Raw genomic sequence first — 72,089 nt, 5'->3', positions numbered from 1 at the left:
CCAACATTGTACAAAGGTAGGACTATATCAAAAATATCATGTGAGCATAAATTTTGCTATTTTTTACATAAAAGCATGGGATGACTTGAGTTCTCAACAAAGACAATGTCTATACTCACCAAAATTTGCTTTGAGTCTAGATACCCTTTGCTTTTTTAACTATATCCCACAAAATACATTTTACCACCTTATCATCTAGCTTGTTATGTTGTTTCTTAGGTTTAATAGCATAAGAAAGACAATCAAAAACATGCAATAGAGCTAGATAGGTATTCCTTCCATTCCAAGATTCAAAGGGGTAGTTGTAAGGCCTTAGTGGGGCATCTGTTTAGCACATAAAAGGCATACATAACTACCTTCAACTAAAATACATGAGGTAAATCCTAGCGTTTAACCATGCAACATGCCATCTCCATGAGAGATCTATTTTTTCTCTTAGCCACACCATTTTGTTGAAGCTGTGAAAGGCACTGTACATTGATGTTTTATGCCTCTTTCAGCCATATATACACAAAACTCCTTTACATATACTCCCCCTAGGATCTGTGCGAAGGGTGCTAACTTTACATTCAGCCACATTTTCAGACATAGAGACATAGTGTCTAAAGTATGTGGAGACCTCTGAATTTTCTTTCAATGGATATACCTAGGTGTGCCTAGAGTAGTTATTATTAAAAGTTACAAAGTAGAGATATCCCCCAATTAATGGTGTCCTCATAGGACCACATACATCACTATGTATAAGCTATCAAAACAGCCATTTACTGATCCATCTTTTGAGAATGATGCCCATTTCATCTTGCCCAAAATACATCCCTCACATACATGTTTGACAGGGGACTCAAGATTTAGCAACTCTCGCACAATGTCTTTTCTTTTAAGGTACAATAAATTGCCAAATTTTAAGGTACCACATACATCACTATGTATAAGCTATAATTTCAAAACGGCCCTTAACATATCCATCTTTTGAGAATGATGCCCATTTCATCTTGCCTCACATATATGTTTGATAGGAGACTCAAGATTTACATCCCACATACATGTTTGATAGGGAAATCAAGATTTAGCAACTCTGGCACAATGTCTTTTCTTTTAAGGTACAAAAAATTGCCAAATTTTAAATGAACAAAGTGGGCATACATAGTTTTGCATCACTCATAGCACATGTGGTAGTAAATGAACAAGCATTAGGAGCCAACCTTTTATACATGTCCACCTAAAAATCTTATGGATTAGAGTACCAGATACCGTAATATTTGCATCACTCTAATCTATACATATGCCATCAACAAATTTGGCTACTAGGCTTGTCCTAACAATGGTAAAGACTGACATCAAGTTCATTTTAATGTCTGGCACAAACAATACTTTAAATTTGAGGGAGTGATTGTCCCACCATTTGCAACATCAAGAATAACCTTACCAACTCCTTTCACTAGATATGAGAATGTTTTTGCACATGTGATTATGCCTCCTTGAGAAGAGCAGACTCAAGAGAGGAAAACAAATCATGCTGATGAGAAGTAATGTGCTTACTAGCACCACTATCAAAATATCATACATGTTGATCTATCCAATGCAACTTGTCTCACAAAATACAACTCTTAACATCTTAAGTGTACAAAATGGGCAATTGTCCACGGTGCCCTTGAATGTGCTTACACGTTTACAAGCCAAGGCACGATAAATAGTCAAGAAGAATGTAAAAGAAAACTGTTTCATTTGATGAGGCACAAAGTTCAGAAAATTGGATGGCTGCTATGCAAGCAGAATACGATGCTATTATGAAGAATGGTACATGGTCTTTATGTGACTTGCCCCCTGGCAAGAAGGCCATTGGCACTAAGTGGGTATACAAATTGAAGCGTAAGCCTGATGGCACAGTGGATCGCCATAAGGCTAGGCTTGTTGCAAAAGATTATGCTCAAGAGAAGGGCATTGATTTTGATGAGACTTTTGCTCCCACATGTCGTATGACCACTGTTCGTAGCATCTGTGCATTAGCAGCTCATAATGGTTGGAATGTACATCAGCTGGACATAAAGACTGCGTTCTTAAATGGAGATTTGCATGAGGAGGTGTATGTATCGCAGCCTCGTGGTTTTGTTCAAAGAGGGCAGGAAAACAAAGTGTGCAGGTTAAAAAAGGCTTTATATGGTTTAAAGCAAGCTCCACGAGCTTGGTATGAAAAAATACATGCATATTTGACTGCACATGGGTTTCAGAATAGTCCAACAGAAAGCACTTTGTATGTTAAACGTGTGGATGGTGTACATCTAATCATTGCTCTCTATGTCGATGACATGCTGCTCACAGGACCAAATGAGAGTCATATTGCTGATTTTAAGGCTGATTTGAATGCCTCTTTTGAGATGTCAGATTTGGGGCATTTGCATCATTATTTGGGGATACAATTTAAGCAGTGTGATGGAGGTATTGCTTTGTGTCAGACAAAGTATATTGAAACATTGTTGCGGAGATTTGGCCTTGAAGACTGCAAGCCTATTGCTACTCCAATGGAGACAGGTTTGAAGTTGAGTCTTCATGATGCTGGAGATCACTTTGATGTCACACTCTATCAGACAGCTGTTGGTTGCCTCATTTATGTATGCATTACGAGGCCAGACATTCAGTTTGCAGTCTCACAGGTGAGCAGATTTATGCATAGCCCAGGCATTAAGCATTGGCAGGCAGTGAAGCGTATCTTTCGCTATTTGAGTGGTACTCGGCATCTTGGGTTGTTTTATCCCAAGGGGGGATCATTGCCGCCAGATTTACATGTTTTTTCAGATTCTGACTGGGCTAGTTGTTATGACACACGCGTGTCCACGAGTGGTTTTTGCTTCATGCTTGGAAGCTCATGCATATCATGGTTGAGCAAGAAGCAGCCTACTGTGGCCACTTCTAGTTGTGAAGCTGAGTACAGGGCAGCTTTCACAGCTACGGTTGAGTGTGTGTGGCTCAGACGCCTTATGGCTGATTTGGGTGTTGGGCAGCCATCTGCCACCACCATCTTCACTGACAGTCAGAGCGCATTGGCAGTTGCGCGGAACCCAGTGTTCCATGCTCGTACGAAGCACATTGAGGTGCACTACCATTATGTCAGGGAGAGACTCTCTGCAGGAGAGATCAGTTTGGCTTATGTGCCAACACAGGATAACCTTGCAGACCTTTTCACAAAGGCTCTGCCTCGTGAGAAGTTCGAAGCTTTTCGCAAAGCTTTGGGCTTACTCCCTTTTGTGGATTCGTCCACATAGCTAGACACTTCCCTATACATGAGTGCTAGCTCTTGTTCACCGCATCACTCCAGGGGGGATTTGTTACCATATTATAGTAGTGATGTGTGTGAACACACTTAGGACCGCCGGGGCACTTTTTCCCTCACTAGGAGGTTTTTTCCCCCGTGCATTGTATATACGCCCATTATCTTCTAGGGCTTGTTATCTTTCATTTTTGGCACTCATAATACACTACTGTGTTGTGCTCAAGCTTCCTCATCTTCTTGAAGTTGTGTGTGCATTCCTGCAACCCTAATTCCAACACTCATGCCAAAGGATCAAAGCTGAAAGGGTCAAGATGCCTAGGAAACTTCAACCCTTGGATATTCCCCAAATGAAGTGGGAGTGCATTAGTATGGATTTTATCACGTCTCCCCACTGTACAAGGAGGATATGACTCCATTCTGGTAGTAGTGGACTTACTTACCAAAGTAGCTCACCTTATACCAGCAAAGAAGACCTTCAAAGCTTCTGATGTTGCTCGAATATTCATCAAGGAAGTCCTCAAACTTCATGGTCTCCCAAAAAGGATAGTGAGCGACCGGGATTCTGACTTCACTTCAAAGTTCTGGCAGTCCTTATTTCAAGCCCTGGGAACTCAACTTTGCTTTAGCACAGCTTATCATCCAGACCGATGGTGGCCAGACTGAGAGAGTCAATCAAGTAATTGAAGACATTCTCAGAGCATATTGTGGACGGGAACCAAGAAGGTGGATTCAATACCTTCCTCTGGTAGAATTTGCCTACAATGTATCTTCATCAGAGCATAGGAATGTCACCATTCACAGCACTCTATGGGCAAGAATGCTTGTCTCCTCTAAATTTCTCTGATCCGACCATAAGAGTTGAGGCATCCAGGAAAATGCTCAAAGAGATGGAGGAACAAACCAAAGCAATCCAAAAGGATATTAAAGCTGCCCAAGATCGACAAAAACATTATGCTGACACCAAGAGGTCTGAAAGGATCCTCAAGGAAGGAGACAAAGTTCTTCTACGAGTGCGACCCAAACGAAGTTCTCTATCACTTGGAAAATATAAGAAGCTCAGCCCTAGGTATTGTGGCCCCTATACAGTTATCAAGTGTCTACGTAAAAGTGCCTATAAACTCCAACTCCCAGCCCATATCAAAGTCCACAATGTATTTCATGTAAGTTTGTTAAAACCTTATGTACCCAGTCTCGATCATATTCTTGATGATGAACAAGTTGTAATCCCTACTCAAGGAGTCCTTGAATTACAGCCCAGTAGCATCATAGATTCTAGGGAAAGGCAACTCCGAAATAGAACTCTTGTAGAACATCTAGTACAGTGGAAAGATTACCCTGAAGAGGATGCAACTTGGGAAGATGAAGCTACACTCTTAAAGGATTATCCCGAATTCATGTGACGAGATGAGGACATCTCGATTTCTTTAAGGGGGGGAAGGATGTAACATACCCATCTTCACTAATAAAGAAATGTCCATGTAATAGATAAATTTATGAGTTTTTATGGTATAAAAATCAATGATTTTATTAAACGAGTCATTTTTACTTAGAATCTTCAAATTCTGAGCCCCAATTTGGAATCTGCGTGCGATTTTATCCTAATATAGGGTTTTACAGCATCCAAAACAGACACCAGATCAAGCTTATACGTAAATTTCAGTCATTTTAGTTAAAAAGCGATGACCTTTAAACCTTAATAAATGCACGACTGGGCGTCGGATTGATGAACGGTATGCACCCCAACGACCAGGAGAACCTCCCGGACAAAAAAAAAAATTCGCTCCCCAGGGCGGTCCGGCATGCAAATCGAGGCTGGTGTCCCAAATTTGGGGACCTCGCCCCAAAATTTGGACTGTACACACTTACCAAGGTGCCCGTACGATGGTTGCACAAGAACCAAAGGACGGCCGCCCATTGTGTGGTCCACACGTACCGCTATGTGGACACCCATGCTGCCCCAGACCAGATAAGGTACATGCGTACCGCTATGTGGACATCCATGCTGCCCCAGACCAGATAAGGTACATGCGTACCACTCCTTTCCCTGTTAACTGACACCGTACCTTTCCCATAGAGCCATACATGCCACTGATCTACAGCCTTTGCTGGTACACCGTCCTTTCGTCCTTGCTTTGCGCAGCGCCCGTACCCGTACCCCACAGTTATATAAACCCCCGGACTCCATGGTGGGCAACACACATTTCTGTGTAGCTTATGCTCTGCTGTGCCGCCGTCCATACCGCCATACGTCCCTGTGCAGTGTACTTGTTGTAGTACAGCCACCCCTTGCAGCCACCCCTCTTACACCTCCTCATTTGCCACTTTTCAGATAAGGCAATTTTCCTCTATCCCCCTCTTGCTAGGAGGCAGTGTCCTTAACTCTTCTCCCCCCTCTTGCTAGGAGGTAGTGTCCTTAACTCTTCTCCCCCCCCCCTCTTGCTAGGAGGCAGTGTCAGCTCTTCTCCCCCCCCCATTTGCGTGGATTTTAGTAAGAGGTTTTAGCCTTACGAGAGGGTTCAGGCGCTGTGGTCTTTTGCTCATATAGTGAGTAAACGATCTCAGAATTGAGATCTGACTGGAGCATTTCGACCGTGACAGCAAGCCCTACAAGACAACGCCCAAGATAGCCCCTTCCCGGAAACGTCAGAATATTGCTTCGAGAGGAGCGCGCAACAACGAGATTAGAGAAGATGCTCCCGATGCAGCCCCAACCCTCCCTTTACAAGCTCCTCAAGGAAATGGTGGCCAGGTTAGCTTGGTTATCTTTTAAAGAAGAGTTTTTTTAAAGATATTAGTGTTAATAAATGTGTATCTTTTTCTTTTAAAATAATGACATAAAATTGTATGAAGCTACGAATTGAGTGATGTTGTATTCAATGAATTGTATTGAAATTGTTATCTTTAAAGAGTGCAAGTTTTTCTTGGCTTCGACGCTAACTCCGTTCCGTGCTTGTGTAGCTAGGTGGCGTCGTTAGCAAAGCCCGAGAATGGCCCAAGTATCTCTCATACCATTGGGAGAATAAGGTTCGCTGATTGAAGCGAGAGATTATGATGCTGTCTAGTTCTGAGGGCCCAGGCTAGTGCGGTGAATAAGCCCACCCTAGTGTGCAGACATCCCTCTGAGGGGCGAGAGGATCGAGCGATTGAGCGTGAGAGGGCGACAGGCCGGCTTGAGTCCTCGCCCAATGACCGACGATGAGGTGTATGGTCCCGTAGGGTTTTGCCCAGCATACATGTAAAGGCTGGAAGGCCGAATTCTAGATCATCGGCAGTATAAAGGAAAAGAATAAGAGAGCCGGTTTGGCTTGTATGAAATTGATTCATGTATAAACTTTTTATAAATCTTGTTTTTGGCATTATTGTATTGTGGAAAAAGACTGTTTTAACAAACCTTGTGAAAAGGGCCTTAATTAAGGAACATGTTTATTTATGTCAAACAATGTGGTAGGATTAATTAGAAAACAAATTGACGCGTGAGTAGGGTGGAAAGTGGGAGGATGGAATGCCCCGACGGCACCATCCAACAAATTAAGTGAAAGCCCTACACTAGATAAATAGGTTCTTGGGCAACTCTATTCTAGAAGACTAGGCCAGCGGCTGTGCCTTGCATGGATGAGGAAAAAAGCGTTGCCTCTAGAAATCAAGTCTAGTAGTTGCCCAATTTATGATCAATTACTCTATGGGTGATTTGATTTTTAGAAGATCACGCTCCCCCTGCGGGATAGGACTAGGTCTTACCTATGAATCGTATCCTTGAATCTCTACATGGTCAAGGTGTCAATAAATAGGAAATTTTCTCCAAGTTAAGACTTAGTGGACTATCTTAAGTGTTTTCCCTATTTTAGAAGGGGGGAACCTTACATCATACTCTCAATTTGTAAGGTTAGATATTTTTGAGTCTTATGAAGGTATATTATTCTGTCACTTTAGCACACGTGCAAATTCTATAAGAATTTATTTCCAAGTGGTGACTAACTACGGCACTTGATCTTAGATTTTGAGGCCTAACTGCTATCATTGATGTAGTTATTTTCTCTATTTATAAGCCTGAATATATTCCATTTTTGTGAAGGTATACTTCTTCAAAGATAGTTTATTCAAATCCTAGGCTACTACAAAAAAATGCACATATATGTAGGATCTCAATGGGGAAACTTGGGGTCTCATCATGCAGATTTAATAGGGAAGCTCATGGATTTTGGTTTATTGGAAATACACATGCACCTAGGATCTCAATGGGATAGATTAGGGTCTCCTCATATACAGACTCCATGTTGAGATAAGAAGCGAGAAGCAACACAAAAGAAACACAACCTACAAATATGCTTGGTATGTAGCATGCATGAGATGGAGCCAGAGGATAATGACATCCTACAATGCCTAGCATATGAAATTAAAGAAGGGGTTGGGTTCGGTGACTTATCAAGTATGAGGATCAAGGATGGGTGGCCTTATACTTAAATGAGATATAGAGAAACTCATGAGACATATACTTAAATAAGATATACTTATCAAGTATGAGGATCAAGGATGGGTGGCTCTATACTTAAATAAGATATAGAGAAACTCATGAGACATATAAGAACACGAGTCATTGTTACTTTTCACATCCTTTTCTCATTGCAGAGGTCAATGCAGTGCCAAAGACGAGGACATGAATGTACCTTAAAGTCGCTAATCCAAAGCACGACAATAGCAATCACAGACACAAGACACTGGCATCGCGACATACAGAGACTTTTCATATGTGATGCATTGGCCAAAGACTAGCCGTTAGTTACCCATATGTGACACATTGCATGCAAGAGACTTTTCACAACTGTGCAGGACACTAGCATTGTGACATACATATGACTAGCACCATTTTATTGTGCATATGTGATGCACTGTCGGCGCAGGGGGGCTTTGGACCTTGCAAAGTGATACCCCCTATAAGACAACACAATTAGTGATACCCCTTATAAGACAACACAATCAGTGGAAGACATCCCCAATGGCACACATAATCTTCTTTTCATCTCATTGAGTTTTCAGAGGAGATTACTACTAGATTATGTAACTCTTTCAGATGAATGATAAAAACCCCTTAAGGAAACTCCGATGATTTTAACGTTTTATGGTAGGATTTCACAATACTACCAATTTTTTATTTTATTTTTCTAGAAATGAGACTTCTATTAAGTAATATAAAATCATACAAAGGGAGATCTCAATCAAAAAGGTAGGGAGATCTCAACCAATCGAGGGCACTATGCTGCCATAAAAGCCCTGTAGGAGTAGAGCAGAAGAAAATAGCATGGTTGCACTCTCCCATAACTCTGTTGCATTTTGTTTACACAACTGGTGGTTATGGCTATGAGAGCGTTGCCCTCTCACGCGACTTCAGTGGGATCCGGGGGGAGTGGACATGGCATGATTCCTTTGATAGAGAGGAGGCTCATGGCACCCCTTTCTTTGCTTACATCGCAAGGCCGCAGGATTCAGATGCCTGCAAATCGAGGGCACTCTAGCAGCGTGGGCACTGGGTAGTCTCAAGGCCTCCTTTCTCATTTTGTCTCAAATTTCTAGAAGAGGCTATGGAATAGTTTTTGGCCGCAAAGGATCACCCTCTTTCTGTGTGGTAGTTGGCACATTGGAGCTAGCAATGGGCACTTGGCTGGCCATCATAGGTAGGCCATGATAATGTCATGAATACCATCCCATGAGCATTATGAAACTATGAAAGTGTGCTTCAATGATGGTGTCATGAATACCATCCCCTAAGCTTATGAAACTATGGAAGTGTAAATATCATCCCTTGAATAAGCCTCCTTATAGGCTTTCAAAGGTTGAGCGAGAAGAGGTGGCAAAGCAAGTGGAAGAGATTTTGGAAATGGGATTCGTACAACCAAGCCAATCACCTTTCGCCTCACCCATTTTGTTGGTGAAGAAGAAGGATGGATCTTATAGAATGTGCATCAATTATAGGGATCTCAACAAGATCAATATAAAGAATCGATATCTCATTCCAAGGATGATGATTTACTTGATGAATTGAAAGGAGCAAAATGTTTCTCCAAGATAGATCTCAAGTCCGGGTATCATCAAATAAGGATGAAATATGGTGATGAGTTTAAGACGGCATTCCAGACTGAACGGGATCTATTTCAATTCATGGTTATGCCTTTTGTATTATCAAATGCCCCGGCCACATTTCAGGTTCTCATGAACAAAGTTTTGAAGCCATATCTCTACAAATCAGTTTTGGTCTTCTTTGATGACATACTTGTGTATAGCAAGTCAAGGAAAGAGCACTTGATGTATGTGGAGCAAGTGTTGACGGTATTGAGAGAGCACAAGTTGTCCTCCAAGCAAAGTAACTACACCTTTATGTCACAAGAAGTGGAATACTTGGGTCACATTGTGAGCAATGATGGTATTAAGATGGATCCCGGGAAGATACAATGTGTGAAAGAGTGGCCTACACCCGCTAGCACTACTCAACTAAGGGGATTTTTGGGATTATCATCCTTTTATAGGAGGTTCATATGCCATTATGCTCACATGGCAGCCCCACTTACCAATAGGCTTAAGAAAGAAGCATTTTTTTGGGATGTCGTGGCCGATAAGAGCTTCTAAGAGCTCAAGCAAGCACTAATCTCATCTCCAATATTAGTTTGCCCTGATTTTTCTAAGCCTTTCACTATACAAGCTGCTGCAAGTGGGAGAGGAATTGGTGTTGTGCTATATCAAGAGCATGGGGTGATTGCTTATGAGAGTAGAAAGCTCACCGAGAAGGACATGGAGCTTCATGTTTATGATCAAGAAATGTTGGCCATTTTACATGCTGTAAAAGAAGTGGCATCACTATTTGTATGGTGGGCATTTCAAAGTAAGGACCAATCACCGAGTACTCCAATTTTTCCTCACCCAACAAAACCTTTCTCCAAAGCAAAAGAGATGGCTTGCTACCTTGCAAAATTATGATTTCGAGATCTCTTACACGGCGGGAAAGGACAACGTTGTGGGGCAGATGGACTTTCTAGGATGTGGGCTTGCACTATACATGCCATTTTGGAGGTGCATTATGATTGGATTCATGAGATACAAGAGGTGCATGATGATTGGATTCATGAGATACAAGAGGAGTATTTGGTGGATGACATGGCTGGTCCAATGTTTCAGAAATTACAGCAAGGATTATGTGATGAATATCCACATTTTGAGGTGCACAATGGGTTGCTTTGGTACAAGGGAAAGGTCTATTTGGTCCCTCACTCATCCTTCAAGCTAAAAATCCTATAAGAGATGCACTCTTCACCAATGGAGGCAGGTCATTTGGGAGTGTTCAAGACCTATGATAAGATACGAAAAGGTTTCTTTTGGAAAGGACTTTGGAAGGATGTGCATGACTATGTGCAAAAGTGTTTGCCTTGCCAACAAAACAAGGATCCCAATCAATTGCAGGGAGGATTGTTGCAACCATTGCCTATTCCGGAAGGAAGGTGGACACACATAGCCATGGATTTCATTTTTACCGGGTTGCCCACTACTAAGCAAGGGTGGAATAGCATCTATGTGGTAGTGGATAGATTAACAAAGGCGGCTCATTTCATACCCACAAAGGTGCAATATACAGCTTCTATTGTGGCTCAACAATTTATGGAGCATGTGTTTAGGTTGCATGGAATGCCTAAGCAAGTGGTGAGTGATAGGGATGTCAAGTTCATGAGCCATTTTTGGAAGAGTTTCTTTGATTCCATGGGGACTACACTCACTCCAAGTACGGCCTATCATCCGCAAACAGATGGCCAAACCAAGACGGTGAACAAGTGGCTCGAAGTCTATTTGAGACACTATTGTTATGACACCCAAGCTTCATGGGATAAATGGCTGCACTTAGTTGAATTTTGCCATAACAACATCTATCACATGAGTATTGGCATGTCTCCATTTGAAGCCATATATGGGTATAAGGTGCATGTACCTTCTATTGCATTCAATGAGGAAAATGTGAATCCTCAAGCCAAAGAGGAGATTGAGAAGATGTGTGCAATATTGCAAAGGTGCAAGGATAACATGGCTAAGGCACAAAACCAAATGAAGCAATATGCCGGCGATGAGTCAAGGAAGCATGTGGAGTTCAAGGAAGGGGATTATGTATTCTTAAGAATACCTAAGTCAAGGTATGCTTCATTGAAGGGAGACACCAATACAAAGCTTTCTCATCGCTTTCATGGACCTTACAAGGTGTTGAGAAGAATTAGTGAGGTTGCCTACCAATTGTTGTTACCTTCTACCACAAGGATCCACAATGTGTTTCATGTGTCACATTTGAAGAAGTATGTGGGACCTCAATTGGAAGTGATTTATGAGTTGCCTCCTATGGATGAAGAGGAAATGATTCAATATGTGGTACAGAAGGTGATAGGAACGAGGGAAAGACACCTTCATAATAAATAGGTCTATTGTTGAGTACCTTGTGAAGTGGAGAGGCTTGCCTATGAAGAAGCTTCTTGGCAGTCCGAAGGCTTCATGAAAGACCATCCGGAGCTTCTACAAGCAATGAATCATAGTGGATAAAGTGGGTACAACTATATGGTTCTTTGGATAGCTAGATGCATGGATTAGGATGATGATATGAGGGGTGTCATTGCTGTAAATTTACTATATGGATAGCCATGGCCATTGGTGTACTTCACCACTCATCAATCAAAGCTCAACAAGACTCCGTGGGCTTATGGACATCATAGAGAGTAGTCCATATGTACATCAAATAAGTGGACAGCTCTATGTGGAGTTCTCTTGTGTGAGACACTTTTGGAATTGCAACTAAGTGAAGTCAAGAAGATTCCCAATAGCCCATATATTGCTCCATACATGGTTTCGAGGACTAAACCTTTGGGTGGGGATGGTTTGTAATGAAGGAGGCTTGGTTTTGAGCATAAGGGATATGGCCAAGCAAGTATGGGGGCCCAACATTAATAAGTGTGAAAAGGTGGGCAAGTATATGAGTGAACAAATTGTAATTACGAACATCTAATCATTTTAACTAATCAAATCATACTTCTTGGAGCTCCAAGCTTCCATGGCTATGGTGGTACTCCCTTGAGTGCATGTGGTACTCCATCATGAGTGCATGTGGTACTCCATTATGAGTGCATTCTCTTTCTCTTTCTCCCCATCATTATAGAGAGAGGGATGTCTGTGTGCATGTGTGAGAGAGACAGAGAGTGAAAGAGAGAGGGATGTGCGTGCGTGCGTGCGTGTGTGTGTGTGTGTGTGTGTGTGAGAGAGAGAGAGAGAGAGAGAGAGAGAGAGGTGTCTGTGATTGAAGGATTTAGGCTAGATCCCAAAAGAGGATTAACATGGTGGATTAAGCGTAATGATAAATAAACAAGGGTCTTTTACAGTATGAAGTGATAGGAGTTGTGGGCAGATACCTAATGGCAAAATTCAACCATCAATTGTGCCCAATGGTTGGAATTAGGGTTGATTAATCTTTGATTAGTAAAAATTAGGGTTTATTAATCGCCTAGACTCCTCCTCCAATTCTCAATTTCTAGTGAGGCAAGCTAGCTCCACTGAACTATTTTCCACTCACTTGTTATCGCTTAAGCGATGCACTAAAAAGTTAAAAAAAACCTAAAAAACAGATGGCCCACAAAATCGCAAGAGCCATCTATTACAACCACGCTCAAAACCTATCCCTGGATCGCTTGTCGTAGCCCGTCCATAAGAGTCCACGCCCTTTCCTCACCTCATCCACACCACCTTCCTACATGCAGAGAGAGAGAGAGAGAGAGAGAGAGAGAGAGAGAGAGAGAGGTGTGATTGAAGGATTTAAGGTGGATCCCAAAAGAGGATTAACACGGTGGATTAAGCATAACGATAAATAAACAAGGGGCTTTTACAATATGAAGTGGGCAAGTCCCTAATGGCAAGATTTAACCATCAATTGTGCCCAATGGTTGGAATTAGGGTTGATTAATCTTTGATTAGTAAAAATTAGGGTTGATTAATATCCAAATTAGGTTGGTTAATCGTCGAGAATCCTCCTCTGATTCTAAGTTTCTGGTGAGGCTAGCTAGCCCCATTGAACTATTTTCCACTCACTTGCATATAAGAAAAACCTATATTGGAATTAGGGTTAGAGTTGCAACAATGCACAAACACAAGATAGAGAAGCTTGAGAGCACATAAACTCACTAGATTAGAATGAACACAAATCTGTGCCGCCAGATACAAAAGATAAGTACACATCCCAAAATGAGTAGATAGGAGGGTGTACATATACGTACAGGGGAAAAACCTCCTAGTGAGGGAAAAAGTGTCCCGGTGGTCCTAAGTGTGTTCGCACACATCACTACCATATAATGCTACAAATCCCCCCTAGAGTGATGATGTGAACATGTACAGGGTACGGCCGATCAATCTTAAAAAGGAAGTAATCCTAAAGCTTTACGAAAAGCTTCAAACTTTCCACGAGGAAGAGCCTTCGTGAATAAATCTGCCATGTTGTCATGTGTAGGCACATAGACCAAGCTGATCTTTGCTGCAGAGAGTCTTTCCTTGACATAGTGGTAATGCACCTCAATGTGCTTAGTGCAAGCATGAAACATTGGGTTCCTTGTAACTGCTAATGCGCTCTCGCTCTGTCAGTGAAAATCATAGTGCTAGACGAACACCCATAAGACGTCTGAGCCACACACACACTCAATTGTAGTTGTAAAAGCTGCCCTGTACTTAGCTTCACAACTGGAAGTGGCCACTGTAGGCTGCTTCTTGCTAAGCCATGATATACATGAATCACCAAGGTGAAAGCGAAACCCACTAGTGGACACTCGTGTATCATAACATCTAGCCCAATCTGAATCACTGAAAGCATGCAGCTGTGACTCACACCCCCCTTTGGATAAAATAATCCAAAATACTATAAAAAACTCGCTTAACAGCCTACCAATGCTTCGTAACTGGGCTATGCATAAATCTGCTCAATTGTGAGACCGCATACTGTATATCTGGCCTCATGTTGCACACATAAAGAAGGGATCCAACAACTTGCTGATACAAACTAGCATCAAAAGAGTCTCCTGCATCTTGAAGACTAAGTCGAGTACCTGTCTCCATAGGTGTAGCCATAGGTTTACAGTCTTCAAGGTTAAACCTCTTCAATAGCTTCTATATATATTTAGACTGCAATATAACAATGCCATCATTGCGTTACATAAACTGAATCCCCAAATAGTAATGCAAGGGCCCTAAATCTGACATCTCAAACGATGACTGAAATCTGATCTATATCGGGTCCCGTGAACAACATGCATCAACGTATAGAACGATGACAAAAAATGTATCCTTACTCCTCTTCACATAGAGGGTACTCTTTGTTGGACTGTTATAAAAATCATTTGCAACCAAGTATGCATGAATCTTCTCATACCATACTCTAGGAGCCTGCTTAAGGCCATAAAGAGCCTTTTTCAACCTATGTACTTTAGATTGTTCTCCTTTCATAGCAAAACCAGGAGGCTACGATACATACACCTCCTCATGTAAATCACCATTCAAGAATGTAGTCTTAATGTCCAATTGATGTACATTCCACCCATGATGTGCTGCCAAAGCAATGAGACACCTAACGGTAGTCATATGAGATGTGGGTGCAAAGGTCTCATCATAATCAATGCCCTTTTGCTGGACATACCCCTTTGCAACAAGTCTGGTCTTATAGCGATCAATGCTACCATCTGCTTTGTGTTTTAACTTGTAAACCCACTTAGTACCAATGGCCTTCTTGCCACCATGAGGTAGATCTGTCAAATACCAAGTGTCATTCTTGAGTATAGAGTTATACTCATTCTGCATAGCATGCATTTGATGATCATCATCCTGTGCTTCCTCAAAGGAAATAGGTTCCTCCTCATTACATAAAGTAGAAATGAGAACATGATCCACATGAGAATAATCTGCATGATGGGAACCTGCATGAGTTCTGCTAGGTAAGGGAGCTGCTAACTTGCTACCCCTCAATGTCTGCCCCACAAGCCATTTTGGCATATGCCTAGATTCTTCTGTGGCTGCTCTCTCCTCATCCACTACATCCTCAATAATTTCCTCATCAAAAGGCTAATTTTGCACCTGCAAAGGCTAAATTTCAGCACTTGGTTGAGCAGTCAATTGCTCTACATATGGTTGCCCTCCATTAAACAAAGGTAGGAGCGAATCAAACACGTCCTGTGAGCATACATTCTGCTGTTTTTTGCATGAAAGCATGGGCTGAACTAAGTTTTTGACAAAAACAATATCTCTACTTACCAAAATCTACTTTGAGGCCGGATGGTAGAGTCTATATCCCTTGCTTTCTGAACTATATCCCACAAATATGCATGTAACTGCCTTATCATCAAGCTTACTGCGTTGTTGCTCAGGCACAAGAGCATAAATAAGACAACCAAAAACACACAAATGAGCCACAAAAGGCTTCTTGACATGCCAAGCTTTATAAGGAGTTTAGACTATAAGGCCTTGGTAGGGCATTTGTTCAACACATAGTTTGCGCACATAGTTCCCTCTCACCAAAAACCATGAGGTAAATCTTGGGCTTTCACCATACATCGTGCCATCTCCATGAGAGACCTGTTCTTCCTCTCAGCCACACCATTTTGCTGAGGTGTGTATGGCACTATACATTGATGCCTTATGCCTGTTTTAGCCATATATGCATGAAATTCCTTGGACATATACTCCCCCCCTCGATCTGAATAAAGGGTGCCAACTTTACATTCACATGCATTTTCAGCCATGGATACAAAGTTCCTAAGCACATAAAAACCTCTGACTTTTGCCTTAATGGATATACCCAGCTATATTTGGAGTAATCATCAATAAAAGTGACAAAGTAGAGATATCCCCCAATAGATGGTGTCCTCATAGGACCACATACATCACTATATATAAGCTGTAAATTCTTACAGCTCTCATAGATCCATCCTTTGGAAATGATGCCCGATGCATTTTACCAAGAATACATCCCTCACATACATGTCTAGTAGGGGTCTCAAGAGTTGGCAACTGACACCATATCATGCCTTTGAAGGCATAACAAATTGCCATAATTCAGATGGTCAAATTATGCATGCCGTAATTCTGCATCACTCATAGCACGAGTCGTAGAGACTGAGCAAGCATTATGCTACAACTTCTCAAATACATCCATCTTGTATAGGCTATGAACCAAGGTACCCGAGGAAATGATAAAATAACCATTATTTCTATCTTGAACTGTACATATGTCATCCACAAATTTCACCATCAAACCTGACAAGGCTAAGGCTGAAATTGACAGCAAGTTCTTCTCTGGCACATATAAAACTTTAGAAAGAGTAACCCCATTTGCAGCAGTGAGCACAACTCTACCAACTTATTTGACATGATACGAGGAACCATTTGCACATGTGATGGTTCCTACATTTGGGATAGATTCCAGAGATGAGAACAAATTTTTTTGTGAAGTAATGTGCTTACTAGCACCACTGTCAAAGTACCAAGCATCCGATTCTGCCACACTAACATGCATACATCATGAACAGAAGGGTCATAACTGCAATGTACAGTCCATGCCCAATCATCTTGAGCAAAACTTGTAGATTCCTTCTTCTCTGCACTTGGTGCAGATGCATCAGCCACATCCATGCCCGATTCTTTCATTTTCTCCTTCTCTAGCCTTTTCTTGCACATTTATGTAGTAGTGCCTTGGTTTCCTGCAATAGTGACACTTGCCCTTCTTTTTAGGCTTATCACCTTCTTTCTCTGCATCCTTACCTGAGGATTCCGATTTTGGCTTATAGCCACCATGCGAAGAAGCTTTACCTTTGCCTTTTTGACTGGCAACAAAAGCTTGGTCACCAACTCGCATAACAGATCTGTTTTGCCTAGATTGCTCTTTACAAGAGTACTAAAACCAGCTCATCAAATGTAAGGGCATTTGGATTTCCCTTCATCTCATGAGTTTAAGGGTAGAGGCAAAACTCTGATAAGAATCCGGTAATGCATTGAGAACTGTGGGCACCAATGTACTATCAGGATATATCTCATCCACACTAGCGAGCTGCTCCTTAAAATCTTTGATCTTGGTCAAGAAGCTGTCCATTAAGTCTCCCTCATTAATGTGCTTAGACTTCAACTGTTTGCGTAGATATGCAACACGTGCTTCATTGCGCACCTAGTATAATGCTACAAGTGCATCCCATGCTTGTTTTTAAGTCTTACATGACTGAATATGAGAAATAATGCTTCGCTTCACAGAAAGTGCAAGCAATGCATGTGCCTATGCATCTCTTTCATCCCATCTCGTCTAAGCAGCAGTGGGGGGTACTGGTGGTGTATGTGGAGGAGCCACATTTATAGCACATGGTTGCATTGGTAGTTGTGAAACAAGACAAGTTTCACTACCACTAACCACGTTCCAAAGGCCTTTAGCAACCAGTACTACATGCCTCATCATATAGGACCACAATGGGTAGTTAGTCCCATCAAGTTTGTCCTCAACAGAAAACATGTTGAATACATCACTACTGCCAGCCATGACTATCTACCAAACGCAACATAAGACGTCCTCATATAGTGGACCCCTTTTATTAAAATTTCCAATTAAATATTACAATGTGTATGGTAGATATAAAAGCTTACTCTTCAACGTCTTCAAGTTGGCTATGTGTGTGTCAAGCCGGTCTGTGGAACACCGGCAACTCGTTTGCTTTCTGGGACTCGAAGACGACACCTCCTACTCCTCAAGAAAGTGTACCAATAATGGCTCCACCATCCAGAACCATAGCACAGCCCGATGATGTTACCTTTGTGACACCCTACGTTCTAACGCATGTGTGTGTGAGGCCGAGTCCCCCACGTAGCCTTGTCATCTAGGAGTCAAGCTTCACCACGTAGCCTCCGCCTTCAAGGGTCAAGCACCCAGCACCTTTGTGAGCCGGTCTTACTATGTGCCGCCTCACCCTTCACCACGCCACGCACCGGCAAGGAGCACCACACCGCCTTATAGAGGCAATATATTGTTACTTGCTGGCACACCTTGCGAGCACCGCACGCCCTGGATAGAAATCCAGGCCAAACCCCGCTCTATGCCCAAGAGGGGTTCTTGGCCATTTAGTGCACCTGAGCAGGTGCACAAGTGTGCACTCTCTCCACGCAATCTGTTGTGACCGCATGCACGCTTGGCGAGGGGATTGTGAGCACCCACTACACGTTCACATCGGCTGTAGGTTTCCTGGTCACCCTCTCTCTTCCGTGTGTCGGCCATGAGCCTTGAGGCGCCTCATATAAAGTTGGTGCATGAGACATCACACCTTTTTGAATATCTAGCCCATGTCCTCTCTAGGTGTTCCACACCCCAACGGCCAAGATCCAAATCATCTGCCTAGAGACTATGGTCTCGTTCACTTACACATGGGCTCACACACCCTTGGGGTGAAGGTCTCCCTCGACCTCCAAGCCAACATGACACCTCGGTCCGTCAAGCGCCATCACGAGATGAGACATTCCATCGCATGTCTAGGTGCAAGGTGGGACTCAAGAAGTCATCATCATGACCTTGTTAGATGAGTCCTCATCACGCCCCCAAATGTAGTAAGAATCTATCTAGGTACAATGTGGGTAGCCTAAGGATTGTATGACAATTTTTAAAATCGCAACTTTGTTGTTCATTGATATTATATGCTTCAATTATTCCGTAACATTGAAGAATAACAAGAGGTGGAGGAGTAGCATAGAGGTAGAACTTTGGCTTTGGAAGTTGGCTGACAACAAAAAAAAAGGGAGAAAAAAGAGAAAGAGAAAACATATGTATCTATGTGCTCAAGGCAAAGGAGATGCGTAGCCAATTGACAAGCCTCAAGTTTTTTAACATTTTAATGAGATCTAGAATTAGCATCCATCAGGTCCTTTGGTCATTGTTGATAGGAAGATAGATTCGATTTCACTACTTTGACAGGCAACCTTAATGGGTAAAACGTGCTCCTTAGAAATTTTTGAGGACAATTTGGAGTGCATAGGGTAGTGCATAGAGATCCTTTACTCAATATTCTATTTACAAACAATGAATTAACCATGTTGTTTTTGCCTCTGGAAGCAAGCCTAACTTGTGTTGGCATTCCAAGAGCTTGATATGTTATCATGGATGTTAGAACTTGGTTTAATAAGGGTTGAATGTTGTAAGCCTTTGTTGGGATTAGGAACCTTGGGATTTTAATTTTTAGAAATATATAAGTATAATAGATGTTGCCATCCCTAGAGTTGAACCCTACTCACCACCATATACGAGAATCTATCCAAACCACATACATACACATGAGATTCCTAGTTTTGAACCAAAACAAAAAACTTCAACCTTCTTCTTCTTCACTTTAATCTCACTCTCATAGAGTTGGATGTTAGGAGCTTGTTGTTGGCCCAAAACACCTCTTCAAGCAAAGATGTCCCATTACACAAAAAGAAGAGATTCCACCTCTCTTTTGTCCACAAGCTTGGTCGGGAACCCTAATGTTTAGCAAGATTGGATCATAGCAGACCCCCTTCATCAAAAAGAAGAGGTATGCGCCTGCTTAGTAACCTTCTCCTTGCAACTTGCCTCAAATGGATGCTTGGACCCCCAATTTGAATAAGCCAGCTTATCATCCAGTCTTTTCATCTCCTCCGTAAGAGGCAAACCCAAAAGCATATTGTCCTCATCATGGCTCTCTGGCACCGCTTGTCGAGAGGGCAACATGTCTTCTCTTGATTTTAAGGCTCCACCATGTCTTAAGTTGCATTGAAATATCCTCATCTCAGTCCCCTTGTGGGTTAACCCTTCTCCAAGTCCTTCTCTTAGCCGGCTTCAGAGGCCGACGCCCAATGTGGGTATGGCAACTCCTCATCGGAGATCCGTCGGGCATAACAAAGTTTTTAGTAGGTGCGCATGTGTAAGCCCTACATTGCCTGGGCTCCTGTGTGTGACAAGGGAGTACTTGGTGGCTATCATCATGAGGTCTTCAGGGGCTAAGCCTTAAAGGAGTAACTAAACTGTTTTCGGTAAAGTTAATGACAAAAGCGTTTCTCTGTTCAAGTCCACGGATAGCTTCGGCCGCCCCTAACCCCGGTTCGAAAAACAAAAAATTTCTTGGCTTCCTTCCACTCCCCTAGTTTTCCCATTGATGAGTCGAAGGCTATCAAGCCTTGTTGTCTTGCTTGAGCGGTGTCTCTTAACATCCATGCATGTAAAAATCCATTCGATCTGTTCTCAAATGGAATCTCATATTCCCACGTCAATATCCACCTATGCTGGAATCATGCGATCCATATGCCACGACACACATACCTTCACGTCCTAGGCCCATACTCAAATACTTAAGCTTGGGAACATATAACACACCTCTAAGAGTAGTGACAATGTTATGGACATGACCTGTGAAAAACATTGAAGGTGACCCACAAAGGAAAAAAGGAGAGAAGTTCTTCGAGTTTTAATGAGTAGTTGAAATTTTTTTAGCTATGTGTTGCAATTTTCCTTGGACATTGTGAGCTAGCCAAGTAACATAATGTAACCCCAATGTTTACCCCCATTTAGTAAGAATCTAATAAGGCACAACTTGGACATCCTAATGATTGTATGACTTATAATAAAATTTTGACTTTGTTGATTCATATTATATGCTTTAATTTTTCTTGCAACTTTGAAGAATAATAAGTGGCACGGAATAGCCTAGAGGTAAAGCTTCGTCTTTGAAAGTTGGGCACGTTGGTTCAATACTCGACCAGATCCCCCCCATGCTTCCCTCCTCCACCTCTCTCTCTCCTCTCCCTTCCAATCCTACACCATAAGGTGTGGGGTATAAAAGCCTCATCACAGTACATAAAAAAATAAACTTTGAAGATTAAACAAAAAAGTAAATGACACAAGGAAAAGGGTAAATGACACTTCAATGAGTCAAGGTAACCCATTTTTTCTAGAGTTACATGGCTTAGGAATTGCGTCGGTAATTATAGAAGTAATGTGGGCAGGCTTGCTCTAATAGGAAAATACATATAAAACTATATTGTTTAGTGTGTTTTTTCCCTCTAAAGCAATTAAAATGGGTTACAATAGGTAAAATTCTCATAAAAAAGAAACCTTATATTTTCTTTGTGTATTGTGCTAGTATATAATACACATCCATTCTAGAAAGGCAATAAAAGTAAGGCTTTGGGAAACACCGCATATAGGCCTTTAAAATATGGCCATGGGGGGAAAGTGAAAGTTTTAGTAGATTACTTTCCTCAAACACTGTACACAAGACATGGAAGTCGAATTATTACTGCTCTTAGCATGCATCCTAACATATGAACACATAAAGTAAGCATTTCTCACTCCAATACCAAGACCCAACCAGCAACAAGGATGTGCTATGTGGGAAGATCAAGCAAGTGTCATTATGGGTACGTGAGCTCATGGATAAAATGAAATAATTATCCCACCAGTTGCATAACATATTGATGGAATAGAGTTAGAGATCTTGGGTTTTAAATACCTTGAAAAGACAAAGTAGAGTGTTGTCATCTCCCCCAACATGCCTAAAAGAGTTGGTGGAAATACTTGGAATGGCTAGATTATATCTCTTCTATGTATGTCGCACTAAAAAAAAGGTTAAGGAAAGAATGAGTCAAAGAAAAGAGAATGCCAAGCTCAAGTTTCCCACCCGAACCTTTTTTCTTTGCTAGATACCAATTTAATGGGAAAGGGACAATCAAATATGCAACATGAATCGAATAACAAGCATAATCTAAAGAGAAGAATTAGCTAGACTGATTGTAGGTGTTTGAGTACGTACATAAGCAATGAACTCTTAGGGTTGTTTAAATAGCCCTCAATAGGTATGCAAAGGTCTTGGGACTAGCTACACAACTATTCATATTCTCTATCAATTATTATAAGCACCATCTATGAACCTTAGAACCATATTCTCTACAACTATGAACCTTAGTTTAGAATGATATTCTCTACAACAATATAGTGTAAAAACATCATTGTACAATAAAACCCTTTTAATCAAAGCATTCAACCCTCCTACCTTTGGAATCACGTGTATGACCAAACTATGAAAGAACTCAAAACTTGCCAAGGAAAAAGTGTGCTCACATGTGTATTCAAGTTTTCTTGTATCTACTTTTTAAACTTTTAGATTATGCCAAAACTTTTTAGCTTGGCATAAGTTGGAAACATGGGGAATCCCTCAACCAAACAAAGGGTTGTAAACAAATTGATTTCGGAGCTCATCATTGAACAACTGTATGCCGCTTTTACTATTAATGTATGGGATGACATGTTACTCTATTTTGTAAGGCCCCCTATATAAGGAGAAGCAATTAGTTCCAAATTTAGACACCATACATTGGCTATAAGTGTCAAGATGGTTAGAAGACAACTTATGTAGACTTGGCACCATGCACATTGGATACATATAAGTGCTGGGGGTGGATTTATTAACTCCACTATAGGGTAGAAGATGATTTGCCTAGAATAGTTAATCCTTGGGTTGTAGGGCTAAAATGGGCACCCACATGACCTTGGATGGGCTTGGAAGCTACATCATGACCTAGGTCTCATGTTTAGTCTATTATTATCCCAATTGGGTGATGTGGTCAATTTGGTCCATCTAGACTAGTGATGGGTGGCCGACTAGGTGGGTACCAGAATGAATAATCGTAGAAAAATATGCTTGATTTCATGTGTGTAGGAATCGGCTTAATGAAATGTGCGAATGTGCACAAGATTATTATATGTGCAAATGTACACAAAGTTATTTCATGTAAAAAGACCCATTAGCAATTATATTTGGGCAAAGGTTTTTATATGTACAAACCTTAGGAGCCTTCATATGGTTAATAATATGTAAAGCAATACCTAAAAGTGGGAAAAGCAAGCCTAATTTATACGTACATCTATTATTAACTCGGGCTATTTTTATGAATACAATTCTCTAAATACTCATGTCGTGGAAGTGGAGCTACACGACATGGGAGGGGGAGATTGCACCCAATCTTGTCTTGATGGTGGTGTTATTCTATTTATCTTGTCTATGCTATACAATGCTCTTTGATATCAATTTAATTCAAGTCTTTGTTTTAATTTTTGATGTATTTTATGAGTTTTTAATTATTTCTTCAAGAAGTACAAAAGGGTCCCGTGTGACTGTTATGGGGATCCTTTTTGTACATCTTAAAGAAATAATTAAATCTTCACAAATATACATCAATTAATAAAAGAGAAATTTAAAATTGAATTAAAAATCAATTAACGTGACTTGTTATCATTAAACAAAGAAAAATTAAATACATAAAATAGCAACATCATTAAAGGTTATGATATAGAGTACCACACAAAGAAGAACAGCAGACTGGGTGCAATCTCCCGCCCGACGTGTGTGGCTCCACCCCCACACGCGGTATTTTAATCATATTCATAAATTTAGCCCTTGGAGCCATTAATAGCATAGCTTTTCCAAAATTGGGCTTTTTACGAAATTGAGCCTTAGTCCAATGCTTTTAAAGCATCTCATAAAAAATAATCCTTGCCCAATATATGTACAATGGACCAAACCATACAAAATTAAATATTTAGCACACATGTGCTTGGCTAGATAATCTCGTCCAATGTCCACCTTGGTCATCTCGAACTCATGATCTATACTCAACATGATCCACAATGTTAGATCACAATTACTTTGGAATCACTCACAAAAATAATTATAACAAATGAAAATCATTCATTTTACCATGTTTCACACATAAACCATGCATCACACATAATTAATTGGATTCACTCCCATGATAAAATATTCTGAAAAATCTCACTCCCGTGACAGTGACATTTGTCTAAATGAGATGAAATTTTATAACAAGATAGCTATGGTGACAGTAAGTTAGTTGTGGTGCAAAGAAGAGAAAGTTCATGTGACAAAACGAACATAACTCAGTGATGTTTTGTCTAAATGAGATGAAATCTTATGAGAAGATAGCTATGGTGGAGAACAAGCTACTTGTAAAATTTCATGAAGAAAGAACTAGAGTTGCAGAGGATATGACGAAATGAATTTCATTTTTTTTTAAAAGAGACAAATGGAAAGCTAGTGAAATGCAAAAGGAGGGAGAGTAGAAAGTTAAACATGAAAAAAGATTAAAAATGAATTTTTTTTCCAAACTTCCATGTAATGACCACAAGGTACATCTGACATGAATGAATAGTTTATGGGCGAGAACCACAAGGACATCTGACATTTCTCTATTTTTTGAAGTTATGGGCTCTAATATCCTAAGACATTTGGGCAAAGATATGACAAAATATGTCTGTTGCATGGATCTAGAATAGAGAGTTCATATTTCTCCTAATGTCCTTAATTGTGTGTGTATGTTGACTTGTTGTGGCACCTACTTTACATGTGTGCTTCTATTCCATCTCCTCACGTTTGTATATAAATATGTGCTAGGCCTCATGTATGTTGTAGTGCATTGTTCTTTGACACATTTCTGGTTATATGAGCTACACTCTTCATGTGTAAGCTATAGATCCTTGAACTTGCGCTTTATTGTATGACAAATTTTATTTCATTTGCAAGTGATTATGAGCAATAGAAAATCTAGTTATCCACTCCATTAATCATTATATGAGAGATTTCATTTCATTTTGCAAGTGGTTGTGAGTGACAGGTAATCTAGTTATCCACTCCATTGTGGGAGTAAATCCAATTAATTATGTGTGATGCATGGTTCATGTGTGAAGCATGGTAGTGAATGATTTCCATTTGTTATAATGCATTAAAGATTAAAACTATAATAAAAATAGTAAAAATAGTAGATAAAGACAAGTTATCCATTAAGTTGTTGGAAAAGTACTTTAAAAATCCAGTTTTGTATCACTAGATCGTATCATGCATGATAAAGTAAGATTAAAAGTAACCATCAAGTCAAGATTACGAATTAAAGTATCAATCACAAGAGAGTATAGTCTAAATTTTTCACAAGATACAAGTACAAGATCTATTCAAGCTCAAGAGGAAGTTTTATTTTAGTAAAAGAGATGTTCAAACCAAAACTTTAATCAAGTACAAGATTCCTAAAGATTACATATTTCTTATTCAAAAACAGAGATTTGTTCAAGTCTACAAACATCAATTGTAAACAAGACCTCTTTCAAGATTTAAAATCCCTGAAAACTATATTAGACCGAGGAGTTTAGTATGTTATGTGTAGAAAATCTAAGTTTAATACAGTATCATACCAAGATCAGTAATAATTATTAAACTTTCATCTTTTTCTTACAGACAAGTTAGAAATAATATGTTGATATCTAGGTGGCTTACGACACCATCTTCGACCGAACAGGAAACCGAGATTCCTACCTTAAACACATGCTTATTGAAATCATCATTGGAATAAGATGGCAGGTGTGAGGGTACCGAACGAGGTGTCACACGAGAGAGATGCGTGTGAGGGTACCGAATGAGGTGTCTCACAGTGAAAGATTGTGTGAGGGTACCGAACGAGGTGTCACACGAGAGATATGCATGCGAGGGTACCGAATAAGGTATCCCACCAGTGAAAGATTATGTGGGGGTACCGAACGAGGTGTCACACGACAGAAATATGTGCGAGGATACCGAATGAGGTGTCGCACAGGTGAGGATTAGTGTGAAGGTCACCGAACGAGGTATCACACTATGCGAGGGTCACCGACGGAGGTGTCGCACCATACGAGGGTACTGAATGAGGTGTCATATATGGGTCCTCACGAGTCATACCATACTAGTGATTACGTATCGTGGGTGACTCCATAATAAATACTAATCATCTAGTGTTATTGATGTATGTATTATTGCTAGCGAATGGTGATTGAACTATGTTTAATTATTTGAGTTAACCTTGTTAGGTTGTTAAATCATTTGACGCAATTGAGGACAATTGCTTCTCCAAACGGGAGGAGTGAGATTTTTCAGAATATTTTATCATGGGAGCAAATCCAACTAATTATGTGTGATGCATGGTTCATGTGTGAAGCATGGTAGTGAATGATTTCCATTTGTTATAATTATTTTTGTGAGTGATTCCAAAGTAATTGTGATCTAACATTGTGGATTATGTTTATAGATCATGGGTTCAAGACAACCAAGGTGGACATTGGAAGAGATTATCTAGCCAAGCAGATGTGTGCTAAATATTTAACTTTGTATGGTTTGGCCCATTGTACATATGTTGGGCAAGGATTATTGTTTATGAGATGCTTTAAAAGCATTGGACTAATGTTCAATTTTGTAAAAGCCCAATTTTGGAAAAGCTATGCTATTTATGGCTCCAAGGGCTAACTTTATTAATATGATTTAAATACCGCAAGTGGGGGTAGAGCCACACACGTCGGGGGGGAGATTGCACCCAGTCTATTGTTCTTCTTTGTGTGGCACTCTCTATCATAACCTTTGATGATGTTGCTATTTTATGTATTTAATTTTTCTTTGTTTAATGATAATAAGTCACGTTAATTGATTTTTAATTCAATTTCAAGTCTCTCTTTTATTAATTGATGTATATTTGTGAAGATTTAATTATTTCTTTAAGATGTACAAAAAGAATCCCGGTAACAATTAATTCCTTTTATGATTTACAAGGTGTGAACTAGCAACACTTGCTGATTGAGTTCAAATGGGCTTGAAAGTTGAATAAAGTCCTACAACCATTTGTAGACTAATATTACCCTAGTGGGGTGGTATGGTCTATCAGGGTCAAGTTGGACCTGGCCACAATTAGTCGACAATGACCGATTTGAGCTTCAATCATCATTGGAGGCTATACAGATATATATGGCCAAGTAGCATAGCGCATCGTTTATAAAACACTCATTCACACTTCATTACTTTTTCACCTTTATATTCTCAATGCATACAACCTCCATCTATAGCTTTTGAACATGCTATCAAATAAGCTCCTATTAAGTATAACATGCAAAGCCATTTGTTGTAGTCGACAATGACCGACTTAAGCTTCAATCATCATTGGAGGCTATACAGATATATATGGCCAAGTAGCATAGCGCATCGTTTATAAAACACTCATTCACACTTCATTACTTTTTCACCTTTATATTCTCAATGCATACAACCTCCATCTATACCTTTTGAACATGCTATCAAATAAGCGCCTATCAAGTATAACATACAAAGCCATTTGTTGTAGTCATCTTTTATAATAATAACAACATTTTTCTCTATCTTTCCTCTTTTGCAAGTTGTGCTAATTTTATCTCTTGTTAAAGATCTTATGTTTTATGTTTACACATAAAATTTGTAACCACAACTCTTCTTTAAGTAAGAGACTTTCTACCTCTATAGAGCCTTTCTAGCTCTATGGATGTGGGAATCTTCTCACAAACACCTAAGGTTCCCAAAAATCCTTAGTAGCATTGACCAAGTCCACAAGTATATTTATTAATAGGAACAAAGATCTTGTCAATGGTTACTTCTTCTATAGCATTCAATGAAACTCATGACTTTTAAAATTCACTATCATGCATCTCTATATCATGTGGCTACTACCAAAGATGCATACTCGGATAATTCATGACCTACTTTTTGAAACAAAAATCTAAGGAAAGTTGGCTTGTCTTGTTGTCCTCTATAAAAATCCTACCCTTACTTAAACAAATTGCAATGTTTTTTACATTTTAAAAAATTCATGAAATTTTTTTAAACTCTAAGAAACTTTAATCTCTTTACTATTCCCACCTTTTAACACACAAAAATCCACAAGCTTTTTTAATCTCAATAATATGAGTAAACAAGAAATGATGATAACAATTTGTATTCTCACCTCAATAAACAAATACATGAGATTGTGTGGTTAAATCCATCCTCAAACTAGTTTTTTTTCATGTTACCAAACCCATATCAATGCTTGTGTGTGTGTGTGTGTGTGTGTGTGTGTGTGAGAGAGAGAGAGAGAGAGAGAGAATTTGATGTCTACCATTGGATGATGGCCAAATAACAAGATAATCCATGAAGAACAATGTGCATATCAATTTGATCTCCACCATTGGATGGGGTCAAAAAGCAACATATAATCTTGGCCATTGGATAGTTGGAGGAAAAAAATATTCCATACATAATATGTATAAAATGGCATATAATAAATAAACTTTAATAACGAACAATGGAGAGCCTTGGGAATTGTAGAAGTTAGTTAACAAAACCGGGAGGACAGGTGTCAGTAGAAGGTGACCGACTAGTTGCCTGGTTAAAAGATGACTAGGCCACGGGCGAGCAGCTGCCGGCACGGGCTCGCTGCTCGGCCACAAGACTCTCAGCGAACCAATCGAGGCGTTCCCGGTTGCTCACCGGCAGCTGCCGCTTCCCGCAGAAAGGGATGTGCTCCATGCAGGGCTGGCCGAGCATGTCGTCTGCAATTTTGGTGAGCCGCCTCACGTTGGAGCTGCTAGGGTCGTCCATCTCAGTCAGGCAACGGCCGGGCAGCCCGGAAACCTGCAATAGCCGGTTAAATGCACATAATCAAATTACATGTATAAGGCTTATAAGGCATTAAAAACACCATAAAAATCAATAATGAAAAATTGCTATTAAAATAATTGTTTTCTCTTCCTTGCACCAAAGCCAGCAACAAAAACATTGCCAATCCCAACGATTAGAATGGAGTTATAGAGTCCCCAAGTTGTGGATTTGAATCTCCCTTTGCAAGCGGTGACACTTGTGTCTGGGTGTTAACATGTGTACTTTCTACTTTCAAGGCCAAGATCCAAAAAAAAAGGTAAAAAACAAAACCATTGCCAATGGACGGTTTTGATTCACACATGCTTTGATGGGTGCTTGGATGGATATAGGTAATTTGAGTTCGAGTATGTATGTAAGAGTGCAAAGGCATCTATAGTAGGATAAGGTTTGGCAAGGGAATTTGGATTTGAGTATGTAACCTTTGAAGAGTGTAACTGCATCTATAGTAAGCCATGTCATCTCCTCTTGCCTTGTCTTAGTACAATGTCATGCACAAGACGCTTACAATCAAATTTAATTAGGAAAGTGCAACAAGTCCATGCAAGGCACAAAACGATGTGAGTAGTTTTGTTCCTTTGAAATTCACACAAATTTCCTAGTCATGTTGGAAAGTGGAGGGCTTCCCTAGGTTTGCACCTCTTCTTTAGTTTTTTTTAATTTGCAAAAGAGGATCCGATGCATTTTAGTGCACCACAAGTTAATTATGTGGGACACCAAGTTACTTGCTAAGTTAAGTTTGAAAGTCATAGAAGGCGGTGTGGGATCCAACTCTTAACCTACCTAGTATATGACTTAAAAGTTCTATGTGGGTTACCATAGCATTTACACATGAAGCAAGTTTTGCTTTGTCTAGGAAAAGAAATTTGAACCCTGGCTATGCATATGAATATATCTTTTTGATTAATCCTTCACATCATTGTGTTCTTACACAACTTGCTCCCCTTGGTATCATCAAGCACATTGCCTCCTTTTTATAAAGAGTGGTTTGCCAATGACTAAAGTAAGACACCCCTTGCACAATCAAATGTGGAAAACTACCTTGACAAGAGAAAGCACTTTCAACATGCCTTTTCTTGTATGCATTTATAAAGTCCATAGCCACTAGGCATGTAAGTTGATGTAGACATCCTACACGAGACCAATCATGGCTCAATCACGTCCCACTTCACCCCTTTTAAAACAATGCTAGAAAAAAAGATCATGCAATATATTTTTCACGAGAAAGATAGAAAAAAAACTCATTGAAATTTTGGCTTGCCTTGAAATTGACATCTAAGCTTTGAAATTTTCCCTTTGAACCAAAGGATGCATATACTATTAGAAAGGAAAGCCAAGATGCCTCCTTATTTTGACTTGTTGAGAAGCACACTACACAAGCTCATTCGCCATGTGAATGGATTAGTTTTCCTCTCCAAAGATCATGTTATCCAAGGTCCTAAAAAGTATTTTTATCTTACATGATTTCTTACGCCTATGCTCCCATGGAGAGGCTCTACACAAAAAAAGAGCCCAAGTAAAGAGTGTGTAAAGCTATGAGGTCTTCCTTCCCATTGACCACGAGAGAAAGATATTCAAGCAACCTAAAGTGGGATTCACAAACATCTAGACAACATTTAACATGGAAAAGAGCATTGATTGGCCAGCTTTTTTTTGTCTTCACACACTCCACGGATGGTCCTTGCATAGGCCCACCAAATTTCATAAGAAACTTGACCAAGATGGGCAAGTCGGATGAGGTGTGAACATGGGCAAAAGTCGAGCCATTGTGGACCCAAGGAGCAATATTTTGATTTCAATTTTACATGCTTCGTTCAACTTCCAACCGGCCACAACTTTGAGAGTGTTGAAGCGCAAGGAGACAAAATGCACAGGGCTCTTCTATGGTTGCAAATACAACACATAGGATTTTGAACTACTCACCTCGCAACTAGTTACTAGTTGCTAGTTTCACACGGCGTGAAAATTGTCCCTTTAGCACTCGCGTGTAAAAGAAGCCGAAACGGGTTGAATAGGCAGCCAAAGCTTTGGTTGGCGTGATCCAACAATGGGGCCATGGGATGCATGTGATTTTTGAACGTAAAGTCGAGTGACCAATTAAAGTCATATCAATTCCAAATGGATTGGTGGTTTCTTAACCAATTGGGAACATATGAAACATGAGGAACCTTTACACACTACCTAGGTCAAGCCAACAATCTGGCACAAGTAAAGCAGGCCCTTTACACACTACCGAAGCGCATCCATGAACTTAGGAGTCCCCTAACGTTTTGGGGGTGGGAGCAGCCCCTTAATTGGATTTAAATTCATGTATGTACTAAAATGTATACCTGGATACGAACGTAGTTCTCGCGATGCTCGCTGAAGGCCATGCTCATGGAGTGGTCCACCATGTCGGAGATGCCGTCCAGGACGATCCTCGCAACAGGCTTGGTCCATTGGAATGCGCCCCAAAGCTTCACCTTGTCGTGAGTGTAGGCACGGTCGAACAGGCCCGTGCCAAGCGACAGCACAAGCGTGTCGCTCACCGTGTTCACGTGCGAGAACTCCACCTTGTTGTGCAGAACGTGCGTGACGGCAGCGGCCGCCGGGTTGTTCATCACCAGCCCGCCGTCGATCCCCACGACAGACGTCTTCCCGTCGACGGAGAAAAGCCGCGCCGGCTTGAAGAACCCGGGCACGGCCGACGTCGCCCGGCAGACGCCCACGAGGCGGAAGTCGTAGCTGTCCGTTTGGAGGGCGTCCGCCCGGCTGAACAAGAACGCGGCGGCGCTGGACAAATCGTAGCACGGAATCAACAGCGGTTTTAGGGTATCTTTCAGGGTGAGCTCGCGTCCGTCGCGCACCAGATACTCCTTCAAGATCGATTCCATGTTTTTTGTAGAGTATCTGGGCGTTAGAATGCCTCTAAGTTTAGCGAAGGGTCTTTTTAGCGGCGGGATCTTGAAAATGCGCTTGCCCTTCTCTGCGATGAGCTTCCATGCCTCTTCGCCGCTAAATAAAGGCCTCCCATGGCCATCATCGGTGCACAGCATCGTTCCAATCAGTCCTCCAACGCTGGTTCCTGCTACGATGTCAAAGAAATCTGCTATTCTAGCATCTGGGTTTCCACTCTTCTGCTTCAATGAATCCTCCAAATAGCATAGCACCCTTGCTGGTATAATGCCCCTCATGCCTCCCCCATCTATGCTCAGAATGCAAGCTTTTCTAGGGCTTCTCTGCATTCCTGCTGCTGTTGGGCTCCCCCCTGTTGATGTGCTTTGATTTACCATGGCCTTTGCAGGGCTTCTGTCTTTCTTTCTCAGCTCCACACCCTCCTTGTATTGCAGCCAGCCTTCCTCTAACGCTGCCAAGGCCTCCCCATTGGCATCCTTGTCCCTCTCCCCATTCACTCTCTCTGGGAGGGCCATAGCCATATCTGTTAGTTGATTTATATCCCTGCAATGTATAGATAGCTCTCCATAAATGTAGAGTTTCCCAAGCCAAGTTGCATCAAATGTTCTTCTGAGTTCTAGCAGCTTTGCTGGCACTTTGCACTGTAGATTCAAGCCGATTTCCTTTACCAAAATGATGAAAAAAGTGAAGAAAGAAAAAGCACGTGGTTCTTGCAAGCCAACCTTGGGCAAGAACAATTGCTAAGGTTAGACAACTTTAAGTATCAATTGCCTAGGGAGAAGAAGTCTTAAAAATTTCGAGATGGTTCCTTTGTAAAGACTTTGAAAGGAGAGAAAACGGTAGCATACCACCACACAAAAGCAATTGAAGCTTGAAAGGGACTAGGCAGAAATCTTTGCAAGAGCCTTGGTTGATAGAGGAGTGCACGGTTTATGGTGAGTTATAAAATAAAATGTTATAAAAATTTTGTTTCAAAAAAAAAAAGCCATAGAGGAGTGCATGGTTTATGGTGAGTTATACAATGTGAGATAAATAATTTTGCAAAAAAAGAGAAAGAAACTAAAGACATGTTTGCTAGCTTCTTTATACCTTTATCTCTATATATATTATATTAAAAAAAAGAGTTTCACGAAGATGCCATGTGGTAAGAATTTAGAGGTTCAGGACCAGGCTTAGAATTTGAAGGGAGCCTCTATTGTTTCTTTTGAAGGGCTTTTTTTTATGAAGAGATTGGAAGGGCATATACTAAATTTCCCAAAACTCTTCCCGTCTTCTGAACGGTAATTATGTTTTCACCCTTCTTGTGAAGGTTTTGACCACATGGAAAGGTATTGCAACCTTCAAATTCTAGCCCTGCTTAGCTTATTCAGGACGCACTTTGAAGATTTGAGGAAGGACGAAATTTGAAAAATATCAAATTGGAAATTATATAAGTGCAAAGCACAAGTGAGTACATTGTTTTTTCTTTAAGAAAAGAAAATTCAATAGTCCATATGGTCCACCTCACCATAAAACATCAAAACTCTTCAAACCTTCTAGAAAATAAAGATACAAAAAGAACTCTACTATTTTAAAAAGAATTCTACTCACATCAATTGTGGATGTGAGTAGACCGAGTATATGTATGTGGTACATGCATATTTTGAAGCCCACAAACTGACCTTCAGATTGAAGGTTAGAGAAGGCCTTCACCTCCCCTTAACCCAACCCTGGTTAGAACGTGGACCCCGGTAATCAGTACCAACCTGTCTTAAAGCCTACGACTGGTTTTTTCTTCCAACGGCACCGTGCCCCCCATCAATACCCATTGCCCCTCATCAATACCCATTGCCCCGTACCCACTCGACCTTGCTTGCTAAGCAACCACTTTGTATCTACTATCAAAGGAAATAATTAACTTAAAGGAAATAATTACATCACAGCACGTTGGTGGCTACTAGCCCCTCTAGCAAGTTCATCACCAACAACAGGTTCCTCGCTTAACTCGCTATGATGCTATCACCCCTCTACATACTTGTTCCCCAGCCTTCGGACGTGTCTCATGCCCGTTTTTTAACATTTTGGCCATAAAATAGATGCAAAATTTTAAAAAGCTATAAAAAATTACATTAAAATATAAAAAAAAACTTGCTATATTTCACTCTTGAAGTCAAGGGTGCTCATCTAAAAAATCAAGCATGGACCTCGCCCCGAAACAACCTATCGTTAGAATGTTTTTTACTCGAGGTTGTCGCAACACTTATTTTTTTTCCTCAACGCTATCATTCTACTACTCTACTTGGCAATGCTAGAAAATTATCTAATCTCCTTGACTACATGTGAGAAAGGGGCCTTCGGAATAATGAGATCAACCGTTTTCTAAAATAGACGTATCGTATGGAGTACCTTTATCCCGTTTTTGCTCCACTCCTTGGTGCACATGGAGACACCATTTTGACAACCTTCAAATTTTGAGCTTTTCCTTAATATTAGTTTCTTTAATTTAAAATAAAGGTTTTACTTTTTTGCATGCTAATACCTAGTTTCCATCAAGTAACCACAACCTATTTAAGTCAACTAGCATGCTTTTGTTTGGACCAGCCTCGAGGTTACTTAGAGAGTGTCATAACCACTTGGGTTTAGAATCTCATCACACAAGGGAAACTGGGGGTACCGTGAAATAGTGATGAAACAAGGAGCTTATATAAGAGGATACAACCTGTGATGTATACAAGACGACACTCATAACAAGTAGGATCTTTCATAACATTAAACTTTAAAGCTTAAATTGTATTATAAGAGAGAAGGAGAAGAATATTGTATTGTTGATGTGATACAATATATGGTAAATCTCCACAACCATGTGCTCATGTGAAAGAGAGCTTCAATGGGAGTAAAGATAAAGATAGTATGTTAGTAGAATATAGGGAGTAAGTGATGATGACCAATGATCTATATAGAAAAGGGGTTGGTCATATATTTATGTAGGCATGTATACACGGGGAAACCATGCGAGGTACCCATGACATGACCTCATAGGTCTATGATCATTATCAGTAGTACCGTCCTTATTTGCACATAAAGAAGAATTATGTTATGATCCTAATGTGAATACATTGGGGTGCACTGGAGGCAAGGGAATCCATTAACAGCTTACAATTGCAAATTAGTGCTTATGAGATTAAGTGTGGATGTGTAACATTCAAGAATACTTTTTGTAGGCCAAAGACCCAATGGTGTGTAGCATCAGAAGGCACACACTGGATGCCCGAGTCATTGGTACATATAATGATTGGGTAGTTGAAAAAAGTATGCCATGCTAGGTCCTTTTTGCTAGCATGGGGTACCAATAGTTTCTATTTGACAGGCGTCAAGCCCGTTTTTAAGTATTTTGGCGATAAAATTCTTGCTAAATTTTAAAATGCCCATCAAAAAATTACACTAAAACACAAAAAACTTGTATATTTCATCAAACCCACCCATTTTGAAGGGCAAGAATGCTCGCCAAGAATCAAACCTAAGGGTACCCATATAGGGACATAGGGGCACATGAGTGTGACCTATAAGGTAAGGGTCATTGATACATATAATGATTGGGAACTTCAACTTCATTATTATTTCATCTTTTTCTTCATGGAGGTGTGCATAACTAGAGAGTCTTACCATGAGATTTTAGAGTTAGTTACATGTGGTATGAGACATTCCAATGCTTTTGCGAAGAGCAAGAGATAGAAATAGCTTTGGTTTTGTTGGGTTTTGCTGTGTTTTTTTTTTCCTTGGGACTTGCCTCAGTTTCTTGGGAAGGAGAAGACGACTCTTGCCATGCTTGATAGTGTTTTTGGCTGGAGCTTTCTACGTTGCTTTTCAACCATGCAGGCTTTTTCAATTTTCGTCGTCCATTATACTCAGTCAATCGGCTGCCGACGTCCATTTGCAATCCATTGTCGTGCAATTGACCTCCGTCCTACGGCTAACCGTCACCACTGAGGGCCATTATACGCAGTCGCTTGGTTGCCGACGTCCATTTGCAATCCATCGTCGTGCCATTGACGTCCGTCCTACGGCTAACCGCCAACCACAGATGTACTCTAGTGCTCCTCCAACACACTGCCATCTCTCTCTCTCTCTCTCTCCATCGTCATTGCCTTCTTCATCGATGTCAACCGCATCCTATAGCATTTATCTTCTCAAAGATCAAATTCTAAGGTCCCTTTTTAAAGCTTTTAAAGCTTACAAGGGCTTGTTCACCCGCAGCAAATATTGAAGGCTTAGTAGATGGGTTTTGTGCATTATTTTCTAAGTATGTGATTAGATTTATGTGACAGTAGTCTCTGCCTCTAGAGGCAGCCCATGGGAGGTGTAATGCTAGCTTTTATTTCAAATCAGAGTGCATACCTACTATACGTGGTGGCAAATCTCTTGTTCATAATCCGAGAGCCTCAGCCCACGATTTGGCATAGAGTTTGATTAATTTTACTATTTTGAGACTCACCATCATTGAAACACTACATCATATCGATCTCTAGAAAAGATGTTTTTGGGATTAAGGAAAAGGACATCTTACAAAATAGCAAAAAGAGCAGGACGATTGTGATATCATACTCTGAGATTATTTATTTAATTTATTTATTTATATATTTTTTGAGATGAAGGTTAAGGATAGTTCGGCAAGACCTTGAGCATAATTTCCTAGTCCAATACAACACCACCCTTGTTGCCTTGAAAGACTTCAAAAGCAACTCACTACGATTGGGTGAGACAGTAGGATTCAAAAAGTCACCAGTCAAGATCTCATGTAGTCATTAATAAAATGTGATGTGATGTTCAAATGTAGTGTGATGGTCCGTGCACACCCAGTCACATACATGCCACACGACCCATTATACACGGGAGGGCACACCTACACATGCACACACAGCCACAGTTCCTTGTACACGGTCTTAAAAACTCTCAAGATCTGTACCCACTTCATGTCAAGTAATTTCCATTCTATATCTAACAATAGAGAACTTTGAGGTACCAACACTTTAATTCTCATAAAGCACAAACCCTGAAAAAATCTGATATGGGTTCTTCCAAGCAGAGTTACTACAAAGTCTAAAAGTCGGACTAGCCATTTGGGTGAGATTATAGTATTCTTGAATCTGGTTTTATTTTGCGGTTTGCAAGGCATTGACAAAACTTGGCGATGAGGCCCTAAAACCACCCCACATTTGGTGAGCTCTAATGAATGGCACACATGCACAAAGGAACAAACAGAAGGGCAAACACAAAAGGCTAAAGAAGTTAATCTAAAAAGAAACCATCACTAGGGAATGTCAATGTAGTCTAGCTCTAGACACTAGAGCATTTTAAGTATGATGTGAAGTAAGTAACTAAATGTCTTTAGAGGAGACCTATTTACACGTCCGCAGGCTATCTGCTGTTTTTGGAGGTCTGCTCCAAAAATTTGTACTAAAGGCATCAATACCGCCCAGCTATCAAACATGGCCAAAAGTATCTCCATCTGAAGAGAAACAAAGAGGACAATCATCAACAGCACACTTGTCTTCTCCAAGTATGGATGCCAAATGACAGGCCATGAAAAACCTGATCAAACACAACACTGATTGCATACCCATTAAATTACTAGGAAACTAATCTAAAAAGAAATCATCACTAGTGAATGTCACTGTGATCTAGCCCACTAGAAGACATGAAAAATAATTAAGTTACTGTAAAAACTTTTTAGGAGGCCTATTTATATAACCACAACAAGGTCCCATCACATTCCACTGTTTCAAAATGGTAGACTATCCGCTGTATTCGGAGGTCTGCTCAAAATGTGGAACAAAAGCCTAACACAAGGCATCAATACATCCCAGCTATCAAACATTACCAGAATTTCTCCATCCAAAGAGAAATAAACAAGACCATCTTCAACAGCACACTTGTATTCTCAAAGTAAGGAAGCCAAGTGACGCGCCATGAAAAACCTGATCAAACACAACAATGATTTTATATACTCATATGATATTACTAGGACAAGGCTCGTTATTCAGACATGCTTGTTGCCCTAATGCATGACAATGCAGATTGGGCTCTAAACATTCTGGAAACAGGGAAAGATGACCAATACTTTGCTCAATATAGAAGACGGCAATGATAAAGCACCAAAGCCTACAACAGATAGGTTCATTTGAATAAAGTGGTGATCAGCATACCCTGGGCCTGTTGATCCACAACATTAGTCTAAAAATAAGGCTGCATAAAATTACCTGTGCAGTAAATGCACTTCAATCCCATTCCTACGCTCATTCCATGCTCCTATCACTTTTTGTTCTTTAGCTGCAACAAAATATTTCTCCATTAGCTCAAAAGTAGAAACTATACCTTGCCTTCCCATACCTTATCATCCTCTTACTTTATTGAAGAAAGAAAAAGAAGCATGGCTTCACTTGTTCTACAAAACAAGTATTGTATGTACCCAATTCTCAATGCAATAAAAATTCTCCGAAGCTGTGAACCAAGTCAACAGAATCAATCTATCATCTATGCAAGCACATACACATGCAAACCATCAATGTAAGCTCATGAATCATGATGATGCCTAGAGAACACACACAGTGGAGCATCATCATGACCTTACGACAGTTGTATGATGTGGCCAGACCAACCTATACCCAACAAATGTCACATTCCTCAGCCCACATCATCTTACCTCTTCAATGCTCTCGATGCTACTAGGGCTCTTCAAAAACTGCATTAACGGGAGAGCAAAAGATCATGAGAATCTACCCACAGAATACTTGGCCCACAGGCACCATATGCTAGCTCCCGTTCGCGAGTCTTTTTAACAAAGAACTTTGTGAAGCAGCAAGCCTTCACCCCCCTCTTGGACCACCAACACAGGATGGGACACAGAGCATCAAGCCAGGCAGGCTTGAGGAGAGACTTCTCCATGCTAGACCATATCTTTACTTTACGGGCTTTCATAGAGGTGGCGACGTCCCCAAAGAGATGTGTATTTCTGCTTTGTGGATTTCCACAGAACCTTTGACTCCATCCCCCAATCCCATTTGATAGAACACTTCCAGGAGCTCTCATGAGATGATCTCAGGTGTGATGGCACTATATGAGGCAGTAATTGGCCAAGACTGGTGGACTCTCAAGAGATATATATAGCACTATTGGGGTTAATTAGGGCTGCCCACTCTCACCTGATCAGATTGCAGCCTTCGTGGACCCTTTTGGAGGCAGATGCTCACCATAGGCTCAAACTCTAGTGCCCATATTGCTATATGCCGACGACATTGTCTTGATCTCAGATTCAGCTGAGGGTTTGCAGACACTTAGATGCATTGGACAGATTTTCCAAGGAGAGAGACCTTATGATCAATTTGGACAAAACTAAGGTTGTGGTCTTCAACACATCTTGTGTGGTCACCACACGATTATCTTTCTTATATAGAGAGGCTCCCATCTGGAGAGACACTGTTTTCATTCACTTTTCTAGGAGCCCCATACTAAGTGTTGGCTCTTTGACACTTAAAGTACCACCACCAGTATGTATAGTGCAACCTTCTAGGGGCCAGGCCTAGGGAAGGATGAGAGGTGGAGGAACATAGAGAGGCTACAGGTGATGATGATGTCATGCATGATTAGAAGTAAGCCATCAGTACCACATGACATTATACGTGCAGTGAGATTGTAAGTTCATACAGAAACACATGTCGCATGCTATGCTATCGCAATTGGCAAGCTTAGGGTATCCTCTCACCGCCTCGGGGCAGGGACAAGAGAATATGTGAAGTATGTACCACGGGGGAGGTAGAGGACGAGGCACACGGTATGTATAACTACCCGGACCACTATTAAAGGCAGGGGAGATTCCAATGCCTTTTCCAGGAGGGATTCCGAACACTTGCATGGGTGATACAATATAAGGATCAGAGATGCATTGGCATCAGATGTAACACGCAAAAGCTCTAGGAGTCTTGTTTCAGCCCTAAACACTCCTAGAAACATGCTGATGCAAAACACAGATATGGAGAGAGAGTAGAGAGAGAGAGAGATATGCTGGAAATTCAGTATATTCATATACAAAAAGGGTACTCTGCTACAGCCCTAGGCTGTATTATAAAAAGGGTGATAAACACCAAAATTCTGGTCCCTACTTGGACCCTAAGGATCCAATCCCTAAAGGACTGAATGATTCAATCTATGAGCACTCTTTGGCTTTTATAGTCTTCTGGGACACTTGATATACTGGCCGACTGCTGGTCGGCCAATCATTTATGCTTTAAATACCCCTTCAGCGCTGCCCGACTGGATATTCCTCCTTGATCACGATGCGCCTGCTGCTGCCCTGTCCTCTGGTTCAACCGACCAGTTCTGTGAGCAGCCGACAGCCTATCTTTGCTTCTAACGCACTGTCAAGACACCTTCTTCATGCCCTCCAGGCCTTGCTCTGAGTCCACACTTGTCCTCTTCTGTATCTTGTGCTCAAATCCTAACTCTATCTGGTTCATACTCTTTATCTGGCTGCCTCTTCTGGACCAGCACCTGAGAATGTCCATGGCATTTATCATGCACATGACATCCCCCTCTGCTAAACTTGATGACGGGATTCCAACCTACTCTTCAATGACTGTCATCATCCCAAATCTTTTCCCGAAGTCCCTCTGTCATCCATCCCTGGCAACCCTTTTCTCTGAAAGCCCGGCCCGGTCTCCAAACCACTCTGTCACACAGACTAAGATCTATGCATCTGTTTTCCATCTAGTCCACAACCCATTCCTGCCTCGACTCTGAACACTGTCTTGGTCTTCTTTCCCGAGAAATGAGTTTGGCAATCTCACATCACCCTTGGAGGGTAAACCTCCCTTGGGACCGTTGCCCGAGAACCATCTGGCTCACAAGACTGCCATCCCCTTTGGCTCAATGGAACACCACCAACAAACCTCCTGGGAGCTCTTCCCGATTCTGTGTTCCTTGCCTTGGGCTTCGTATCCGTGTACTTTCTTGTACCTTGGACCTGTACACCAGCATATGGGACTGATTTAGTGTTTAGCTTTGCTGAGCCTGATGCTCTGATACCACTGTAACATGCGGAAGCTTCGGAGAAGATCGGTAACTTCAATGCTCAGAAATCAGCACTCTTTTCGCGATGGAATTAACGCACAAATTGAATGAAGATGTGCAGAAAAGAGAGAGAGAGAGAGAGAGAGAGAGAGAGAGAGAGGGAGAGATGGAGAGGACACCGTATTGGGTCCCAAATACCCTCTATAGGGTCCCCCCACCACGGATGGTGTATTTACTTTATTAGAATGATGTAAATCTGAAAAGAAAATACAAAAATCTTGACCTTTCTTGGCTGAGAAAACTCTGCCCTTGACCTGCAGTCCTTCACCCCTTTGCTTAGCACCTCCTTGGCTTGTCTAGCCCTTGTATGCTTGAGCTCTTGGTGAAATCTGAGATAAAACAATGGGATTGTGGGCTCCCTATTTATACTACTCCATAAAGGACAGAAGGCCAGCTGTAAATCCAAGTGGCCAGCAATATTCTGTCCCACGACTGTAAATTTAGTATTAAATGCTGGAAAAATCCCATTAAATGCTGCGCACTCTCTCATGGCTGGCTGGGCATTAGGCACCTGTGCAAAGAGGGGATGGGCACTGTTTATAGGCTGTTTGAACTGGTTGTATATCTCTGTCTGGCCGTTCGTCTGTGGGTGGAATGCACTGGAAAAATTCAATTTAGTACCAAAGTTATCAAACAATGCCCTCCAAAAATGATTGGTAAACTTGGCATCTCCGTCTGACACTATGGTCCTAGGAATCCCACCAATCGGGTACCAATGCCAAATGCACAACTGGGCAACATCCTCGACGGTCACATTGGCCCTGCAAGGAATAAGCATAACGAATTTGCTAAATCTATCAACAATAGTTAAGCACTGCGTATTACGCTTACTCGGACTGGGAGGCAGATTCGTGACAAAGTCCATCGAAATATCTTGGAAAGGACCCTCAAGAATTAGCAAGGGCTGTAATAACCCTATCTTCTTTCCACGAGGAGCTTTCACCTTTTGACAAATATCCCAGCGTTGTACATATGTAAACACATCTCGCCTCATCTTTGGCCAATAAAATTGCCGTTCCAATTTCTCCAGAGTCGAATTCATGCCCCTATGACCACCTGTAATGGCGTCATGGGGCATCATGGAGAAGTGCCGCCCTGAACGACTTCATGACACACAGTCGGCCTTTGTAGAAAAGCCAACCATCACGTATCAAAAAGTGGCATGGTCCTGTGGCATCCAATGCTTGTTCCCACTCTGTACCGAATTCCTCAGAATCCACATACGTGTGCTTCATGTCATCTAGTCCTATACCAACAAGATCGAGTCTAGTGGTTTGAATCGCAGTCACTTGTCCCTTCCTGCTCAAAGCATCGGCCACTGGATTGGCCTTTCCTGGAAGGTACCCAATCATACCACCGAATTGCTGGAATATCTGACTCCAGCGGTGTTGTCGATCACTCCACTGTGCACTTGGCATTGTCTGAATCCAATGTAATGCCTAATGGTAAGTGCGAACCTCAAAGTCACGGCCATACAGAAAATGTTTCCAATGTTTCAAGGCCTGTATAACTACTAGGAGTTCACGATCATAGACTGAGTGGTTTTTCTTTGCGGGCAGTAACTTACGAGACATGTAAGCTACTAGATGACCATTCTGTTGCAATACACCTCCAATTGCGATGTTACTCGCATCGGTGATCACCTGAAATGGTTCGTCCCACGAGGCAAGTGCTAAACAAGGCGCTTCTGATAAAGCCACCTTGAGGTTCTTGAATGCCTCGTGGAGTCATTCGAATCTTTTGCCTTCTTGTCTTCACTCCCTTTAGCAGATCGGTGAGATCTGCCGAGAGGTCAGAAAACTTGTCGATGTGGGTGGAGTATGCCTAGCATATACCCACAAAGGATCTAATGTCATAGGCTGTCTGAGGTACTTCCCAATTGACAATCTCGGTCACTTTAGCCGGATCCAGTCGAATGCCTTCGGCACTAATTATGTATCCCAAGTAATGCACCTGGAACAGATAAAATTCCGACTTCTTTTCATTGACGTAGAGCTCGTTGCTTTCCAGCAACCTAAGGACTTTCTCCACATCAATGTCATGCTGCTCAACCGTAGCCGAAAATACCAGTATGTCGTCCAGAAATATGAACACACACTTTCCAATCAAATCCCGGAAAACACGCATCATCATGCGGTTAAATGTAACTGGGGCGTTCGTCAAGCCAAATGGCATTACCACAAATTCATAGTGGGTCCGTTCCGTACGGAAGGCTGTCTTGGGGATGTCCCCCGCCACAATCTGCACCTGGTGGTACCCACTCTTTAAATCAAGTTTTGAGAACGCCTTTGCTCCATTCAACCTTTCGAGAATATAATCTATTCGAGGCATCAGGAATCTGCTCTTGATAGTAAGCTTGTTGAGTGCACGATAATCGACACACAAACGGGAAGACCCATCTTTCTTCTTGACAAATAAGATCCGTGCTGCAAATGGCGACACGCTGGGGCGGATGAAGCCAGATTGCAACAATTCTTGGAGTTGGCGGTCCAACTCCGATTCCATTGCCTTGGAAAGGCGATACAGAAACTTGCTCGGGGGTTCCGAGCCTGGGAGGAGGTCAATCTTGTGGTCCTCCGGTTTGGACGGGGGGAGCTGGGGAGGGAGGCTGTCCCAAAGAAAAATCTTCAAGAACTTTTCATGGAGAGCCGAGAACTTCTCGGAAGCACTGGCCACCGTCTGGGCTGTCTGGATGTAAATCATCACACACTGTGCGCCTTTCCCTGACTGCTCACTTAGCCTGCAAGTGGCTTATGAGCAGAAAGTTTGGAATTTCTAGCTCACACTTAATGGTCACTGGGCGTTTGACACATTCCGATTGATCTAGAACGTGTGCTTGTCCCACTTGACATCTAGAAGAAACTTGTGAAACCACTGAATACCCAAAATTATGTCTGCTCCTACGAGAGGAGCAACCATAAAATCACACACAAATTCTATGCCCTGAATAACTAACTTAGCACCTAGAGCTTCATACTTGACGCTCGTTGTCATGCCTGTGCTAAAACCCTCAACTTGTTTGTCCACCGAAGTCAAGTCAAAACGAGCACACCTAGTGGCCTGTTCCGTGACCACATCCTCCGTGCTGCCGCTGTCAAACAAGACAACGACTCTCTGGCCACCTATGTAGCCAAAGGACTTGAGCAATTCGTTGTGCTCATACTCCTGGTCATGGGCGCCCTTCTGCTTATCTTCGAGCTCCCGGCTAATAATTGCTCCAACTGAAGCATCGGGGTTTGAAAAACTAGGGGTCGCCATTGGGGTCTGTGTGGGAGCTGAGCTCACCACGGAAGCTATGGAGGCAGCGACAACGGGTTTTGGAGGCTTCTTAGGACAATCCCGAGAAGTATGTCCTTTTGTATGACAAAAGAAACATCTACCTTCCTCCTTGTACTAAGAAAGCTCCTCAGCACTCAACTTGCCACCTGTCTTGCCTACCTCCGCTTTTTGGTCTGGAGTAAGCTTAGACGCATTGTTCGAGTTCTTGGAGCCAAATGCTCCCGGGCTCTGTTCCTGGGGAAGACCCCGTCTGGTTCAGGCCTTTGCCCCCAGAGGCGGTAGCCTTGGGAGAAGCCGGCTGGGAAGTCTTGGGCTTGCCACCATTATGCTTCATTTTTGCACTTTGTGCAAGCGAGAGTGCGTCTTCGAAGGTGGCTGGCCTAAACATACGCACCTCCCATTGGATTTGCGTGTCAAGGCCATACAAAAATAGCCCTTTCTTGTCCGTATCAGATAAGCCTAATTGCAGACATAAAGTCGAAATTCTATTGGCAAAGTGAAGGACTGGTTGCGCGTTTTGACGCGCACCCCTGAACTCATCTTCGAGTCGCTCAAGGTAGTGGGGCGGTAGAAACCGCTACTTAAGGTCGCGGACAAACTCGTCCCACACATAAGCTGCCATACAAAATCTGTTGTGGGCATGAGCCCACTGAGTCCACCAAGGAATGGCCTCACCTTCCAAGTACCAACTGGCTAAGATCACTCTGTCAGTATCTGTTTTTCTAACTGTGGCAAAGTAAGCTTCAAACTGATGTAACCATGAATAGAGAGTTGTGGGATCGAGTTTACCATTATACTTACTGAAGTTCATTTTCTCAAGAAAATGATTCGAGGGCGCCGCCGGTATCAATCTGGCGTCCAAAGCTGCTAGGTAACGCTCGTGCTCCACGCGTCGAATGGCTTCGTCTTCAGGTTGTCGGATCTCCAATGCATGCATCTGCAACTCAAGCAAAGAGCTCGGCTGCGGCTGTGACCCCGCGAAAGGGTCCCTGTGTCGAGGATCTAGAATCTGGGATACGGAAGGAGAGGGAGGAGGAGATGGAAAACGCGATGCTCGAGAACACGCACGCTCTTCCAGAGCCAAGATCTCCGCCTTCTGCTCGTCCAACTTGGTTGTCTGGTTTGCGATTGCTCGCATCATTTGCTGGAACATATCTGTAACACTCAAGCTTGGTGCCCTAGCTGGGCTGCCTGGTGCACTCTGGTCCCATGGTTCTTGGTCTCTCTTGTCGTCGAAGCTCGCCATAGCAGGAAAATGCACTTCCTTTCCAGAACGCAATTTGACCATCCACTATCTGTGTGGGAGACGTCCGGAGGCTGAAAACCAACCGTCCTTCCAGGGACAAGAGTCACTCCGAAAAGGGGAGTTCACCGGCGTCTGAAAACCAACCACACGAGCGAGAAAAAATTCTAGTTTCTTTGCTGAATCTTTGCACTTGAAGAAGGCTCTGATACCACTGTAACACGCGGAAGCTCTGGGAGTCTTCTTTCTGCCCTAAACACTCCTAGAAACATGTTGATGCAAAATGTAGATATGGAGAGAGTAGAGAGAGAGAGATATGCTGGAAATTCAGTATATTCATATAGTACAAAAAGGATACTCTGCTACAGCCCTAGGCTGTCTTATAAAAAGGGTGATAAACACCAAAATTCTGGTCCCTACTTGGACCCTAAGGATCCAATCCCTAAAGGACTGAATGATTCAAACTATGAGCACTCTTTGGCTTTTATAGTCTTCTGGGACACTTGGTATACTGGCCGACTGCTGGTCAGCCAGTCATTTATGCTTTAAATACCCCTTCAGCGCTGTCCGACTGGATATTCCTCCTTGATCATGATGCGCCTGTTGTCGCCTTGTCCTCTGGTTCAGCCGACCAGTTCTGTGAGCAGCCGACAGCCTATCTTTGCTTCTAACGCACTATCAAGACACCTTCTTCATGCCCTTCAAGCCTTGCTCTGAGTCCACACTTGTCCTCTTCTGTATCTTGTGCTCAAATCCTAACTCTATCTAGTTCATACTCTTTATCTGGCTGACTCTTCTGGACCAGCACCTGAGAATGTCCATGGCATTTATCATGCACATGACATCAGAATTCGGATGACACAAAGATGATGTACTCAAGGCAACGCGCTGAGAGACATGCCAAGTCTCGACAGGACACCTCTTAGAGAGCCAACACAAATTTCTTCATGGTACAAGCATCCACATCAAACTCCATCACCTAGCTCCAACATGAGAGCCCACAATTGTAACATGCGTTGCGGAAGCGTGTTCATGATTAACACTAAGTAAAGAAGATTAACGCTAATCCTATGTTTAGCAAAGACACAAAAGAGAAGGAGAGATGAACCTAATCTACTCTCTCTCCTAATCTACTACATATCGCCAAAACATGCTATATATACAATGATCTTGCTGATTCACAGCTTCGTGCAAATTATCTTCACAGCTTCATGATGCATACCAAAGATCCCTACAGCCCTCTACTTGCAACCGGACAAGAGAAGCTCCTACTGATCCACCATTGTGTCCTTGCTGCCTTGCAGCATTCCCCCCCCTCGACAACCCACACGTGTGTTGTATAGAAGTTATGGAGCGATGGCGGACCTAGCGCACAACCCCCCTCCTCGCTTCGTTCGCTACAGGCCATGAGCCCCCTCCTCGCTTCGTGCAACTGCCGGCCCTGAGCGCCCCTCGCTGCTGAGTATCGATCGCCCCCCCCTCTTCGCATCGTGCAGATGCAGCAGGCGGCGCCTTTTCGAAGCGGCGCACCCCCTCTTCCGGTCGGGTACGTGATCCAGGCCACCGTCACCGTTAAGCCATTTTTAAAAATTAAAAAAAAAAGGGCACACTATGTGGCATTTGGGCCTCTAATCATTTTCTTTTAAAAGGTGTGCGCGAGTGTGAAGCACCCCCCCCCCTCTCTCGTTGGCGATTCGGCGACCATCCCCCCCCCCCCCCCCCCCCCGGGCTATCAGGATGCCGCCAACTGCACATTCACCTTCATCCTCTCTCCCGGCTCTGCCCACGCCACACTGTGTGTGCGCTCTCACCATCCACGTGCATGCTTCATGAACAATTTTCCGGAGGAGCCCTACATGCACATCCCCTACTTGAGTTACATCGACGAGATCCCCGAGGCTCTCCTTCCCGAACACAGCCCTCTTCGTGCCCCCACTCCGGAACCGGTGCCACTTTCCGCCGATGCTGGGTGGATTCCAAGTCTCCCGGACTGTCCTATCCCACTAGCCCCGGCCTCACAGGTGTACCGCATACATGTCAGCAGCCCGCATGTAACCGAACCCGACAGTTGGGCGATCTGGACTATTTTCCTCACCTGTGAGCCACTACACCTTGCTCATTTCGAGTACTTCCTGTCACGGTACCCTCAGTTGGCACACTTTCTTCTAGAGTGTAGTGTGGATGGCTTCCGCAATATCTCCTCCACGCGCCCTCCTCTGACATTCTACTGCGAGATCTTCGTCTCCGATTATACTCCATTATCTCCGGTGCCCAGCTCTTTGGCGGAACCAAACGAAGAAGTGGAAGCAGACGAAGTAACCTCTGAGGACGATCCCGAGGAAGTGGAGGACCCCGACTTCGAGTACGAGGATCCCGTTACTGCCTCTCCAGCAACTGTTCCTTCCATCCTACATCTCGGGTGGACCTTGAAGGGAGCTTTAGAAGCTCAGCTGAAACAATTAGGGTTTCATGTGGGAGACACACACAGAGAAGAAGGGAGAGAGAGAGAGAGACATGTGGGGATAAGTCGACTCACAAAGTATGAGTGTGTGACTCCCCTATCACACATATATATTTGCTCTAGTACACATAGTGCACTTAGTACATTAAAAGTACTAAGTGTACTATGTACTATAAAACTTATGGGCTTGTACACACTATAAGGGTGGGCATAATGCCTTTACCCCAACAACCTCCCACTTAAAGGCAAAGTGCCCTTAAATGAAGGAAAAGAAAAAATCAGCATGTACATGATAATATACAAGGTCATATCAAGGCTGAAACTGGCCTCATCCAATGCCCATCAAGTGTCTGCAATGAGCAAACCGCTCTGGAGGCAAACTCTTTGTCAACAGATCAGCCGGGTTGTCACCCGTATGAATCTTGACAAGCTGAATCAGCTTGTTCTCTATCATCTCTCTGATGAAGTGATACTTCACATCCACATGCTTCGTCTTTGCATGAAAGACAGGGTTCTTTGCTAGCTAAATGGCACTCTGACTGTCACAATGCAACAATGGAATATCCCCTGTATAACCCAAATCAACCACTAACCGAGATAGCCATAATGCCTCCTTGCAAGCCTCTGTGGCTGCAATATACTCGGCCTCTGTAATAGATAAGGCAGTGCACTTCTGCATCCTAGATATCCATGACACAGTACCTCCTGTGAATGTAAACACATAACCGGTAGTAGACTTCCGGTTATCTGGATGACCGGCATAATCCGAATCCGTGTAACCATGCACTAATGCATCTTGTTTGCCAAAGCAGATGCACATATCCTCTGTGCCCTTCAGGTATCTCATGACACCTTTCACTGCTTCCCAATGCTTCTTGCCAGGGTTGGCCATGTATCTAGTAACCACTCCCACTGCAAATGCAATGTCCGGCCTGGTAGCAACCATGGCATACATGAGACTGCCACAAGCTGAAGCATACGGAATATCAGCCCTGTCACTATCCGACTGTGGGCTGTCCATAGCACTGAGTTTCACATATGGAGGCAAAGGAGTACTAGTCTTCTTCCCCCCTTCCATATTGAACCTCTGCAAAACTTTGCCAATGTATTCCTTCTGAGACAAATACAACACATGCTGATTTCTGTCCCGAAGTATCCGCATACCCAAAATGTGATTTGCATCACCCAAATCCTTCATATCAAAGGTCTGATGCAGCCTCTTCTTCAAGGCATCCATCTCTTTACGAGATTTCCCGGCAATCAACATATCATCAACATACAAGATGAGGATTAATAGACTGCCATCCAAAGCTTTCTTGGTGTATAAGCAGTGATCTATGTCACTCCTCCTGAAATCCTTGGATTTCATGAATGTATCAAATTTATGATACCATTCCCTTGGTGCCTGTTTGAGCCCATAAAGACTCTTTTCAGCTTGCATACAAGCTTCTCCTTTCCATTCACTGCATAACCTTCTGGCTGTTGCATATATATCTCCTCATGGAGATCACCGTGAAGAAAAGCAGTCTTCACATCCATCTGAATCAAATCCAGATCATCATGAGCAACCAAAGCTAATACAGCTCTAAGTGTGGTCATTTTGACCACTGGAGAGAAGATCTCATCAAAGTCCACACCATATTCCTGCTTGAAGCCCTTAGCCACTAACCTGGCTTTGTATCTTGGCTTTGCATCAGGTGCAACTTTGAGCCTGTAAACCCACTTGCATGGCAAAACCTTCTTGCCTGTAGGCAAATGCACCAACTTCCATGTTCCATTTTTGTGCAGAGAATCCATCTCTGACTTCATAGCACCCTCCCAAAGAGCCTTGTCTGCCCTCTGTAAAGCCTCCTTATAACAAGAGAGCTCCCCACAGTCAGTGTGCATCAAGCAGTCAACCCCTGGAACAAACCTGTCAGGGGGTCTGGAGGATCTTGTGGACCTCCGTACCCAATGATCATCATTTGCAGGTTGCTGTCCAGCCTGCATATCACCTATTCGTGGCTCCTGTTCCATGCCATAAGGTTGAAAGATCATGCCCGGTATCTCCTCTAACTGTGGGATATCCATAGGGATATCTTCTGCCATCTCTGGCTGTCCATTTGGACCATTTTCAGCACCATTTAAGGGCTGGTTTTGTTGCTGTACTGGCTGATTTACAGCCCTTGGTTGTTGTCCATGATGTCCATCATCATCAAAGATGACTCTGCCAAGCTCCTGTTGCCTTGCAAGCTCCTTATACATGCATGTTTCATCAAAAATGACATCATTGCTACGTATAATCTTTCTATTCACTGGATCCCAAAGTCTATACCCCATTTCACCTCTATCACCATATCCTAGGAATATGCATTTGTGAGACTTAGGATCAAGTTTGGTGCGTATTTCCCTGCGTATGTGCACGTACGCAACACAACCAAACACTCTCAAGTGCTTGTAGGACGGAGGCTTCCTTGTCCATACTTCCTCTGGCACTTTCCCACCAAGCCTCGTGTTAGGTGACCTGTTTATAAGATGAACGGCTGTCATAACAGCTTTAGCCCAAAAACCATGAGGTAACGCAGCATGTGACAACATAGAACGGACCTTCTCCTGAATGGTCCTGTTCATCCTCTCTGCTGTCCCATTTTGTGGAGGATCATAAGGAGCAGAGAGCTCCCTCTTGATGCCTTTAGCATCACAAAAGTCCTGAAACTGTTTGGACATTGACTCTCCACCATTGTCAGAACGCAAAGCCTTCAGTGTTTTGCCAGTTTGATTCTCAACATGAGCAACAAACTTCTCAAACACTGAGAATGTATCACTCTTCAAACGAAGAGGATAAACCCACACCTTGCGTGTGGCATCATCAATAAAAGACACAAAATATTTTGCCCCTCCCAAAGAAAGCTGAGCCATCTCACATACATCTGTATGCACAAGCTCTAACTGAGCATCTTTCTGTCCAAGAGCTTTCTTGTGGGGGCACTGGAGTTGCCTGCCATATAGCAATCAACATATCATCAACATACAAGATGAGGATCAATAGACTGCCATCCAAAGCTTTCTTGGTGTATAAGCAATGATCAATGTCACTTCTCCTGAAATCCTGGGATTTCATGAATGTATCAAATTTATGATACCATTCTCTTGGTGCCTGTTTGAGCCCATAGAGACTCTTTTTCAGCTTGCATACAAGCTTCTCCTTTCCACTTACTGCATAACCCTCTGGCTGTTGCATATATATCTCCTCATGGAGATCACCGTGAAGAAAAGCAGTCTTCACATCCATCTGAATCAAGTCCAGATCATCATGTGCAACCAAAGCTAACACAGCTCTAAGTGTGGTCATTTTGACCACTGGAGAGAAGATCTCCTCAAAGTCCACACCATATTCCTGCTTGAAGCCCTTAACCACTAACCTGGCTTTGTATCTTGGCTTTGCATCTGGTGCAACTTTGAGCTTGTAAACCCATTTGCATGGCAAAACCTTCTTGCCTGCAGGCAAATGCACCAACTTCCATGTTCCATTTTTCTGCAGAGAATCCATCTCTGACTTCATGGCACGCTCCCAAAGAGCCTTGTCTGCCCTCTGTAAAGCCTCCTTATAACATGAGGGCTCCCCACAGTCAGTAAGCATCAAGTAGTCAACCCCTGGAACAAACCTGTCAGGGGCTCTGGAGGGTCTAGTGGACCTCCGTACCCAATGACCATCATTTGCAGGTTGCTGTCCAGCCTGCATATCACCCATTGGTGGCTCCTGTTCCATGCCATAAGGCTGAAATATCATGCCCGGTATCTCCTCTAACTGTGGTATATCCATAGGGATATCTTCTGCCATCTCTGGCTGTCCATTTGGACCATTTTCAGCACCATTTAAGGGCTGGTTTTGCTGCTGTAATGGCTGATTTACAGCCCTTGGTTGTTGTCCATGATGTCCATCATCATCAAAGATGACTCTGCCAGGCTCCTGTTGCCTTGCAGGCTCCTTATACATGCATGTTTCATCAAAAATGACATCATTGCTGCAATAATCTTTCTATTCACGGGATCCCAAAGTCTATACCCCATTTCACCTTTGTCACCATATCCTAGGAATATGCATTTGTGAGACTTAGGATCAAGTTTGGTGCGCATTTCCCTGTGTATGTGCACGTACGCAACGCAACCAAACACTCTCAAGTGCTTGTATGACGGAGGCTTCCCTGTCCATACTTGCTCTGGCACTTTCCCACCAAGCCTCGTGTTAGGTGACCTGTTTATAAGATGAACGGCTGTCATAACAGCTTCAGCCCATGAGGTAACGCAGCATGTGACAACATAGAACGGACCTTCTCCTGAATGGTCCTGTTCATCCTCTCTGTTGTCCCGTTTTGTGGAGGATCATAAGGAGTAGAGAGCTCCCTCTTGATGCCTTTAGCATCACAAAAGTCCTGAAACTGTTTGGACATATACTCTCCACCATTGTCGGAACGCAAAGCCTTCAATGTTTTGCCAGTTTGATTCTCAACATGAGCAACAAACTTCTCAAACACTGAGAATGTATCACTCTTCAAACGAAGAGGATAAACCCACACCTTGCGTGTGGCATCATCAATAAAAGACACAAAATATTTTGCCCCTCCCAAAGAAAGCTGAGGCATCTCACATACATCTGTATGCACAAGCTCTAACTGAGTATGTTTCTGTCCAAGAGCTTTCTTGTGGGGGCACTGTAGTTGCCTGCCATATATACAATGCTCACAAAACTGAAAACTTGAAAACTTTAGAGAAGGCAAGTAACCCAAACGAGACAATTGCTCCATTCCTTTGACACTCATGTGTCCCAACCGGCTATGCCACATAGAGATTTCCGGCAGCTCGGTTGCATTTACATTAGCATGGTGACAAACACCTGCATGCATGAAGTAAAGAGTGTCCACCTTAGAGCCTCTGGCAACAACCAGTGAGCCCTTACTAATTTTCCACTTTCCACGACCAAATGTGGTAACATAATCAGCATCATCAAGCTGTCCAGTAGAAAGCAGATTCTTCTTGATCTCAGGCACATGCCTGACATCATGGAGCATAAGCTGTGAGCCATCTCAAAACACAAGCCTCACATCACCTCTGCCAAGAATCTTGCATGCATGGTTATCACCCAAATAAACTACTCCTTCATTGCCAGCAGTATACCTGACAAACAAGTCTTTGCAACCTGTGACATGAAAGGAGGCACCTGAATCAATGATCCATGAGTGCATACCATGACCACCTGTAAGAAGTGAATGGGCATCAAGTGAAGACGTAAATAGGACCTCATCCTCACTGTCACCTGCATGTGACACATTGACTTCATCAATCTTGACTCCACTTTTGCCTTTTGGCTTTACATCTTTGGCTTCATCTTTGTCTTTGCCTTTTCCCTTTTCTTTTTGATCGTTTTTTCATTTGTAGCATTGCTTTTTAATGTGTCCCTTCTTGCCACAATAATGGCATTCCAAGTCCTTTTTGGAGCGAGACTTGCTCCTTCCCCGTTCTTGGCTTTTTCCCCTTTGCTGGGATCTCCCACGTGCATTCATTGCATTGGACTTTCCAACAGAGTTGTTTTTCCTGTTCATCTCTTCTTGAAGAAAAACACCCTAAACATCTGCATATGACAGCATAGCATTCGAATTGCTAGTGGCTGTCCTGAATGTGTCCCAACTCTCTGGCAAAGTGCATAAGAGAAAAGTGGCTTTGAACTCATCGTCCATTGCCAACTTTTGATTAATAACCTGGCTGACAATACCATTAAACTCATTTAGATGGACTGTCATAGACGCCCCTTCCTTCATCTGAAGACCTATGAGTTTCTTCAACCAATACACTTTGCTTGAGGCACTTTGCTGGGCATACAAGTCCTGCAATCTCTGCCACATTCCCCAAGCTGTCTTCTCTTCACGAATGCTGAAAAGTAAAGAGTCTGACACAGACAACATGATAGTAGATCTTGCCAGCTCATCCATATCTTCCCACTCTTCAGCAGTAAGAGAAGCGGCATTACACCCCTTTCTTTGATAGGCTTGTGCTGCTTCTTCTGGAGCAACACATTATAGCACTAGGTTTGCCAAATATCATAGTTATGTGAGCCTTCAAGCTTCTTGATGTGAAGCAATGAAGAGCTCTCACCTATGGTTGCCATAGCAATATGCAACCTATCAATGCCTGACTCCCTGCAAAATGTGCAAACACTGCACCAAAAGCACACAAAGCGCTCACAGTTATTCTCCCAAGCTTTATCTCCCACTGCGGAAGCACAAATGCAACTCTACTCCCACTTTATGTGATGAAATCACCAAAATCTGGTTGCTGCAGATTTAGGACAGCACCTTAAATGTGCTCTGTTCCCCTTCCAAAGTACTGTACAGCAGTACTAAGTGCTCACCAATGATGTACCAAACTTGTACCGGCAAGTACAGCAGCTGAAATTGAACCTTTTCCTCACTCAAATCAGTGTACAGCCATGCCAAAACTTGCACAAAGCTGTACCAAATCTGTACCAGCAGGTACAGTAGCAATAAATGCTCTCCTGGCTGTCCAAATGAGTGAAAATCAGACTTTTACAGTCCCGAACACTGCATACAACAGTCCCGAACAGAAATTGGGCAAAAGCCCCTTGACTGCAAGCTGATTTCTGAGGATTTAAGGCATAAAAGTCTTGCCTGCTGCTTTGCCAAGCTCAACAAGCATAAAATCTTGAAAAGCCCCTTGATATAAGATCAATTGCTGATCATACATGGTACATTGACGCACATGAAGGCATCCAGAGTCTTCACAGTGCTTCCCCCTCGCCACATATACATCAAATACATGAAAGCCCCTTGATTTACAGGCACATTGAGTGCTTGGCAGGCATCAACACGTTGCCCAAAGCATCAACTGCGAGTGCCTGCATGCAAATCAACTTAATCAACACAAAAGCCCCTTGATTTGCAGTGCAATTTGCTGCAATTTTGCCCGAATGTGCAATTTCTCACATCATACAGCATGTATGAATGCTTAATTGCACAAATACATCAAAAGCCCCAAATTTTGACATCCAATTTCCTGCAAATTGATCCTGATTGTGACCAATGTCACCCAATTTTGCCAATTTTGCTCAGAAATTGAGCAATTCGGCACCTATACCTGCTCAATTGATTGAATTGATAAGAAATTCCCAAAATTGAAGGCAAATACCTCTTAATTTTTGAATTTCTCTGAGATTTGCAAGCTGAATTTTTGTTGATGCTGTTGCAAAAATCTGATGCAGAAAGGGGGGGGGGGGGGGGGGGGGGCGCTTCTTGCTGATGTTGATGCTGATGCTCCTGCTGCTAGTTCGAACGAATGGTTACATCTACCACCAGCTTGTGTGACCGGCTACACTGCTACAGCTTGTGGATCCCTGCTCCAGGGTGTTGGCTCTTCTCTGCTGCTGCGTATTGGGCTAGAAGTCGTAGGCGGGAAGGACATCATCTGCCGAGAAATCGAAGCCCTGCTTGTTGTCGCCCGCGGCTTTGCGGGCATTCGGGTAGGCAGTGACGGCGGCCCTTTGTTACACCTTGGCCAGGACTACGTGCGATGGGCTGAGTGCCGGTGACGAGTTTCGCTATCGCCGGTGACGAGTTTCCAGTTGTGCGCGAAGGCTCCAGCACGGCGCCCGACTTTTATTTGCCACGTGCTCGCCTAGCGATTACACGCCTGCGTGTGATTCAACGCAGAAATACGCCGCTGCACTCCTTCGCTCGCCTGCCTGCGACCTTCTACGCCATCGCTCCCAGCTGCCTTCACCGCCTCCACCTGAAAGCCAGCCGTCTAACTTCACTGTTCTATGCTGGCCACCCTGCAGCCGTCTAGCTTCATTGTTCTATGCTGGCCGAAGATGCTATCTGTAAGCACCTGCTCCACAGCCTGAAATGCAGCCTGAGATGCTATCAAGAGGGAGGGGAGGGAATGACCAAAGCTCTGATACCAGTTGAATGGGAGAAGAATTAGGGTTAGAGTGTGGGAGACATACACAGAGAAGCAAGAGAGAGAGAGAGAGAGAGAGTTGTGGGGATAAGTCAACTCATCAAGATGAGTGTGTGACTCCCCTATCACACATGTATATTGCACTAGTACACATAGTGCACTTAGTACATTAAAAGTACTAAGTGTACTATATACTATAACTTATGGGCTTGTACACACTATAAGGGTGGGCATAATGCCTTTACCCCAACACACCTTCATGGGGGAAGGTTCATCCGACTTTTCACATTTCTTGGCTCAAACAGTATGTTCAAGGAGATTTGCCTGTTCCAGACTTATCTTCATATGTACCAGCAATTGAAGATGACCATATTATCCTTGTTCTAGAAGTAATTCTTGACGTGCGACAGAAGAAAACAAGAAGAAAGTTGACTACAGAATTTCTTGTGAAGTGGATGGATTTGGATGAGTCTGATTCCACTTGGCAAACAGATGAAGACATGCAGCAGTACCCTAATCTTCTTCAAGAGTTGTTTGACAAACGGATGTCTATCATTTGACACATGGGTGTTGTTTGACAAACGGATGTCTATCATTTGACACATGGGTTTTATTTTAAATGGGAGGGAATGTCACGATTGTGACGTATGTATGTATCAGATCCTCTCTTCATTTGCTGATTCCTGTTGCAGATGCAAAGAGTAACCAGCCAAGGGAACCCCTACTCTCGACTGGTTGTGACTCTTCGCCAAAGGATGTACCTCTTCATCGAATAGCCACATCCCTTCGACGAATGGTTGTATCCCTTGATGAATGGTTGTGCCTCTACATCGAATAGACACATCCCTTAGCCTAAAGTTGTATCCTTTCGTCTATGGTCATGTCCTTTCGTCAAAGGACATGCCTCTTCAAATGTGTCTCTTCATCTCCTATATAAGAGACCTATTGTACTCAGTTTAATAAGAGACCTATTGTACTCAGTTTAATTCAATTCAATCTTCTCTCAAGTGTTCTCCTAAAGTCTCTTGTTCTCTAAGTTAAGTACTTAAGTAGTAATTAGTACACAATATGAGGGATTAACAACATAATCCTCACAGTGTGTGTGTGTGATATCTAGCATCCATACAAAAATAGCATGAAAGACGATGGTAATACTGAAATAAAAACTAATCTATTAACTACTGAGCAATGAACACTGACTAAATAATTAAAAAATGGGCCAAATAAGTGTTGTACATTGAACCTCATATTTGGTACGAAGACCTTATCCATATGAGGTACGGTACATATGGAGTGGTACGGAAAGTACTAAAGGTACACATCGGATGAGTATGGGTGCGGAATGCAACTATGCACGCTTCCATCACATAGGCCTAACACTCCCTCTACCATCAGATCAATTCTAGTCGAGGCAGGTATCGTCATTAGCTGATCAAGCATTTCTCACTCTACAGAAGATCATATGCTGATTACAAGTACATACACTAGTGTTAGATGTTTTCTCTTTACTTTTTCTTAGTTTCCCATGGCTCAACAGTATATCCATGGTACCACTGAATCACTTTTGGTCTCATAGACCCTTCGGTAATTTCTTTTCCTCTCTCTCTCTCTCTCTCTCTCTCTCTCTCTCTCTCTCTCTCTCTTATTGAGGAGATGAGGGCACGCCGACAATGTGTCAAGTGTTGCTGTGTGGACTTTTGTAAGGCCTTTGACTCAATCCCGCGATCAAGACTCTTGGGCCGATCGAAGAACTTCATTTCCCACCAAAGATGATGTCGCATGTGATGACACTAAAAGAGTCTGTGATGGGACGGGTTCAAGCACCTGAAGACCTTTCAAGTGAGACCAGTAGCACTAAAGGGGTCAAACACGGCCATGATAAAGCCAATATGGATCTGATGGCCGAGAGAATATCTGGCCTCTATGATGGAAGCATATCATGGTGTCAAAGAACCTCCTCGATCCTCATATGATGCTCTAGGTCAAGGACGTCTGGCCCACAAAATAGATCGAGCTCTATCACTGAGGACCCCTCTAGGGCATATCATGTAACTATATACACATATAGATGGATCTTATAAAAAAGAGACAAAATATATCCACTGCATATCATTGCTTACCACTTCTTGCATGCATTTGTTCAAAGCCACAAACTCAGCTGAGCACACGCCTTGCTCTATGGATGGAACTTTGCTAGCCACACATTGACCATAAACTTTAAGCTGCATAAAATAAACTCGCAAGTAAAACAACTGATTAGTGTCATGAAGATCTGAGCAATGAGAACCAAGGGCACACTCACCTCACAAGAACAAGTGACAAAGACAAGCCTGAAATTGGATGGAATGTTGGGTCGGTCCGGCCTGGGCTTCCCCATAGCTTTGCTTGGCAAACCCAAACCTACAATGACAAAAACAGTTAACATTTAGATTTCACTACAATATAGAAAATTTAACAAAGTGATACATCTAATTGGCACTGTATGCAATAGTATTAGAACTGTCTAAAGGTGATGGTGTTGCTTTTCCAAAATACTTTAGGAGGCAACATGATTAATCTCGTAAGTCCCTCTCACTCTCAGAAATCTTGTTCTCAAGAGTCATTGTAGTTTCTCTCTCAACACCAAAACCCTCAAACTTACTTTTGAAGATCTCTCTTTGCCCCACACTCTTCAATAACTATGCAGGTCACCAGCTGGCCGTTTTCCATGGGAGTTACCCATAGAGTTCAACATGTACCACGGGTCCACGGGAGTTACCATGAAGCTAGTCTACTAGACACTTGCTATGGGAGTTACTCGCATAAAACTCAAATTTCACAATAGAGGAATAAAGTATTTATTAAGTGATACAATAGATGGCAAAGCCCCACACCCATGTGCTCCTATGAAGGGAGCTTTGATGGCTGATCTGGAAGTGGTATGCTAGTAGAAGCTAGGGATTAAACTCACAATGATGATTGATAAAATGTGTGCAGAAACGACTCGCCGTGTTTCTATATAAGCCTATACACACGCAAGGCCTACATGACATGAACGCTTAGGTCCGCTTCATTGAGGGCCAATGCACATGTCACATACCATGTTGATAGCAATTTTGGCAGCTGAGGGTATCTTCTTATCGCCTTAGGGTTAAGTCTAGCAAACCGAGGGCATACCACAAGATGCACATATATGCAAAGCAAGCTCCACAAGAGGAGTAAATGCTTACTAAAAGGCAGGCGTCCTGAATAAAAATCCAGGAAGAAACAGAAACGACAGTGCCCAAAAAAAAGCTTACTGATTCGTGTATTACTTCCAGCTACTGGGTATGAGAGAAAACCCTTTTTAAAAATCTATATTTACGTTCTGATGAACCTGTATACACAATCCCCTTGTTATTAGGGTTTCATTTCTACCGACATTTTTACTTCTGTTATTTGGTGCTCGTCTGGTTTCTCAATGGAGATGGAGAGTGAGCACCATTTCACCTGACTGACTGATTTTACACAGGCCAAAGAACAGCTCAAGGGTCCAACAGGGTTTCAAAATCCATGTGTTCTAGCTCACCTTCTCTTCGTCCGCGCGCCCCTCTTCGAATTCGCAAGTACTCGGCCTGTGGATTTTTGAAAAGGATTTTGTTTAGCGCTTCTAAATTAATGGTTCACAAATGGGTCTTTGTTAATGTCCATTTAGCCCTAAACAGCATGGATGTAAGTGGAATCTTGGCTTCAAATCCTAGAACTTGTTCAATCTTCTAAAAAGCCTTCTCAAATTGATGGGAAAAGGATATTTTCCTCCTTTAAAACTATAAATTTTAAATAGGGCACCAAAATCTTTTTCTTGCGTTCGTAATTTTTGGAGCTAGTCAATATAGTGTTTTTAATGTAAATAAGACGATATTTTATAGTTTTTTTGCCATGAATCTCGCATGATCTTCCTTAATATGGTGCTATTTGACATATAGCATTTCTCCATGCTTCCAAAAAATGGCTTCTTCCCCAACGCGTTGCATTCGCACAACTTCCCAACGTGCAGATGATGGTGCAAGAGGTGGAGGAGTAGGCACTTTGCTCTTCCGAGCATGCACATGATGGTGCAAGGGGGGGAGGGAGGGAGGGAGGGTGAGGGGAGAGGAGGCGACCAGGCAAGAAGAAGGTGGGGGAGGCAAGCAAGCGGGAAGAAGGTGGGGGAGGCAAGCAGGCGAGGGGAGGACATGCAAGCAGGCAAGGGAGGAGATTTGGTGAGGGGAAGGTGGGGGAGGTGAGCATGCGGTGAGGGGAGGCGGATACCTTGAATTAAAGTGTGAAGAAACTGCTTGTTCAAATTGCAATTTCCTCTTCAATTCATGAAGAAAAAATTGATGAGGGTGAGGGGAGAGGAGGCGACCAGGCAAGAAGAAGGTGGGGAAGCAGGTGTGGGAAGAAGGTGGGGGAGGCAAGCAGGCAGGGGAGGAGATTTGAGGGGAAGGTGGGGGAGGTGAGCATGCGGTGAGGGGAGGCGGATACCTTGAATTAAAGTGTGAAGAAACTGCTTGTTCAAATTGCAATTTCCTCTTCAATCCATGAAGAAAAATTTGATGTAATCATCAGTAAAAATGATTTCCCAAACATTGGTCATTTCTTGATGGAAAAAACAAAAGAAAAGGCAGATAGTTGATGGAATGAGAAGTTGGCAAATTGTGTCTTCCAACTAAAACCCCAACCGAAACCTAGCACACCCTCTATGAAAAGGAATGAGCTTTTCAACACTCTTTTGCCAATAAGGGGAAATTGTGTCCTTCCAACTAAAACCCCAACCAAAACCTAGCACACCCTCTATGAAAAGGAATGAACTTTTGAACACTCTTTTGCCAATAAGGGGAGGTTGTCACACGAGGCTAAACTTACATAAGGGACTTTAAACATTACAAGCAAAGTTTGATTCCCTTTTCCATTTTACAAGGGGGATGATCACTGAGGGAGCTTTCCTTGGCTATCCTCTCTCTCTACTTGAACAATCTCTCCTAACTATTCCCACCACCATCATCTCCCAGCCCATCCCAGCCCCCTCCACCACCAACCTTCTCCTCCCTTTCTATCTCTATCTATTACCATCTTCCCTTCCTCTCCTCTCCTCTCTCAAACCATCTCACATCTTTTTGTTTCTCTCTCTCTCTCTCTCTCTCTCTCTCTCTCTCTCTCTCTCTCTCTCTCTCTCTCTTTGCTCACTCTATCCTTCTCTTTGCCAACTCTCTCTGTCCTCCCTATCTCACTCTCTCTATCCTTCTCTCTTTTTGCTAATGTCACGGATTTAATTTTCTAGGAAGATAGAATTTAAAGAAACTTGCAAGAATTGACTTAACAAATAAATTCATCAAACACCACATGCTCAACATATTCAATAATTGAGAGAAAAACAAATTTAAAAAAATACTTAGCTCACAAAGTACGCGACTCCACCCAAGATTGGGTGCAATCATCCCCCCTCGTGTGTACGGCCTATTTCCCCCACACATGAGTATTTATGAGATATTTTTTTACAATTCAAGTCTCCAAAAATACAAAAAGGTGCTTTTCTTGCACGACACTCTTATTTTCAAAAATAGAATGTCCATAAATTGAGGCTTAGATTTAAAGCATATCACACTTTACAAAAATATTAAGGATCAAGTCTATGCTTGATAAACTAAGGCTTTTCCAAATAAATCAAAATGTACACAAGCTAACACATGTATATACAAACAAAGCTTGTTTACAAAAATGGTGTGCCAAGTAATAAATTTGTGCAATTCCTCCTCAATCTTCAGAATCCTCTTCACCTATAGAATAACCAACAATAAATTAGTGAAACAAATATTCCATAAACAAACCATAGCCACACACATGTTTGCCAGGTGTAAGTAACTCGGGAATCACCCTCCATACGAACTAATTGAAACAAACATTGGAGACCCCAAACATACGTCAATATCCACCAAAAGTATTAATATTTATAATGACATCACCCATGATATTAACATAATTTGGCTTGACGCAAAGATAATCCAAGCATCCCTGAATTATCTAAGAGGGTAGAATAATATTTTTAAGAGGACTTGAAATATATTCCCATAACATTCCCTCTTGCTTGAGTTTGCAATTGCCCTCAATTGCAGGTTTGTTGAAAAGAATGGAGCATCTCTGCTGGGAAAGCACGAAAATATTTCTCAAGCACCCATCTTGCATCTTCACTCACAAGGATGATTTTGGAAAGTCACTAAATATTTGCTATATTGGTTTCCCGTTCTAGTTGATGTATCAACAATAGTGTCTCGGAGTAAAACTTCTTCCTCACCTTCAATAAGAGGTGGTTCTTCATATACTGGATGAGTGGGAAGTAATCCTTTGAAAGGTTTTAACAAGCTAACATGAAATGAATTATGAATCTGCCAATGAGAAGGTAATTCAAGTTTATATGCAACATCATTAATTTTGTGAATCACCTTAAAAGGTCCATAAAATCTTGGGACGAGCTTAACAGCTAGGAAGTACATAATCTCCAAGTTCAAAAGATATGGCTTTATGTTTACGGTTTGCTTTTTTAACATATTTTTCTTGAGCATAAGCAATAGAATGTTTTACATCATTCCAAATTCTACTAAGATCGATAGTGAATTGATCAGCAGCTTTGATTTTGTGGGAAAGTCTAGTTGCTGGAATAGCCAAAGGTTTTCCATACACAGTTTCGAAAGGTGCTCAACCAGTAGCCGAATGAGGAGTACTATTGTAAGCAAACTAGAGAAGATGAATTTACTTATCCCATGAATTATGTTGTTGGGCAACATAGGCTCTGAGTAGATCTAGGATAGTAGTGTTAGTAACCTCAGTTTATCCATTCATTTTCGGATGGAAAGCTGTGGAAAAATCTACTTTAGTGCCTAAGTTGGAGAATAGCGTGATCCAAAAGTTACTACAAAATCTTGAGTCTTTGTCAGAAACAATGACTTTTGGCAATCCGTTGATGTACAAAGATTTGTTTGATAAACATATTCTCGACTTCCTAAGAAGTCAAAGTTTTCTTACAAGGTAAGAAATATGCTTACTTAAACGGTCAACTATAGTCCATATCATTATGATTCGATGTAATAGGCAAACCTATGATGAAGTCCATGGATATTTGTTCCCAAGTATCATTAGGAATTGATAAAGGAGTAAGAAGTCCTTGGGTTTTACCTTTGTAGCTTTTAATTTTCTAGCAAACAGAACATTCAGCCACAAATTTTGCTACATCTTGTTTAAGATGAGACCAAATGAATTCTCTAGAGACTAATTATAGAGTAGCTGAAACACCTTGATGACTCATATACGGTGGTTGATATATTTCCTCCAGTATATGAAGATCTGAAAGGTTGTGTAATGCACAATCTCTTTTGGAAAAAAAGATAACCATCATGGCATGAATAATCACCAATAGGGTTCCAATTATTGTCTCTAAGTTTAGTCCAAACTTCAGTAAAATTTGGGTTTGTATCATAGGATTCTCTCATAGGACTCAATGGTTGACTTTGAATAATAGAAATTTTTTGAACACTAGGACGTCTACTTAAAACATCTGCCCCACAACATTCTCTTTGCCTGGTTGATATTGAATCATGGGTTGAAAACTTTGTATAAATGAAGCCCATTTGATATGTCGATCATCAGAGATCAATGGTTGGGTCAACAAATGACGAATGCTTTGCTGGTCTGTCTTGATTAAGAATTCAGATCCCATTAAATAATGTTTCCAAAGTCTTTAAGCATGAACAACCCGCAGGTAATTCTTTGTCATATATATTATAATTTCTTTCTGGTTTAAGCTTACAACTTTCATAAGCAATGGGATGTCCATCTTACATAAGAACAACACCAAAGCCTTGCCCACTTGCATCAGTAACTACAACGAAGAATGGTTGTTGAAAATCTGGTAGTGTAAGAACTGGTGCATGGGTTAATGCTTTCTTAAGTTCAGCGAAGGAATGATCATGTCTGCTAGTCCAATCAAAATGTCTAGCTTTCTTAATAAGAAGCTCAGTCAAAGGATGTGTAATGTATGCAAAATTTATAACGAACTTCTTGTAGTAGCTACATAATCCAAGAAAAGATGGAGTTCGTAAAAATATCACGTGGTCTAGGCCAATTAGCAATGCTTTTGATCTTTTTGGGATCTAATTGAATAATACCATTAGCATAAATAATGTGTCCTAGATATTCAATTTCTTCTCGAAAGAATTTGCTCTTTTTAGAATTGACATAGTGTTGATTTTCTTGAAGAAGTGAGAACAGTTTTTCTAAATGTTGTTCGTACTCTTGACGATTCTTACTAAAAACTAAGATATCATCGAAAAACACTACAATAAATTTTTGATATTTCAAGAATATTCTATTCATCATTGTGTTGAAAGTAGCCAGAGCAATAGTCAAACTTTGGTCTTCAACACGATGTGGGGGACCTATGCTTATAAGGTTATGACTTTTGGCCTAAAAGGGTTGTGGTACTTTATACCTATACAAGAGGCATCATGATATGCACGGTAGGTGTGGTTTTGCTGGTCAGGATCCAAGGTGGCATGCATTTGTCAAGCACTGTACATGTTTTCCTATTTGTTTTTCAGCCATATCCTTGAAATTCTGAAAGTGAGTAAACACCTCACTCTTATCCTTCATGAAGTACTCCCATACTTTGTGAGTATGATCATCAATGAAGGTAACATAAAAAGTGCATCCAGCCATAGACGCAGTCTTTTCTAGACCCCATACATCCAAGTGCACCAACTCTAACACATTGTTGCTTACATGCTTATCATGTGGAAAAGGACCTTTTGCTTGCTTTCCAAACTGGCATTCTTCACAAATTTTTTGCATATCAACAATTTTAAACATAGGCAACCCAAGCTCTCGGCTTTGCATTGTTTTCAGCCTTTGTATATTTATATATCCAATGCACTTATGTCAGATCTCAACATCTGCAAACAACACCTGAACCTTGTGCAAACATTGCAGCATTCACCTCAGGGACATTTACATCAAGAGTGAACATTCTGCCCACTTTCTTTCCCTGTGCAACTAACTTCCCATTCTTTTCTACATATAGTCCATCTGAATTGAACTGTACCTCCAAGCCTTGCTCAATCATTTGCCCAATAGAAACTGAATTCTTTGTAATGTTGGGAACATGAAGTACATCAGCCAAGTACTTTACATTGCCATCTTGTAGCAATAACGACACATTTCCTGTATGCGCAATAGGGTGTGCAGTATCATCCCTAGTCTCTACATAATCAGGATTTTGCAAGGTTTGCAATTCTTTAAACCACTTTCCAACGACTGATGTGCATGGCCTTCAAGGACTACTTGCAAAAGTGGCTGGAGGTATTATTGACAATCTATGTGCACACTTACGCTGGACTGACCACTTGGCTTGCTTAAGGAAGGTGTTTGAGAGATGTTGATTATATCGTATATCCTTAAACTCTTTAAAGTGTCAATTCTGGGTCACGCTGGACGATCCCTTGGCTTGCTTTGAGAGATGTCGATTATATTGTATATCCTTAAACCATTTAAAGTGTCAATTCTGGATCAAGCACGGTGTCATCTTAGGGCACATTGTGTCTACGAATTGTATTTCCACTGATGAGAGAAAAGTGAAGTTGATCTTGGAATTACCTCCACCAACAAACTGTAAGGGTGTACAACAGTTTATGGGACACTCTGGATATTATCAATGATTCAGCATATTCTGTGCTAAAATTGCCAAGCCATTGTATAGACTACTCATCATCTTTGAATGGAGGTATTCAAAAGTGGATGGAGGTACTCATTGACAATCTATGTGTGCACTCACACTGGACTGACCACTTGGCTTACTTAAGAAAGGTGTTTGAGAGATGTCAATATATTGTATATCCTTAAACCCTTTAAAGTGTCAATTCTGGGTCAAGCACGGTATAATCTTAGGCACATTGTGTCTAAGAATGGTATTTCCATTGATAAGAGCAAAGTGAAGTTGATCTTGGAATTACCCCCACCAACAAACTACAAGGGTGTACATCGGTTTATGGGACACCGTGGGTATTATCAAATGATTTATCATATTCTATGCTGAAATTGTCAGACCATTGTATAGACTACTCATCATCTTTGAATGGAGACGAATGCCAAAATTCATATGATAAGTTGAAGAAAGTACTGTCTAGTGCACCAATGTCGAGATTAGCCAACTGGGATCTTGTACTCCATGTGCACATCGATGTATCAAATTTTGCTATAGGATGCGTATTGGTGCAACCTCAGGAATTAAAATCGGATTACCCAATTTGCTTTGCCACAATTGAAAACTAAATGATGCAAAGATAAACTACACCACAACTGAGCATAAAGGGTTGGCCATGGTTTATGCTATTAAGAAATGTATTACATACATTCCTTGTTGGCCAACTAGGTTTGTATTCTTTGTGGATCATCAAGCCTTATTATATCTAGTGAATAAGCCATGCACCACGGGGAGAATCACATGTCGGCTGCTTTTACTCATGGAATTCTACTTTACGCGGTCACGGTGAGAAAAGGAACACAACATGTTTTGGCAGGCCATATGTCTAGAATTCTAAATGATGAATATGTAGCAACTGGCAGCATTGACGATGACCTCCCAGATGCATGTCTATTTAAAATTGATATGTTGTGTGAGTGGAGCGAGGAAATATCATAGTATCTAGCTCATGGTTTTCCATAGGATCGACCTTTGTGAAGAAGGATAAGATGCATCGGCTTATTAAGCTAGCTACACCATATCAATTGATTATGGGAGAACTATATAAGCTAGGCAAAGATGATATCCTCAGGCGATGTGTGTGAGAAGATGAGTTCGTCACGGTATTAGAAGAAGCACACTCGAGAATAGTTGGAGGACATTTTGTTGGAGAAGTTACAACTCATAAAGTACTTCAAGCATAGCTGTGGTGGCCTACATTATTCAGAGATGCCATAGAATTTGTGAAGAGATGCGAAGAATGTCAACGATTTGATATTTTGCAACAAAAGGACTGGATGCCACTTACCCCTATAATTGTGAGACAACCCTTTGAGAAATGGGGTATTGATTTTGTTGGACCTATTAGTCCAGCAGCACATCCGTCTCTTTAGAAGCATGTTATGTGATCGTGGCCATGAATTATTTCACTAAGTGGGCGGAGGTGAGAGCCTCTAAAATAAAGAGAATGTGGGGGAGAGAGAGCTTGAGTTCCTTGCAAGCAAACACACACACACACTTGAGTTCCTTGCAAGCAAACACACACACACACACACACACACACACACACACACACACACACAAGAGAGTGCAAGACACAAGAGAGATGGATGGCTGAATTTTCTTCTCTTCTCTACAACCATATATCTAAAAGATAAGAGTACATACATAAAGGGAAAGTACTCTCCTACAACAACATACAAAGTAGTTGTTGTGAACCAACCGGACTATATGACCTGGCAGTATAACTATTAACTCTAGTACTCCAAAGTGGATGTCACACAGCCTGTCATCCACTGGGGGCATATCAACCATAATATCACCAACCATGCCAAGTGACATAAGTGCAGAAGCTATCACCTAGGTGGTTCATCAATGTCTGCTATAGCACTAGTTGAGCTCAATGTCTCAACACTCCCACTCGAGCTCAATTCCACACATTGCACTCCAAGTAAGATCCTAGAAATGTGGAGCTCCTTTGTGCAGCCACTTGATCCTTTGTGCTTACATATACCAGATCTACATCACTTGCTAGAACCTTCTCCCTCACAAAGTAATAGTGCACCTCAATATGCTTCATTCTAGCATGGTATATTGGGTTACTGGCCAACTGTATGTTACTCATGTTGTTACAATAAATTACAACTGCCCTATTTATGAGCTCACCCATATCACCAAGTAGCTTCTGAAACCAAGCTACCTCACAAGCTGCCATAGTAGCACCCTTGTATTGTGCCTCTGTACTCAACAAGGCAATTGTTGGCTGCTTCTTATTGCTCTAACTCACAACAACACTCCTAAATGAGAACATAAAACCACTGGTAGATCTCATGTCTGCTGCAACACTACTAGCCCAATTAGCATTTGTGTACCCGTGCTATATCTCTATACCAACCTCATAGAAAAGTCCATAATCAACTGAGACTTTATGTACCTGAGAATCCGTCTAGCCGCATCCAAGTGTGGCTTCCTAGGGGCCTGTATAAACTGACTCACAAGTCCAACAACATAACTCAAGTTTGGCCTAGTAATGATCATGTAGATCAAGCTACCCACTATGCACTTGTATGTAGATCAAGCTACCCACTATGCACTTGTATGTAGTCGGGTCCTCCAAAAGCTCACCTATATCTGCAGCGGAAAGCTTTGTGTTCTGCTCCAATGGCACTGAAATAGGTTTATAGCCTATCATACCATACTTGGACAACATGTCCAAGCCATATTGCCTCTGCAAAATAACAAAATGCCATGAGGTGATCTCACCACCTCTATGCCCAAGAAATATCGCAGCTCACCCAAATCCTTTATCTCAAACTTTTACTTCAAAAGCCTCCTGACATCATGTATGTCAACATCACTATCACCAGTGTGATAATCAAGTCATCCACATAGATGACTAATAGCATGATCCCTCTATCTGTCTTTTTCACATAAAGTGAAAAATTTGCATTGGATATCTAAAATCTAAAGGTAACAAGATACTCCCCGATCTTGTTTGACCATGCTCTGGGTGCCTGCCTTGCTTCAAGCCATACAAGGCTTTGTGTAACTTGCACACAAAATGTGGGTGTGCATCACTCTCATAACGTGGTGGCTGCATCATGTAAACTTCTTCTTGCAAATCACCATGCAAGAAGGCATTCTTTATATCCATCTGATGTAAAGACCAATCCTTTGTTGTAGCCATAGCAATGACATCTCTCACAGTTGCCATTCTTGCAACCGGGCTAAATGTCTCTTCATAGTCAATGCCATAAGTCTGCGCATGGCCCCACCAATCTTTCCTTACACTTGCTCACTATGAACCATCAGTGTTATGTTTGACTTTATACACCCACTTACACCCAATTGCCTTCTTTTCCTTAGGCAAAGGCACTAATTCCCATGCTGCATTTGTATCCAATGTTGCCATCACCTCATTCATGGCATCTTTCTATTTCTTATTTCCAAGTGCCTTCTCAAAACAAGTGGACTCCAATCCTTGTATTGATTTAACCATGTAAGCATAATGATGGGTTGTATATCCATCATATCTCAACTGTCAACAGGGTACCTAACCCTCATAGACTTGCATACACTTGGATCACTACCAGGTGTTCTCAAAACAACCCTCATTCTCCTTACACCATGAGTAACTACAGATAGGATGCCAAGATCCTCATCAAGGCTCTGCTCAAAGCTGTTAGAGTCACCATCCACATATGAGTGACTTGTTGACAGATCAGGCACAAAAGGTTGATCTACCTTTTCCTTTCCTTTGCATGATACATGTGTACCTACATCTATCCTCAACCTACCTGACCATGGGCTAACATTAGATCCACTGCTAGAGGACTCTCTAGGTCCACTAAGCACTTGTGATTGCTAGCATCAGCACTTCTTACATCTACATCTTCTGTTGCCTTCACTAGCTACTCATCTTGTCAAAGACAACATCTCTACTTACTCGCATCTCACGAGTGGTAGGGTTATAACATCTATAACCTTTCTGATCCAAAACCAATAAAGATACATTTCTCTACCTTTGGATCCAACTTTGTTCTCACTTCATCAGGAACATGCACATATGCAATACACCCAAACACTTTCAACAAGTGAGACACATCTGGTCTTATGCCTATAAACTTCTGTTCAGGCATCATACCATGAACAACTATAGTGGGTGTCATGTTCATAATGTACACATCAGTTTGCTACTACTTTTGTCCAAAAATAATGTACACATCAATTTGCTACTACTTTTGCCCAAAAATAATGTGGCATATTCTTTTCAGCCATCAAGGCACGTGCGTGTTTTTTCTTTTCACAACACAATTCTATTGCGGAGTGTACCTACATGTAAATTGTCTCTTGATTCCATGCTTCCTTAGGAAATTATTGAACTCACTGGACAAATATTCTTTCCCACCATCTGATCTCAGGAATTTTATTTGCATCATGCCTTTTTCCTTCTCGACCAAGGCTTTAAATCTATGAAAGTGAGCAAACACCTCACTTTTCTCCTTCATGAAGTAAACCCACACTTTCCTAGTGTGGTCACATCAACAATGAATGTAACATATAGTACCTACAATCTGCAATTGTTGTAGTCTTGGTCGGTCCCCATACATTTGAATGTATGACATCTAATGGCTTTGCATTGACATGCTTTTCATGTGGGAAAGCATGTTTGGCCTGCTTACCAAGTTGGCATGCTTCCCATACTTTGTGCATACCATCAACCTTAAACTTTGGTAAACCTGCCAACAATATTTTGGGCCTGCATAGACTTTAGTCATTATACATTCACATGACCAATGCACTTGTGCCATATGTTAATACCTGCAATGACACCTGTTCCATGCGCAAACATGGATGTCTTTATTTTAGATATGTTCACATCCAAAGTAAACATCTTGCCATTTTTCTGTTACCCTTTGCAACCAAGCAACATTGATTTTTGAAGTCTTCCACAAAACATCCTTGAGGATTAAACCTCACTTGCAAACCCTACTCAATTGCCTTCTTTTCCTTAGGCAAAGGCACTAACTCCCATGTTGCATTTGTATCCAATGTTGCCATCACCTCATTCATGGTGGCATCTTTCTATTTCTTCTTTCCAAGTGCCTTCTGAAAACAAGTGGGCTCCAAGTCTTGTATTGATTTAACCATGTAAGCATAATGATGGGTTTTATATCCATCATATCTCAACCTGTCACAAGGTACCTAACCCTCGTAGACTTGTGTACACACTTGGATCACTACCAGGTGTCCTCAAAACAGCCCTCATTCTACTTATACCATGAGTAACTACAGATGGGATGCCAAGATCCTCATCAAGGCTCTGCTCATAGCTGCTAGAGTCACCATCCACATACGATTGACTTGTTGACAGATCAGGCACAAAAGGTTGATCTACCTTTTCCTTTCCTTTGCATGATACATGTGTACCTACATCTATCCTCAACCTGTCTGACCATGGGCTAACATTGGATCCACTGCTAGAGGACTCTCTAGGTCCACTAAGCACCTATGATTGCTAGCATTAGCACTTCTTACATCTGCATCTTCTGTTGCCTTCACTATTGGTGCATACTAGCTACTCATCTCATCAAAGACAACATCTCTGCTTACTTGCATCTCACGAGTGGTAGGGTTATAACATCTATAACCTTTCTGATCCAAAGCATAACCAATAAAGATACATTTCTCTGCCTTTGGATCCAACTTTGTTCTCACTTCATTAGGAACATGCACATATGCAATACACCCAAACACTTTGAACAAGTGAGACACATCCGGTCTTATGCCTGTAAACTTTTGTTTAGGCGTCATACCATGAACAACTGTAGTGGGTGTCATGTTCATAATGTACACATCAGTTGCTACTACTTCTGCCCAAAAATAATGTGGCATATTCTTTTTAGCCATCAAGGCACGTGCGTGTTTTTTCTTTTTACAACACAATTATATTGCGGAGTGTACCTACATGTAAATTGTCTCTTGATTCCATGCTTCCTTAGGAAATTGTTGAACTCACTCGAGAAATATTCTTCCCTGCCATCTGATCTCAAGCATTTTATTTGCATCATGCCTTTTTCCTTCTCGACCAAGGCTTTCAATAACTGAAAGTGAGCAAACACCTTACTTTTCTCCTTCATGAAGTAAACCCACACTTTCCTAGTATGGTCATCAATGAATGTAACATAGTATCTACAAACTGCAATTGTTGCAGTCTTGGTCACGGTCCCCATACATATGAATGTATGACATCTGATGGCCTTGCATTGACATGCTTCTTATGTGGGAAAGCATGTTTGGCTTGCTTACTAAGTTGGCATGCTTCACATACTTTGTGCATACCATTAACCTTAAACTTTGGTAAACCTGCAACAATATTTTGGGCTTGCATAGTCTTCAGTCACTGTACATTCACATGACCAATGCACTTGTGCCATATGTTAACACCTACAATGACACCTGTTCCATGCGCAAACATGGATGCCTTTATTTTAGGTATGTTCACATCCAAAGTAAACATTTTGCCATTTCTGTTACCCTTTGCAAACAACCAAGCAACATTGATTTTTGAGGTCTTCCAAAACATCCTTGAGGATTAAACCTCACTTGTA

The 72,089-nt window shown here is 41.9% G+C and overlaps 1 protein-coding gene and 1 long non-coding RNA gene across 2 annotated transcripts; both read right to left on the bottom strand.

Moving 5' to 3' along the window:
- Nucleotides 1–28,393: 28,393 nt before the first annotated feature.
- On the bottom strand, nucleotides 28,394–32,439 carry LOC147619599 (patatin-like protein 6). The gene is made up of 2 exons (XM_086773265.1): nucleotides 31,152–32,439; nucleotides 28,394–28,797 (listed from the first exon to the last, which is right to left on the bottom strand). The coding sequence occupies exons 1-2, from the start codon at nucleotides 32,235–32,237 to the stop codon at nucleotides 28,564–28,566; spliced, it is 1,320 nt and encodes a 439-aa protein (XP_086629391.1). The 5' UTR covers nucleotides 32,238–32,439; the 3' UTR covers nucleotides 28,394–28,563.
- A 5,001-nt stretch (nucleotides 32,440–37,440) lies between these two features.
- LOC147619598 (uncharacterized) lies at nucleotides 37,441–59,425 on the bottom strand. Its single transcript, XR_015261918.1, has 5 exons — nucleotides 59,299–59,425; nucleotides 58,054–58,151; nucleotides 57,872–57,973; nucleotides 37,953–38,022; nucleotides 37,441–37,670 (listed from the first exon to the last, which is right to left on the bottom strand). It is a non-coding gene; the product is annotated as an uncharacterized LOC147619598 (long non-coding RNA).
- Nucleotides 59,426–72,089: the final 12,664 nt, after the last annotated feature.

This window comes from Cibotium barometz, chromosome 33, assembly GCF_041138505.1.
Source record: "Cibotium barometz isolate CiBa-2024 chromosome 33, ASM4113850v1, whole genome shotgun sequence".
In the NCBI taxonomy this organism is placed as follows: domain Eukaryota; kingdom Viridiplantae; phylum Streptophyta; class Polypodiopsida; order Cyatheales; family Cibotiaceae; genus Cibotium; species Cibotium barometz.
The sequence above is the reverse complement of the archived record's forward strand: the minus strand, read 5'-3'. Positions and strand labels throughout refer to the sequence as shown.

Bases quoted from the DNA above. Each gene is read 5' to 3' on its own strand.
- LOC147619599 (XM_086773265.1), bottom strand. From the start codon at position 32,237: ATGGCTATGGCCCTCCCAGAGAGAGTGAATGGGGAGAGGGACAAGGAT. The intron at 28,798-31,151 runs GTATACATTTTA...CGGCTATTGCAG, and splicing joins AGAACTACGTTCGTATCCAG to GTTTCCGGGCTGCCCGGCCG.